At 35.6% G+C, this 72089-nt stretch overlaps 1 protein-coding gene across 1 annotated transcript; it reads left to right on the top strand.

Annotated features, from left to right (window-relative positions):
• The first annotated feature begins 38140 nt into the window (after positions 1-38140).
• LOC115430444 (protein ERGIC-53-like) lies at positions 38141-64205 on the top strand. The gene is made up of 13 exons (XM_030150453.1): positions 38141-38386; positions 43573-43727; positions 46275-46382; positions 46700-46761; positions 47075-47174; positions 48832-48955; positions 49129-49187; positions 49356-49488; positions 49620-49807; positions 51573-51652; positions 62525-62687; positions 62788-62912; positions 63717-64205. The coding sequence occupies exons 1-13, from the start codon at positions 38167-38169 to the stop codon at positions 63751-63753; spliced, it is 1554 nt and encodes a 517-aa protein (XP_030006313.1). The 5' UTR covers positions 38141-38166; the 3' UTR covers positions 63754-64205.
• The last annotated feature ends 7884 nt before the right edge of the window (positions 64206-72089 follow it).

Raw genomic sequence — 72089 nt, 5'->3', positions numbered from 1 at the left:
ATCCACCGTGGGGATATTTCTTAGTTAACAGCGGCAATAAACGACAAGCAAGTGCAGATAAAAAGACAGGTAGAAAAAACAAACAAGTAAAACATTAAACATAAGGAGAAATGATTTTGTGGTACTTATATAAATATAGAATTGAACTTTAAAATGTATATAATTTACATATTTATATGATGAATATTATAGTTTCACCACAGCCGATCCTTTGACATTGGCAACAAATTTTTGGACTTTCTGTCAATCTGATGGAAAACATGAGCCCCAGCTACTGCTCATTGTATTTGGACTTCACAAGCCTTATTATGTTCAATAAACTGTGATGCTCAAAAAAGATGCTTGCAAAAAATATCTGACTTTTCATAACTTAACCCTTTCATGCACAAATTATGAGAACCTTAATCAAAATGTTTTCCTGAGTGTTTTTATTCCTCTTTAGGCATGAAAAAAAAACAAGGCGATTGAAATTTTTTTTCTGAAAAATAAATAAATTAAAGAATTAAATAAAAATAAATAAATAAATAAATAAATAAATAAAAAAAACATAAAAAAAAAATAATAATGAAAAAAAAAAAAAATCTTATGAACCTATTTTTCATGAAGTTGCAAAAATGTCCACTCAGCTGGACACCACATGTTTAATTTTTGACACGCAGAAATATGTATTTACTGATAAATTGTGTGAAAACTATGGGGAGGGCTTGTGATTCTGGGGGTTTATGCTCAGGAGAGATCTACATAATGTTACAAATTCATGTCAGAAAAGATATGTAGTGTCTTAAAACTTTAATAAAGATATGTGTACAACAAAACAAACAAACAAACAAACAAACAAACAAAAAACAATGAAAAGAACAACAAAATCCATGAATATACAAGAGAACAGCTGTAGAATAGCTGTTTGCTGTGGTGACCAGTGTGCATGAAAGGGTTAATTTTTGAAGCAAAGAAACATGTATTTACTGATACACTGTGTGAAAACCATGAAATCATTTCTTAAATGTTGTTAATCTGATGTTTTGTCACATTTTAACATACTCACTTACTCTTATATGCAAAAAAAATAAAAAAAAAAATAAAAAAATTAATGTTAATGACAGTCTAACAACAATAACAGCCGCCTGATTTACACTCAGACATGTTACTACAGGTCAGGTTTATCTAGAACAGCAAAGTTACAGTAATGGGATGAATTGCAGTGTATGAGATGATGCATAAGCTGCCACTGTGTTGGCTGATATGGAACTAAAACAACTACACTGAACAAAAATATAAACGCACCACTTTTGTTTTTGCTCCCATTTTTCATGAGCTGAACTCAAAGATCTAAAACTTTTTCTGTGTACACACAAGGTTTATTTCTCTCAAATATTGTTCACAAATCTGTCTAAATTTGTGTTAGTGAACACTTCTTCTTTGCTGAGATAATCCATCCACCTCACAGGTGTGGCATATCAAGATGCTGATTAGACAGCAGGATTTTTGCACAGGTGTGCCTTAGGCTGGCCACAATAAAAGGCCACTCTAAAATGTGCAGTTTTATCACACAGCACAATACCACAGATGTCACAAGTTTTGAGGGAATATGCAGTTGGCATGCTGACTTCAGGAATCTCCACCAGAGCTTTTGCCTGTGAATTGAATGTTCATTTCTCTACCATAAGCCATCTCCAAAGCTGTTTCAGAGAATTCATGAAGAAGACTGTGTGAGGAAAATGGTGGTCACACCAAATACTGACTGGTTTTCTGACCCCCCTGGACCACCCAATACAGTAAAAGTGCACATTTTAGAGTGGCCTTTTATTGTGGCCAGCCTAAATCACACCTGTGCAATAATCCTGCTGTCTAATCAGCATCTTGATATGCCACACCTGTGAGGTGGATGGATTATCTCAGCAAAGGACAAAGGAGAAGTGTTCACTAACACAGATTTAGACAAATTTATGAACAATATTTGAGAGAAATAGGCCTTTTGTGTCCATAGAAAAAGTTTTAGATCTTTGAGTTCAGCTCATGAAAAATGGGAGCAAAAACAAAAGTGGTGCGTTTATATTTTTGTTCAGTGTAAATCCTTGAAAATACGATAAGAGAACAGCTGTACGATAGCTGTCCACTGTAGTGACCACTATGCATGAAAGGGTTAAATAACGGTTAAAGTAAGTAATCAAACCCCATATTTTAGATTTCATTGTAAGTTTGTAGAAATGAATCTGTTGAAACCTAAACTGTGATGCTCAGTGGCTTTGTTTTGTCAGTACCCTGTGTGTGTCCACTAGATGGCGGTCATTTCCTAGTCATATACATGTGTTACTCCATGTCATTAATGCCATGCACAATTGCTCCAGTGAACTCATTGAACTTTCTATTGTGTAATGCCTTGACGAGTCTCTCATGTAGACAATTAAACACAATCATGAATAAAGCTTTGAGACGATATCTACCCAGCATGGATAATGTGACACTGAATTTTCTCCCTCATTTGTCTTTGGATTTGATTAAATCAGACGTCGTTATGCAACAGTGTTTTTTTTTTTTTTTTTTTTTTTTGCACTCATCCTCTCAATGACAATATTTCTGACAGGAACCAGTGAAAAAGAGGAAAACCGTTTTATATTCGGAAACAAGTTAATCAAAACCTCACAAGCAACATTCAAGTTTGATCTCGTGAACTAAAGTTCAAAATAAATCATCATCATCATCATCAGTCATCAGTCAGACACCGCCCCAATTAAACACTGCATCATTGTTTGTGTATTTGTTTACACATTGTTTATTTGTGTCGTGCTCCGCGTTTGGTTCACAATGAGCCCCCTTTTTTTGCAACAAAACACCACATGTCATGATTTGCATTTGATTAAAGAGAAAGGGCCGAAATTAAAGTCCTGTGCACATCCTTTTAACGAGCACGGTCACCTCGTCCAGAAGAAACACCCCCAAATAACACCGCCAACAACAACAACAACAAAACTTGGCAACAAATATGTACAAAATCCCTTCTGGAAGTAATTAATCACAGGCATACAAGGGCAAATATTTGCTGAAGTACCCCCTTGTTCCTAATTATATCTCCCTGTGTGTCCCCCCTCATTATTTAGAACTACCCAGCAAAAGATGTGGCATGGCTGAATGGGAACCACACACACACACACACACACACACACACACACACACACTTGGAAACCCAAATGTTTAATAGCAAATGAAAGAGTGAGTTACTGTGTTGTAACAGAGGCCTTAATGAGGTAATTTTATTAGTAGCGTCCTCCCAGGTCTGATGGGAAAAAACACACAGAGAGGTAAGGATAGAGAAAATTAGTGTTCCCCAGTTCATTAATTAATGCATTAGTGCACGCTGCAAATTAACTGCCCCCCAAAATCCCCCATTCAGTGAAGATTATGATGAAGAAAATACATTGTTGCCCTCTAACGTAATTACAAGACAATACAAATTCAATTCTAATGAGGTGAAAGGCACCCCCTTAACATGCATCCCCCACCCCCCCACCCCCCCTCTCTCCCTCTCCCTCTCTTGCTAAAAGGACTTGCTCTTGTTGAGGCCTAAGTTTAAGGAAGTATTGAGATTGAAGGAGACAATAATGAGAGATCAGCTTGGCTCGGAGTGCTTTATGTGCTGCAAACAGGTAGAGGGGTTTGAATGGTTTTCTTCTTGATGGGACTCCTGGGGGGCCGGTCTTCCCAGCACAACAACAACACTTGGCCCTGAGTAGGAAAAAAAAAAAAAGTGTGTGTACACTCTCAAAAATAGAGGTACCAGCTTGTACTTAAAAGGGTACAAATGTTTGTCGCTGGGGGTGTACTTTTTTGAGAGACATTTCTGTACCCTTTGGAAATGGTCCATTTTTGTACCTTAAGTACTTTACATAGAAAGAAAACTTGTATAGTTGATAATGCCATGATGTTTAACCCTTTCATGCATACCGGTCACTCCAGTGGACAGCTATCCTACAGCTGTCTTCTTGTATATTCATGAATTTAGTTGTTCTTTTCGTTGTTTTTTTTTTTTTTTTTTTTTTTTTTTACACATATGTTTATCAAAGTTTTAAGACACTGCATATCTTTTCTGACATGAATTGGCAACATTATGTAGATCTCTCCTGAGCATAAACCCCCAGAATCACAAGTGTTACCCATAGTTTTCACACAATTTATCAGTAAATACACGTTTCTGTGCGTCAAAAATTAAACACATGGTGTCCAGTTGAGTGGACATTTTTGCAACTTCATGAAAAATAGGTTCATAAGAATTTTTTTTTCATTATTTTTTTTAAATGTATTTTTTATTTTTTTTAAAATTATTTTTATTTATTTATTTATTTATTTTAATTTATTTTTCGGAAGAAAGTTTTCAGTCACATCGTTTTTTTCATGCCTAAAGAGGAATAAAAACACTCAGGAAAAAATTTTGATCAAGGTTCTCATAATTCATGCATGAAAGGGTTAAACATGTTTTTATTTCATTGTTTTCATATCCCTCTCTGATATTGGGTTTTAAACACATATTTCTTTACTCCAAAAATTAAATGCATGGATATTTTTGTAACTCCACAGAAAAAAAAAACCTTGATTGCATTGTTTTTTTCATGCCTAACGAGGAATAAAAACACTGAAGAAAAATATCTTGACTAAGGTTCTCACAAATAGTGCATGAAAGGGTTAAAGTTTGAACCGGTGGCCTAATTGAGAAAAAAAAAAACAAAAAAAAAACAAAACGGCATAGGCAAGCTACGACATCAAGACATGGAGGTGTGAATGAAAACTTGATAAAACAGAGATTATGGCAATAATCAGAGGTTCTAATAAGGTAAATAAATTATTAGGCTATTATCATTGAGCTAATTGGGCTATTAAATTAAAACACAAATTATTATTAAATATAATATAGAGTAATTACAGTATGATACATAATAAATAATGCGCTAAGCCTAATGTTTGAACTATAATTAGGCCTATTCTTAAGTTCTCCTAGCCTATAGCCTATTCTCATGGTCTACACACCAGTGGCGATTTCTCGTAGACTGCAAGGGAAGCTCGGCTTCCCCTAAAATTACGAAAATTAAATGGTTAAATATGTTCGGTTGTGTTGACATTTCATTGACTACAAATGTATTAGAACACGTTCATCTCACAGACGAGTTCGTTCAGAATCAGCTTTATCACAAACCAACGGACTCGATATTGTTCACGTCTCATACATTCCCGTTGCGCTGTTTTCTCATACGATCTTTTGTCAGTGCATTTGCCCGTAGACGCTCAGCGTCTATGGGCTTCAACGGGACTGAGTGGAACAGTTTTTTTCATTGCCTCAAAACTGGACAGTAATTGGATAAATGCCACGATGTTGTCCCGCCCCCGGACACCGGGCGTCTCTGGGGGTGAATGGAGCTGTGGGCGGAGCTCGGCCGGGCTGGACGCCAGGATTTCACGTGCTGATTGGAGGATCGGTTGAAAGGCTGAATCCCGTTTGATTGACAGTTATTTTGAGATCTACTCCTTCAATTGACAGAGTTCAGTTTAATACCGTCGTACATTCTGCTGTGAAATTAAGAGAGAAACCACTATGAAATTACTTGTTCATTTCTTGCACTGTAAATAAAACACACTCATTGGACTTCCTTGTTTCAGTTTAACATAGTTTCAACGTTTTCTCGTTTACTTGGTACGATACGACCATTTTCTTAAAAAGGAACAGAGGGCCGAATTTATGTTTAAATAACTTTACTTTTTTTTTTTTAAATGTAAGCCGACAATGAGCTTCCCTTGTCTGAAAGACGAGCAGCCTCCACTGCTACACATATTTTTTAATGCTGCAGGGTACCTTATAGTTCAAATTTGTACTTTACATAACTTTGGACCCTTTTTCATAGTCTGAAGGTGCAATTCTGGCCTCCTAAAGACCAATATTGTACTTTTGGATCATCACCGGTTTTCCCTGGATCTTCACAGGTTTTCCTAAGACCATCTCTGGACCTGCTGCTGTGGTCCTGCCTCTCTCCACCTTTATCGTCATCACTCACTTATCCATATTGTTACAATAGTGTTTATCATACTGTTCTATAGATGTTCTAGTTCAGTTACCTGTGCATGTGTCTCCCCCTACCTCCACCCTCTCCTCCAGTCTCTCTCTATTGCTATCGCTCTCTCTTTTCTCCTCCTTTACTTTCTCTCTTTAACCCCATCTGGCCAAGGCAGACGCCCACCCTTCAGGAGTCTGGGTCTGCTCCAGGTTTCTGCTGTTAAAGGGAAGTTTTTCCTCGCCACTGTCACCAGTCATAAGTGTTTGCTCCTGGAGGATTCTGTTGGATTTCTGTAAATTGGCTTAAAATTTGATTTGATTTGATCTGTCTCCCCTTCCTGTGAATGAATGAATGAATGAATGAATGAATGTTTATTTCAGTTAAATACAAAATACAAAACATATACATATTTTAAGAAAAACAACAAAACAAAACACATACATATTAAAAAACAAACAAACATAAAATTAACACATTTTGTAACTGAAAAAGGAAGAAGCTGAAGCCGGAGGCTTATTTCTGCTTCTCCTATTCACATCCTTAATTCAAGTCCACACCTGAAGTTGCAGCAGGTAAATACTTAAACACAAATTATACTACATTCAGTGTTATAAATCATTTTGTAATCATATTACTTTCATAGCCCTTCAGAATTTGACAAATTAAATTCTTTTTGAAACTCAACAGTGAGCTACACAATTTCACTTCATCCTTCAGTTCGTTCCATAGCTTGACACCAATAACTGAAACACTGTGATATTTAATGTTTGCTCTTACTTTACATTTTTCAAACACAAACATCCCTCTTAAATTATAATGTCCTTCTCTTAACTTAAAAATTTTCTGAATACAAAAAGGAAGGTTTTTACTTTTAACGCGAAACATAAATTCCATCGTTTTTAAATATACAATATCAAAAAATTTTAATAAACCAGATTCTACAAAAAGTGGATTACTTGATTGGAGATAACCAGCTTTGTTTATGACTCTAATAGCTTTTATTTGGAGTTTAATTATCGGGTCTAAATTAGTTTTATACACATTGCCCCATATTTCCACACAGTATGACATGTATGGCATTACAAGTGAACAGTACAACATATGCAAACATTTTTTGCTTAACAAGTCCCGAGTTTTATAAAGAATCGCAACAGCCTTGGACATTTTGCGTTTGATATATTCTATTTGTGGTTTCCAACAGAGTTTATGGTCAATAATCACTCCCAAAAATTTTGTTTCATACACCCTTTCAATTTCAATTTCATTAATTTTCAGTTCTATATCATAATTTCCCCTAGCACCACCAAAAACCATCAATTTTGTTTTATCTTCATTAAGTGATAACTTATTTACGTCAAACCATTTTTTTTAACTTGACCAATTCCTTTTCCACAGTTTCTAATATTTGTTTCATATTTTCTCCCGAATAAAGCAAATTAGTATCATCTGCAAATATTGTAAATTTTAACTTACTAGATGCCATAAAAATATCATTTTAATAAAGTATAAATAACTTGGGTGCCAGAACTGAACCTTGTGGGACCCCACATGTTACTTTTCTAAGTTGTGAATTTGTATTTCCAATTGATACATACTGAGACCTATTTTGTAAATAACTTTTTAACCAGTTTTGCGTCACTTTGTAACATGTTGTTTTAAAAAGTGCTATATAAGGGGTCGTTTACACGGCGTAGGATTCAGTCGACTCCGGGAAGATTTCATCGCGGATTAGCCTTCTGTTAACATGGAAACGGTGCCTAGAGTGCCTGAATCCGGAAACTTTTGATACCAGGGTCCAGGGTGGAATGTTATCGATATGCTCCGCATTTCAGCTCCGTGTTAATGCGAATCGGAACATTCCGGGGTAAAATATGACGTCACCGCATGTGCGCGCAGCCAAGAACCGCCAGTTAACCCACTCCAGGCCAGTTGGTGGCGGTAATGCGCCTCCAAGCTGGTTTGCCAGCCTCTATGACACAATAAAGCTGCAGAAAAAGAAGGAACAACCACAACAACAATGGCCGGTTTCAGAACAACATACGTGCTGCTAACTGTGCTCAGCTCGTCTGTCCAGACAAAGAAGTCCTGCGTCTTTGTACGACCACTCGCCATTGTTGTTTGTAAATAGTGTTGTCTGCCTCTTCTTCTTCTCCTCATTTAAAGGCTGTCTAAACCAGAAATCGTTTGTGCGCAGGCGCGTGTTTTACCGCCACTGTTTCACTACAGCTCTACATCGCCAGCTACTGGTCTGGCATGGCCACTACAGCGTATTCAGCCGTCCTCGTGGACTCATGTTAACGCAGATCGTTATCATAGCGGCTTCGTCTTAACGCGGAATGATTTTATAACGCAAAGGAGAAATCTTTGCGGAGTGTTGCCGTGTAAACGTACCCTAAATAAAGCTTTACTCACTTTTGAGAGAACATTCTTAAAAAATGTACTTACAGGTACATAAATGTTCTGATCTCGTACCTCTATTTTTGAGAGTGTATGTGTTGGGGTTGGAGGGTTGGAGAGTGATGGTGGGTGGGGGTGGGGGGGTCTGCTGAGGAGCTCTGGAGAGGAGTGAATGGACCTGTGCTGCAGTGGGTCGAGTTGAATGAAAAGTTCTTGAGCGATTCCAGCCCCCGGCGTCCACACATGTCCACCGAACGCACCCACCGAGAAGCACATGTAGACGGCCTTCACCCTTCCACCTCTCCCTCTCATTGAGTTATCTTTACTTAGGCTTTGTCTCCTCTAATTGGAGCTGATGAGGGACTAATTGGTAGCTTTTTTACCAACACCCAGTACTTAAGCAATAGCAAACTGAGGGAGGTGGCATGAGCGGAGTTAATGAGAGGCTTTGCGTTAATAAAAGCTTTAAAATGGGACTGTTTTTAGCCAATGGGAAAAAAAGGAAAGTTGAGGATATCTTTTGTGTCCTCCACATCTTTCACTCATGTGCAGGTATCTGAAAAGAAGAAGGAGAGGAAGAAGAAGAAGAAGACGAAGAAGTGGAGGGAGCGATGGAGGAGGGCACGCAATGGTTTTGCTGAAACGCCGAGTACTTGTGCGCATAAAGGGATCTGTTCTGTATTGTCCAGGCTCCATCGTTTAGTGTGTCTGTTAATAATGGGAAAGGGCTGCTCCTCAAATGAATGTGGCAAAGTCCTTAGTGGACAATAAGTGCCCTCTCGTCCCCGGACCACACTGGACCGTGTTGAAGCAATGTGAAATAAAGGTTTAGTATTGTTAAGGGGTGAGTATGTGGACCCATGTGTGCAGAATTGAGCCAACAAATAATCCAGAAGCAAAGGCAGGCTGTGTTTAGTTGAAAGCTTCAAGCTGGAGGAATCATTCAAACCTTTCTGGGGATTGTCTCCAAACATTGCGTGTCCTCTAATTAGGCCTGTGTGTCCTTTCACTACATATGAGGTCCACTGTTCAGGTGAAGATCACTCAGTGGGATGGCAGCAATGAAAAGGATGATGGAGTTTTATGTCATATCAAGGTGTAAGTGTGTTTTATATCATGATCAGGCTCCTGTGATGATTAGTGTCCTGTAACTGTACATCCTGATAACTATAGTGATGTAAAATGTTTTGTTTGATTGTTTTTGTCTACATTGGCCTTTCCCCAACTTAGTGTTTATGGGATGAGTTTATAAATGTTAACTAAAGCATATGCAACTTATGGTAAAAGACGGAAAAGTACATAAACAGCAACACACACACATTATTATTATTATTATTATTATTATTATTATTATTATTATTTATTTATATATCATTGTTACAACTACTATTACTGTCATCACTTTATTATAACTTTATCAAACTCTCTCTCTCTCTCTCTCTCTCATACACACACACACAATTATTATTATGATTTTTTATTTTATTAATATTATTTATTACTAATATATCATTGTTACAACTACTATTACTGTCATTACTTTATTATAACTTTATTAAACTCTCTCTCTGTCTCTGTCTCTCATTCTCTCTCTCTCTCTCTCTCTCACACACACACACACACACACACTATTATTATTATGATTATTTATTTTATTAATATTATTTATTAATTATATATATCATTGTTACAACTACTATTAGTGTCATCCCTTTACTATAACTTTATTAAAAACCTCTCTCTCTCTGTCTCACTCACACACACATACACACACGCATTATAATTATTATTTGTATATTATTTATATTATTTATTACTTATATATCATTGTTAGAGCTACTATTACTGTCATCACTTTATTATAACTTTATTAAAACTCTCTCTCTCTCTGTTTCTCTCTCTCTCTCTCTCTCTCTCTCTCTCTCTCTCTCTCTCTCACACACACACATACACACACACACACACACACACACACACACAAACACACACTATTATTATTATGATTATTTATTTTATTAATATAATTTATTAATTATATATATCATTATTTCAACTACTATACTGTCATCACTTTATTATAATTTTATTAAATCTCTCTCTCTCTCTCTGTCACACACACACACACACACACACACACACACACATACACACACACACTCATTATTATTTGTATTATTTATATTATTTATTACTTATACATCATTGTTACAACTACTATTACTGTCATCACTTTATTATAACTTTATCCTCTGATTATCTATCTATCTATCTATCTATCTATCTATCTATCTATCTATCTATCTATCTATCTATCTATCTATCTATCTATCTATCTATCTATCTATCTATCTATCTATCTATCTATCTATCTATCTATCTATCTATCTATCTATCTATCTATCTATCTAATTTCAGTTTGTTCATAGTTGTTCATGTTATTCACATTTTTTAAAGGATAGTTTGTAGATGTAAGCATTTTCATTATGTAATTGTACTTTTTTTTTTTTTTACACTAAAACATAGAAAAAATTTTAGAGTGGGCATTATTTATATATTATTATATTATTATTTGACTGGTCCGGCCCACTTTAGATCATATTGGGCTGAATCTATCTATCATAAGAAAACTTGAGATGGCAGTTACAGTTTCCACTCACTGTTCCAAACATAAGAACTGAATTAGGACTTTTTTTTTTTTTTAAGTTTTCAACTCCTGATGCCTGGAACCAGCTTCAGTCTGAGCTCATTCTACAAACACTGATATCCTTTGACTGATTTTAAAGAAAGTGTTAAAACTCTGAAATCAGCACTGTTAGTCTGTAAATGTTTTGATTGACTGTATATGTTATTACCTCCGCCAAGGAGATTATGTTTTTGCCAGGTTTGGTTTGTTTGTTTGTTGGTTAGTTTGCAAGATAACTCAAAAAGTTACAGATGGATTTTCATGAAATTTTCAGGAAAGGTTGATACATGCATAAGAAACAAATGATTACATTTTGGTGGTGATCGGGGGGGGGGGGCAGATCTGCCTTTGCGGAGGTCTGCGCCAAGGTTATTATTGTTAAGAAAAACTAATGAAATGACGAAAACAAGAATTGTAAAAACATTTTCGTTAACTGAAATAAATAAATAGAAAAAAACGATAACTAACGGAAACTGTAAAACTAACTAAAACGTATAAAAATTATGGATAAAATTCCCTTCGTTTTCGTCTTTGTCAATGTCGGATTGATACGAAAGCGATTTATTTCGCTCTAGCAATTTTAGCTAGCAGCACCATACAACACTTCACGGTTCGTCACTTCTTGTCACTTGTGGTTTAGAGTCGTCTTCTGGTCCCCACTCTACCTGGAAACATGGAGACTAAAGTTGGAAGAAAGCAGCAGAGTCCTGTCTGGGATTTATTTGAATACAACGGAGAAGAAGATAAAAGATACGACAAAACTAAAATTAATACTAAAACTAAACTAAAACTAAGCATTTAGAAAAAAATGAAAACTAATAAAAACTAACAAACCTGCTCTAAAAACGAATTAAAATGAACTGAATTAGAGGAAAAAATGTCAAAACTAAATAAAAATAAACTATAATGAAAAATCCAAAACGATTAGAACCTTGGTCTGTGCTCTCCGAGTGCTTTTCTACTTTTATATGTTTTTTTGTGTTTTCAGAGGCTGTTAAACTGTAATCATGTGACTGTATCGCTGCTGTCTTGGCCTGGTCTATGGGTTCCTGTTGAGCCGCATTATGTAATAAACTCCCATTATATAATAAAAGTTCAAAATGTAATAAGAATGTCACGTCATCTTGTAATAAAGCCGCATTATGCAATAAACTGACACATTTTGTAATAAACTACCTCAATGCATTATGTAGTCAATTTTTTCACATTATGTAGCAAGTTATTACAATTTGAGAAATTTATTACAAAATGCACTTGACACATTTTTATTTTCAGGAAAATGTAATGTGCTAAATTAACCCTTTCATGCATGAATTATGAGAACCTTAGTTGCGTTTTTTTTTTTTTTTTTTTTTTTTTTTTTTTTGAGTGTTTTTATTTCTCCCGAGGCATGAAAAAAAAACAATGAGATTGAGGTTTTTTTTTTTTTTTTTTTTTTTTTTCTTTAATAGATTTACAAAAATGTCCACTCAGCTACACCATGAATTTTATTCTTGAAGCAAAGAAACATGTATTTAAAACCCAATATCATAAAGTGATATGAAAACAGTGAAATGAAATCATGTTTAATGCAGCTAATCTGATGTTTTCTCACATTTTTAACATATTCTAATACTAGTTATTACTCAGTTCATGGAGATAATATGCAAAAAATAACCATTCACAATTGATTTCCACTCAAGAACCAATCAAGAACAGCAAAGTTACAGTAATGGTATGAATTGCATTTTATGAGATGATTCATAAGTGTCCACTGTGTTCGTTGATATGGAACTAAAACAACTAAACCCATGAATATACAAGAGAACAGCTGGAGAAGAACTGTCCACTGTAGTGACCACTGTGCATGAAAGGGTTAATCTTTAAACTGTGTGGTTAAAGTTGTGATTCCATTACCTGTAGCTCCTGTGGCTAATTTCTTCTAAATTGCTCTGAAATTATATTAATTTGGATTGTTATTACATAATGAACCATGTTATTACGTTTTTTAAAATAAAAATGTGTCAAGTGCATTTTGTAATAAATTTCTCAAATTGTAATAACTTACTACATAATGTGAAAAAACTGACTACATAATGTGTTGACGTAGTTTATTACAAAATGCATCAGTTTATTACATAATGCGGCTTTATTACAAGATGACGTGACATTCTTATTACATTTTGAACTTTTATTACATAATGGGAATTCATTACATAATGCGGCTCAACAGTTCCCCATCTCAACAAGACCAAACCTGGTTAAATAAAGGTTAAAAAAAGAAAAGAAAACCCTTTCAACTCGTCTCTCAGCCCTCCTGCTGCCACAGACACACAAACCAAACTCCGTCAGTCCGGTTGGTGATCTGCGTCATGGTGGTCGACTTGAGAGGACGTCACAACGGGACGTTTCCTCACCATGTCGTCGTCTCAGCAGACACTGTGTTCATGTGATAATCATTTGCTTTGTGCTTTTCTGGAATGAATAAACACCATGAGGCAACAAGCTTCATTTAACTAAGCCTTGTTGTCACACCAGGAGGTGACAAACAACTCTCCCTTTCCTCTTAACGCAGGGGTGTCAAACATAAGGCCCACGGGCCAAAACTGGCCCACCACAGGGTCCAATCTGGAGCATGGGATGAATTTGAAAAATGCAAAAATTACACTCAAGATATCAACAGTCAACGGTGTCGAAAGATGTTGTTTTAGTTCATGTTCCAATATGATCTCAAGTAAAATAATAATAATAACCCATAAATAATGACTCTAAATTTTCTTCTTGGTTTAACCCTTTCACTACAGTGGACAGCTATTCTGCAGCTGTTCTCTTGTATATTCATGGGTTTTGTTGTTTTAGTTCCATATCAGCCAACACAGTGAACACTTATTCATCATCCCATACACTGACATTCATACCATTACTGTAACTTTGCTGTTCTTGATAAAACCTGATCTAGAGTAACATGTTTAACCCTTTCATGCACTAATTATGTGAAATGTAGTCAAGATATTTTTCTGCAGTGTTTTTATTCCTCTTTAGACATAAAAAAACTAGAAGCACTCGGAGAGCGCAGACCTCCGCCAAGGCTGATCAGTGCCCCCCCCCGTGGGCCCCCCCACGCCAAGGAGGTTATGTTTTTGCCAGGGTTTGTTTGCCTGTCTGTTTGTTTGTTTGTCTGTCCGTTAGTGTGCAACATACACTACCAGGCAAAAGTTTGGACTCACCTTCTTATTTAAATGACATGAGATGGACCACAGATGGCCAACAAGTGCTCAGCATCATTTGGAACTCCTTCCAGACTTTTGGAAAACATTTCAGGTGATTGCCTCATGAAGCTCATCAAAAGAATGCCAAGAATGCACAAAGCAGTAATAAAAGTAAAATGTGGCTATTTTGAAGAATGTAAAATATAAAACATGCTTTGAGTTTTGTCACACCTTTTTAAACTACATAATTCCATATGTGTTCATTCATAGTTTAAGTAAGTAATTAAGTAAAGTAAATTTTATTTATAGAGCACTTTTCACAGACAGAGTCACAAAGTGCTTTATCAATTCAAATCAGAATCAAATTAAGTTTACAGAGACCCAACAGAATCCTTCAGGAGCAAACACTTGTGATTGGTGACAGTGGCGAGGAAAAACTTCCCTTTAACAGCAGAAACCTCGAGCAGACCCAGACTCCTGAAGGATGGCTGTCTGCCTTGACCAGTTGGGGTTAAAGAGAGAGAGAGAGAGTAAAGGAGGAGAAAAGAGAGAGCGATAGAGATATAGAGAGACTGGGGGGGGGATGACACATGGAGTACGTTATGATGAATACATAGAGTGTAATCAGTCTGTGGTGGTCCTGGGTCAGGTGGGAGACTAAAAAGCCTTTTTGAACAGGAGGGTTTTGAGGTGTTTCTTAAAGCTCTCTACAGAGTCCATGGACCGTAGGTGTAGAGGCAGGTCATTCCATAGACGTGGTGCCACAGCTTTAAAAGACCTGTCACCGCGTGTGCTAGTTTTGATGCCTTCAGTGAGAATCTACAATGGAAATAGTCATAAAAATAAAGAAAAATTACTGGTATTCGAGTGTTAAAATGTGAGACAACATCAGAGTAGCAGCATTAAAAATAAATGTCTGGTTAAGGTTCATACTGTCTTCCACATATAATTATTGTAGGTAATTCATTTATCAGACAAACTAGTAAAGAGAGTAAACAAACAACTATCCCTGTCTGAGAAATGAATGACCTAAAATAAGCATTAAAAATGTTCTTTATTTCATAGCTTTCACACACTATATCAGTAAATACATGTTTCCTTGCTTCAAAAATTAAAAGTGAGGTGTCCAGCTGAGCGGACATTTTTGCAACTCCATGAAAAATAGGTTCATAAGAAAATTTTCTTTAGGCCTGTTTTTTTTTTCATGCCTAAAGAGAAATAAAAACACTCAGGAAAAAAAAAAAAAAAAGTCTTGATTAAGGGTCTCATAATTCATGCACGAAAGGGTTAATGTGAAAAAATACAAATCTTTCTCTTTTAGTTTTAGCATTATTTAACAATAAAATGTGAATAACCTGAGCAAATATGAACAACCCGAAATGTCAAAAGAAAGAAAATTAAGGAAATTAAGTGCAGTTTGAACAATTTTCTGCCTGTTCCTAAATGTTTTGTGCCTTTGTAGATCTGATCCATAATGCACATGGATAAATGATAAGTTCGGGCATAATACTGTTAAAATAGCACTTAAATTTCTTAACAAATTTCTTTTTTTATTTTCAGGTTATTCGCATCTTTTCTGTTTTGATAGTTGGCAAATTTAAATATTTTCTTTCTTCTTTTTTTGCACTAAAATAAAGAGAAATATTTAGGGTCGTCATTATTTATAGGTTATGTTATTATCATTATTATTATTTTTTTAGTAGTCTGGCCCACTTGAGATCAAACTAGGCTGAATGTGGTCCCTGAATGAAAATGGTTTTGACCCCCCCCACCCCGCCCTAATGTGACACGGGTCATACGAGCCTCTTTCGATGGTCCCTCCAGGGAACTTTGTGTATCAGGTCAGTTTCAGATCTCTAAATATAACCTGAGATTGTGGAGATAAAGTGGAAGCTATGCAGAAATACGATGCACTTTGATTTAATGAAGACCAACAGCAGTCCAACAGAGGGCTCACACCCCCAGAGTTTGCATTAGAGTACCTTTTATTTGTGGGTTTGAAGTCCTCGTGCATCCACACACAAATAAGGTCCATCGCTGCTGTATAATTTGCTGACCAAATATTTGTGCTGACTCATGCGATGGTCTATTCACAGTCTCAGTGACCCATTAACATCCTACAGGTTCCCATTGTCCACTTCTAAATAGATCCATTAGCATTGGCTTTGTCATTTAAATCCTACATTTACCCATAAAAAGTGTGGTTTAACTCTCTAATGAGGACTTCTTCAGACAAAGGACAGAGGCCTCTATTTTCTCTGCTCTCGAAATCCGCTGGGAAATGATTTGATTTAAAAAAAACAACAACCAAAAAACACGTTTTAAATGCTATGAAAGACATTGTATAAATGATGATCTGAACTTTTAATGCTTTTACACTTTTATACTTTGTGTCATGTTATGTCATTTCTTCCTCTTGTCGTACAATATTTCCTTATACAGTTGATATAATATTATTTTATTATTATTCATATGTATTTTCTGAACTCTATAGCTGCTCTCACAGACATATACTTTTCTCTGTGCACGCTTCAGCTTAACCCTTTCATGCATACTGGTCACTACAGTGGACAGCTATTCTACAGCTGTTCTATTATGTATTCATGGGTTTTGTTGTTTTAGTTCCATATCAGGACTCTTATGCATCATCCAAAACACTGCAATACATACAATTATTGTAACTTTGCTGTTCTTCATAAACCTGATCTGCACTAACATGTTTCAGTGTAAATCAATTGCTAATTCTTATTAGACTATAATTAACAAACATTTAAAAAAAAATTTTTTTTTTTGCATATCCTCCTGAGACCCAGCAATGCATTTTGTCCTCTGTAGGGAACTAAAGTTTGACAGTTTTACTTTAAAAGTGCTGTGCATTGCAAAGGATATTCCATTAAAAAAAATCAATCAATAAATAAAAATAGTTTTAAAAATGTATCTGAAAAAACTGTTGCATTATGCAGTTTCCAATCAAGACAATTTTTTAATGTAAAAAAGCTAAAACTGTCCATTTCCTGGGTCTCAGGAGGATTTTATCTCCATGAAATGAGTAATAACTAGTATTTGAGTATGACAAAATGTGAGAAAACAGTAGCAATTTAGCAATTAGTGGCATTAAAAATATTTTTATTTCATAGTTTTCACACAGCATATCATTTTCTGATGATGAATTTTAAATAAATGTTTCTTTGCTTCAAAACTTAAACACATGGTGTCCAGCTGAGTGGACATTTTTGTAACTCCATGAAAAATACGTTCATAAAAAAAAAAAAAAAAATCAATTGCATTGTTTTTTTCATGCCTAAAGCGGAACAAAAACACTCAAGAAAAAAATATTGAGTAAGGTTCTCATAATTCTTGCATGAAAGGGTTAATAAAACCAGTTTAACGAGGAGTAGTATTTGCTCATTCGTGTCATATTTGACATTTGACAAGTTTCAGTTGAGTGTCTTTTGTCTTTCGTTTACATTATCTATGTTTAGTTTCTGGGAATTTTCTGCTCTTCCATCCTGTGAATATTGCACACTGTAATTTTAGATTCTTTTCATTTTCATTTGCAAACAATCTCAACTCACTGTTGTTTATGCATATTTTTCTTACTTTGAATGAATGAATGAATTTATTTATTTCGGTTACATCAATCTTACTTAGTACATTTAATCGTAATAAACATAAAAACCAAAAAAGAAGCAAAAGCTTATTTTTTTGCCTATCCTTTTCAACTAATACACTGCATACGTCAACTTAACCTCCTAAGACCCAGCGATGGGTTTTCTGTCTACATTTGTGGGCAAGAGTTTCACAACTTTATACAAAAAAAAAAAAAAAACAAAGAAAAGAAAAGAAAACTGTCCACCACAAAGGACATTCCATAAAAATTTTAAAAGCTGCATCTGAAAAAACTGTTGCATCATTATGTTTCCAATATAGGCACTTATTTAATAAAAAACAAAAAAAGCTGGTACTTTGCTGAACATTCCTGGGTCTTAGGAGGTAAAATGTGTGCAACATCGAGCATTCACACCATAATAAAAAAATAAAAAATATCAACAACAACAAAAATAAATCTACCATCTCAATTCAATATTTCTAAACAATTTTAAACTTAAGGCACTTTTTTTTTTTTACTTAAAGGAGTGAATAACTTAAATGCATCATGAGGTCCATTCCATAATCTCAGTCCATCTTTGAGTTATTTATTTGCCAGCACAACTAAGAAACGCATGGGTAAAAGATTATATGTGTATTTGTATGCATGTATGTGTACTTGAATGTTGTGGGTATATGTATAAACGTATGCACGTATGCATGTGTTAATGGATGAATGAGTGTGTGAATAGATATATAAATATAAAAGAGTAATAATAATAATAATAATAATAAACTTTATTTGTATAGCACCTTTCATACAGAAATTGTAGCCCAAAGTGCTTCACATTGATTGAAAAAAATACAATACTAAAATACATTTAGATTTGATTAGAAATACAATAAAATAAAAATAAATATAAAAACAGCGCACATTAAAATATTTGATTATGCATAGCATAATCATAGTAATGTACAAGGACACATAGTAATGATACATAGTAATGTAAAAGGAAGAGGGACATATAAATTATTAATAATATTTTAGGGAGGGGGTTGGATTAAATAACTTGCACTTCTTCCCACCCCTTTTTGGGCATGTGACAGGCCCAGTTTCAGCCTGTATTTAAATCACGTCTAAAAATGCACTTTTCTTGTTAGCTTTTACTCAATTAGTGAGATGTTTCTTTTTTTTTTTTAAATGTATTTCTTATGCTGTTTTTATCAGATTTGAATTTGTCTTTGTTTTTATGATGGTTGTATTTTTCTGTTCTTAGCCCGCTTTGCACCCTGTGTTATCACTGTTTTTAAATACTTATTTATTATTTAATTCCTTGTTTTATGATTCGTGTACGGCACTTAGGCCAGCTGTAAAGTTGGCTCAGTTTCTGCCTGTATTTAAATCACGTCCAAAAATACGCTTTTTCTCGTTGGCTTTTACTCAATGAGTGAGATGTTTCTTTCTTTCTTTTTTTAAAATATATTTTTCTTATGCTGTTTTTATCAGATTTTTATTTGTCTTTGGTTTTATGATGGTTGTATTTTGTTGTTGTTAGCCCGCTTTGCACCCTGTGTTATCACTGTTTTTAAATACTTATTTACTTATTTAATTCCTTGTTTTATGATTCGTGTGCGGCACTTTGGCCAGCTATAAAGTTCTTAACCCTTTCATGCATGAATTATGAGAACGTTAATCAAGATTTTTTTCTTTATTCCTCTTCAGGCATTTAAAAAACAATGAGATTATTATTTTTTTTATGAAGCTATTTTTCATGGAGTTGCAAAAATGTGCGTTTAATTTTTAAAGCTACGAAACGTGTATTTACTGATATACTATGTGAAAACTATGAAATAAAAACAATAAATGCTGCTAATTTGATGTTTTCTCACATTTCAACATACACTACAAACAAAAAGTTATGGATATTTAAAATTTTTGGAGCTATTTTTTTCAGTTGGGAACGCTTTTTTACTTTTTTTTGTGCGTGAATTGAACTGAAACACATTTTTTTAAATGACCAGACATAGTTTTATTTACAAATGGCAAAAACGACAAAAAAAAAAAGACAAAAAACAAAAAGAAATATCCTTAACTTTTTGTTTGTAGTGAACTCCAATACTGGTCACTTCATGGAGATAATATGCCAAAAAAAACCCTTTTGTTGTTAATTACCATCTAATAACGATAACAAGGAATTGATTTACACTCAAACATGTTAGATTTGGTTTATCAAGAACAGCCAAGTTCTAGTAATGTTATCAATTGCAGTGTTTTGTGTATTGTGTTGGCTGATATGAAACTAAAATAACAAAATCCATGAATATACAAGAGAATAGCTGTAGAAAAACTGTCCACTGTAGTGACCACTGTGCATGAAAGGGTTAAAGTGCTTTATAAATAAAGTTGGTATGGTATGGTATGGCATGGTATGTAAATGGAACTATTGTGCTGTTCTTCTGTCTAAGATTGCTATGATTGTTAATATTTATATTATTATGCATGTTTTGCTTGTTCGCATATATGTTAAGTTTATTTTATTTGTTTATTTATTTATTAGGATCCCCATTAGCTGATGCAGTATATCAACTCCTCTTCCAGGGGTCCTCCCATTCCAAACAAACATACAGTACCCATTTCCAAGCATAAAAACAATGTGATTCACGCTTATACTTCCTTCTTAAGAAAACTCAATAGTCAAACAGCAACATGAACAATAATAACAATACTACAAGATCAAATTAAAACCAACATGAACAAATAAACAAACAAACAAAAACTAAGTAATTATATTAAATAAATAAACCTAATTCTAATTGTGTATGTGTGTATGTGTGTGTGTGTGTGTGTGTACATGCATTTGCTAATATCACATGTTTATGTCTACATGTGTTCTGAATTGTTTACAGACGATGGGTTATTTTACGTTGCTTCAGTTGTCTTTTGAATCTTGCTTTTGTTTGTTCTTTAGTGATCTGTTCTGGAAGAGAGTTTTGTTGCATGTTTAGAATAAATCACTAAATCCAATTTTTAAAAAAAAAATCTAATTGTTCTTTTAGTTGCAAAACACAATATTTTTCCAAAATACACACAAAGAAATGAACAGTAAGGCAGACTGACATATCTGTCTAAAATGCATGGTACTATTTATTATTAATGGCACCAAATAAATGTATAAATGGACAGTTTTTAAAAAGTTGTTTCCACATTCTCTAAATGACACTGCTCTAAACTAGTGCAGATCAGCCCTCACCGTTTGCAGAGCATTTGTAACAATAGTCAAAGCCCCAGATTAGTGTCACCACAACCTCCTGTTTCTTCCTTTGGTTCATCCCTGAACCCTTAATCACAGAAAGTGATGCTGTGTCTGCAGAGGCCATAGGGAAGAGCTGCTGAATAGAAAATGAGTGAAACATAATTGTGTCATCTCCCACATCCTGCTGAGACTTTCACACTGCAGTCAGACCTCCTGCAGCTTACACGACTACATGCCACCTATCCTTTGGCCGAGTTTACACAGGGCTTACAGGCTGCTCCACACCACACCGACAATACAGGGACTGGAAACTTTAGATGGGTATTATTGGTATGAAATGGACAAAGTTTACCCTTTATTTTTCTATATGGGTATTATTGTTGGACAGAGTTTACTTTTTAGTTTTTTATTTTTATATGGGCATTATTGTCATGCAATGGACAGAGTATAAATAAATAAATAAATAAATAAATAAATAAATAAATAAATAAATATGCATACACTACCAGGCAAAAGTTTGGACTCACCTGGTTTTTCTTTATTTTTATGACTATTTCCATTGTAGATTCTCACTGAAGGCATCAAAACTATGAATGAACACATATGGAATTATGTAGTTTAAAAAGGTGTGACAAAACTCAAAGCATGTTTTATATTTTACATTCTTCAAAATAGCCACATTTTGCTTTTATTACTGCTTTGTGCATTCTTGGCATTCTCTTGATGAGCTTCATGAGGTAATCACCTGAAATGTTTTCCAAAAGTCTGGAAGGAGTTCCAAATGATGCTGAGCACTTGTTGACCATCTGTGGTCCATCTCATGTCATTTAAATAAGAAGGTGAGTCCAAACTTTTGCCCCGGTAGTGTATTTTATATGCATATTTTGCATTATGCCTATAAATAATGACAACTTCAAAGTGCAAAAAATAACATTAAATTATGAAAATATTTACATTTGCAAACTATCCCTATCCCTCCCTCCATTCCATTTATGTTGTCCATCACTGTCCATATGCATCACTGTCTATAGGCACCATATTTATACAGGGTGGGGAAGTTTACAAAATTTACAATGAACATTTAGTTCCGACAGACTGTTAATTGAATGGAGACACACTTTGTCTATAAACCTTTAGACGACTGCAGCCTCTTTCTATGAAGTGATATAGCCTGGAGTCGGGTTACAGACGGATACACTACTGAGTACACAGATGAATCAATGGTATAAGCAGATTACATGGCAGCGCTCATGTCTTTAAGCCAGGGGTGTCAAACTCATTTTAGTTCTGGGGCCACATTCACCTGAATTTGATCTGAAGTGGGCCGGACCAGTGAAATAAATAACATAACTATATATTTTGTTGGGTTTCTGTAAATTGGCTTAGAGTCTGGTTTTGACCAACTCTATATGTAAAGTGTCATGAGATAACTTTTGTTATGATTTGGCACTATACAGGGTGGGGAAGCAAAATTTACAATGAACATTTAGTTGTTTTTTCTCAGCAGGCACTACGTCAATTGTTTTGAAACCAAACATATATTGATGTCATAATCATACCTAACACTATTATCCATACCTTTTCAGAAACTTTTGCCCATATGAGTAATCAGGAAAGCAAACGTCAAAGAGTGTGTGATTTGCTGAATGCACTCGTCACACCAAAGGAGATTTCAAAAATATTTGGAGTGTCCATAAAGACTGTTTATAATGGAAAGAAGAGAATGACTATGAGCAAAACTATTAGGAGAAAGTCTGGAAGATACTATTAAAGAAGAATGGGAGAAGTTGTCACCCGAATATTTGAGGAACACTTGCGCAAGTTTCAGGAAGTGTGTGAAGGCAGTTATTGAGAAAGAAGGAGGACACATAGAATAAAAACATTTTCTATTATGTCAATTTTCTTGTGGCAAATACATTCTCATGACTTTCAATAAACTAATTGGTCATACACTGTCTTTCAATCCCTGCCTCAAAATATTGTAAATTTTGCTTCCCCACCCTGTATATCTTAAACCGCACCTGTCCAAATCTGTATATATTCAAATCTGTATTTATTTATATATTTTTTTATATTTATAACCATTGCACTACATTCATAACAAACCGTATTTGCACTCTCCTTTTAAATACTTTTTTTTACTCAAATTCATATGACTGTTTTTGTTTTACATGTATGTGTATGTTTATGTTTATATTTTGCTGCTGACAGCACTGTGAATTTCCCCATTGTGGGATCAATAAAGGAATATCTTATCTTATCTTATCTTATCTTATCTTATCTTATCTTATCTTATCTTATCTTATCTTATCTTATCTTATCTTATCTTATCTTATCTTATCTTATCTTATCTTATCCTGTAACAATAAAATGTGAATAACCTGAACAAATATGAAGAATCTAAAATGTCTGAAGAAAATTAAGCACAATTTTAACAAATTTCTGCCTGTTATTAAAAGTTTAGTGGCTTTGTAGATCCAATCCATAACGTATATGTATAAATGAGAAGTTGAGGCATAATGCTGTTACATTGGACTTATTTATCTTGAGAAATTTCTGTTTTTTTCCCCAGTTATTCATATCTTTTTTGTCTGGATAGTTTATAAAAGTAAATATTTTCATAATTTAATAGGGGTTTTTTGCACTAAAACAAAGACAAAAATTTGGAGTTGTCATTATTTATAGGTTATTTTACTATTATTTTACTGGTCCAGCCCACTTGAGATCAAATGGGGCTGAACGTGGCCCCTGAAAGAAAATGAGTTTGAGACCCCTGCTGTAAATGATGTCATTTTTTTAATATTTAATATGGATGTTCATGAAAACTTAATAAATTCAAAGGTTATTATATTAAAACTTTGTATCAAAAATGAAAGAAAAAGTGACTTTTTCAGCAAATATACTAACAACTGAACACAAACCCAGTGTGTCCATCCACTGTCATTGATCCACCTTCATGGGTTTTACTGGTGAATCAATGTTGTAGAAGATGACAGTGTTTCCATGGTAACTACGGAGCCTCTGAGAATCCAAATGGGTCATATCTGATGACCATGAAAAAATTAATAACTGTATTTTACACCAATTATTTACATGTATTGATACGATTAGTGGATCTGCAGATATTAACCCTTTCATGCATGAATTATGAGAACCTTAGTTGAGTTTTTTTTTTTTTTTTTGAGTGTTTTTATTCCTCCTTAGGCATGAAAAAAACAATAAGATTGAGTTTTTTTTTTTTTTTTTTTTCATAGATTTACAAAAATGTCCACTCAGCTACACCATGAATTTTATTCTTGAAGCAAAGAAACATGTATTTAAAACCCAATATCATAAAGTCATATGAAAACAGTGAAATGAAATCATGTTTAATGCAGCTAATCTGATGTTTTCTCACATTTTTACTAGTTATTACTTAGTTCATGGAGATAATACGCAAAAAATAACCATTAACAATTGATTTCCACTCAAGAACCAACCAAGAACAGCAAAGTTACAGTAATGGTATGAATTGCAGTTTTTGAGATGATGCATAAGTGTCCACTGTGTTCGTTGATATGGAACTAAAACAACCAAATCCATGAATATACAAGAGAACAGCTGGAGAAGAACTGTCCACTGTAGTGACCATTATGCATGAAAGGGTTAAACATTTTAGATCAGTAGATAGTTTCGGTCACCAGTTGATGTTTGGGTCTTTATGGGTTATATTAGTGTAGGTTTCACACCACGTGCAGCATTGCAGCTTTTTTTTTTTTTTATCAACAGACAAAAAGACAATCAGGTAGGTGGCTTTGATACTTGATATGTTGGATGTAATAATCATACAAAACTGAAAGTATGTTCTCATTAACTTAGAGGGAGTCTTCTACTCCTATGGGGGTGGGGTGGGGATGGTGGGGTCCACCATCTTTTACTACAGTACCTCTGAACAGACCATTAAGAGTCTGGTCTAGACCAGCTCTAAATGTAAAGTATCATGTGATAACTTTTGTTATGATTTGGTGCTGTATTAATATCAGTTCACTGAATATATTTAAAACCAAATTAAAAACATTTTTATTCTCATTAGCCTTTGAAAGGAGATAAAAATGGGGTCACAATTCAGAAACCAGGACTGTGCGGTTTTTTATTTTTATTTTATTTTATTGTATTTCTGTTTTTATTTTTTATTTTATTGTATTTCAAATTTCATCTTATTTCTTGCACTTCAAAAATTCAATGTATAATCAAATATGTTAATGTGCGCTGCTTTTATTTTTATTTTATTGTATTTCTCTCACATTTCATCTTATTTCTTGCACTTCAAAAATTCTATGCATAATCAAATATTTTAATGTGTGCTGTTTTTATATTTATTTTTATTTTATTGTATTTCTAATCAAATCTAAATGTATTTTAATATTGTATTTTTTTCAATCAATGTGAAGCACTTTGGGCTACAATTTCTGTATGAAAGGTGCTATACAAATAAAGTTTATTATTATTATTATTATTATTATTATTATTATTATTATTATTATTATTATTATTATAACATTTGATTGATTGACTGATTGATTGATTGATTTTTTTTTTTTTTGATTTGGTGTAATAGCAGGTAAGGGGTGTTAAGGTACGCTATTGTCACCTTCTATGTGTAAGTGTGGGTGAGAATTAAGATCCCCTTAACCCATAATGACCCAGTGCTACTTTTGTGACAATTCCCAAATGATTTTTTTTTTCTATATTTAATCATTTTTTTAAGTGATTTATCACCTTTTATAATAATATTATCCTCTGTACTTTGCAGTTTTCAATGCAAATCATGTATTTTCTGACATTTAATTCACTGATCATGCTGATGTTCATAAGAACTTAGAGTAAATTCAAAGGTATTGTATCAGAAACAGAAAAAAACTGAAGAAAAATTCACATTTCCAGTATAAATATATAAATAACTGAATGCAAAAACAAGTGTGTCCATCCACTGTCATTGATCCAACTCCATGGGTGTTACTGGTGAATCAGTGCTGTAGAAGATGATGGTGTTTCCATGTTCACTACGGAGCCTCTGAGCGTCCAAATGGGTCATATCTAATTACACTGGTCAACAACAAATTTATTGTTTAAGTTTTTTGAGCTGATTTAGGATAATTTTGGTGTGCTGAATCCGAAAATCACATTAATTTTGCTCAATCGGGTCAACTTTCTGAACTATGCTACATATTGGCTTTTTAACATTTTTGCTTACATTTATGGGCATTTTCACATCATATGATACAAAATTCTTTCATATTTCTTACAATAAACGAGTTCTGAAGATTTTGCTTTTGCCAATTTATGATTAATGTTTTTTTTAATATTACAGGTGAATGAAATGGCTTCGACTAGAAGATCTTGCAAAAATAAGCCTGACGTATTCTGCTACATCTGCAGTGAATACACCATTGTACCTAACAGGAATCCTGTTAGAAAATGATTTTTTTTCTCTTAAAACCTATTTTGGGCGAGAACTATATAAAAAAAATAAACTGATAAAGTCACAAAAATGTAATCAATTTTGTGAGAAGATCCAATTTTTCAAAATCAAATTAGCAAAAAAACCTGACCTGATTGAGAAAAATTTGAGAGGTTTTGGAGATTTTGTATTTCCCAAATTTCAAACCACTCGTAAACGCTTTTGTGTATCTGTATGTGGAGTGAAACTTTGGAACAGTCTGGACATCCAACACAAGCAACGCCAAAATATCCCCAGATTTAAACTGCTATACAAAAATATGGTCTGGTCCCAGTATAAAGATGGAGGGTCTTAAAACTGATGCTCCATAAATACTCTGTCTTAAATGTTAATGTGTGCTTGTTGTTCCTCATGTAGTTGGTCTGTGTTGTCCATCACCATCTGGTATTGTTCTTGCCATTGCTGGTATGTGCTGCCCTTTACCATTAGTGCTGTTGTAGTTTTTTGTTTTTTTTTTCTTACCATTGTTGGTATGTAATTATTGCTGTTCTTTACCACTTGTGGTATTGCAGTTTTTTGTTTTTACCATTGTTGGTATGTAATTATTATCATGTAAGCTGATGGTTAACTGTTACCTGTGGTAACACCACCTGAATGTACTTTGTTTCTATTTTTTACACACATTTTGGTTATACTATGTAAATACTGTCAAATGAGTTTATTCTAATTTGGTTTTAGGCCTATTTTTGTTCTATTTTGTTCATTGTTCTGGCTTGAAGTCAAAGGACAGGAGTGAGTATTTAAAAGTTATTATGTTAAGTTATTTAAAGATGAGAATGGGGGTGGGATTAAATAAGTTTTTCTTCTTCCCACTCCTTTTCGAGTATAAATGAATTATTTATTTATTTATTTGAATTTTAAATCTGCATGTATTCTGTGAATGCTCGAAATAAACAAACAAATGAATGAAATGAATGAATGAATATACCGAGGCATCTCATATAGGAATATGTTACCCTTAGAAATAATGTTAATAAGTAATCATGATATTTTTAGAACAAATCCTTAGAAATCTGTAATCAATAATGAAGCAATGCTAAATTACTGTAACTGTGTTTTTTTCTGTCAATGTCAGGACTCTCAAACTCTTTTTCTTCCAGGGGTCACATTCAGCCTGATTTGATCTCCAGTGGACCCGACCAGTCAAATAATAACGGAATAACCTATAAATAATGACAACTCCAAATTTCTGTCTTTGTTTTATTGCAAAACCCCCCACTAAATTATGAAAATACTTACTTTTATTACCTACCCTAACAAAAAAGATGTGAATAAGCTGAAAAAACTAAATTTTCTTAAGTAAAATAAGTGCAATTTCAACAATATTCTGCCTCAACTTCTCATTTCTACATGTGCATTATGGATTGGATCTCCAAACACACTAAACACTGAGTAACTGGCAGAAAATTGTTAAAATTGTGCTTAATTTTCTTTAGACTTTTCAGGTTGTTTATATTTGTTCAGGTTATTTACATTTTATTGTTACAGGGTAGTTTGTAAAAATAAGTATTTCCACAATTTAATGTTATTTTTTGCACTAAAACAAGACAAAAATTTGAAGTTGTCATTATTTACAGGCATAGTGTCATTTGTTGGTTTTTTTTTCTTCACGTCAAACCAAGTAGAAAATCTGGAGTTATTCTTTTTTGTAGGTTATTGTGCTGTTATTATTTGACTGCAGATCATATTGGTCTGTATGTGGAGCCTGAACTAAAATGAGTTCAACAGCCTTGATTGTGGAATTTTTGCACTTTGCAAATTCATCCCACGGGCTGCATTGGAACCTTTGGCGGGCTGCATTTGGCCTCCGGGCCGCATGTTTGAGACCCCTGGTTCATGTGCTTATAAATGTGCAATAAATTTAATATTGGGAATGGACCCCAGGACTTAAAAAAAATAAAGAAATAGTCAACTGATCTAGAATCATCAGACTGCATGACCTTTTTCAGTCGCTCCACAGTCCAGTCTTTATACTCTCTAAACTGATGGTTGTTTAAGAAATGAGAAGCTACCCCAGTGACACACTCACCCATTTCTTTAGTTAAATACAGATTATATTTTGCAGTGTATGAGAGAAATACAGATATTTGTTAAAATAAAAAGTTGCCAGAAAAAAGAAAAAAGAAAGAAAGTGAAGTACAGGTGCAGTAGCAGATCTAGGACAGTTTAAAAGGGCGGCAAGAAGTCTTTGCAGGGTGACATGGAAGGACAGCATGTAGGAAACACCATATATACTGTATATGTCAACAGACTGAGCTAGAGATACGATGATGATGATGAAATTCTTTATTCAGTCATCACATAATACAACCAGTGTCAACACTACAGACATTACCAACAGGTTAGTGACTGAAAAGGCCCAGGCAGAAGCACAATACTTATATTAATGCCTGTCCTGCATAACACATTCAGTTACCCAGCATTCAATATAGGAAAAAGAAAAAAAAACAACAATGCATACAACCAAACAAGCAAAACACATAAAAAAGTTAAACTAAACCAGAAAAATAGAAAACTTCACCAACCAAATGAATGGTAATTTAATGTAGAGTTGAAAATAAATTATTTACTTATTACTTATTAGATCTTAACAATTGTATTCTTCAAAAATTGCGCCACATACCATTTTTTTAAATATAAAAAATGAGCTACACATTCTTAAATCCATGCTGGCCTCATTCCATAGCTGAACTCCAACAACAGATATACATCTTCTTGTAGTCTCTTTTCTAGCTTTTTGTACAACAAATTTACAAACATCTCCAAATCATATTTAGACTTATATGTTGAGAAGAACCTTTGTACACAGACAGGGAGTAACTTTAATTTTGCTTTATACATTATTTGCATTATTTTATAGTAAACCAAATCATTAAATTTCATAATATGGGATTTCATAAACAGTTCATTAGAATGTTCATAGTAGCCAGCCTTATAAATAAAACGTATGGCTCATTTTTGTAGGACTACAGTACTTACAGTTGTTTTATACATCGAGTCCCACACTCCCACACAATATGACACACACTATTTTGCCAAAAGTATTTGCTCACCTGCCTTGACTCACATATGAATTTCAGTGCCATCCCATTCCTTGTCTGTGGGGTTCAGTATGACGTGGGTCCACCCTTTGCAGCTATAACAGCTTCAACTCTTCTGGGAAGGCTGTCCACAAGGTTTAGGAGTGTGTTCATGGGAATTTTGGACCATTCTTCCAGAAGCACATTTGTGAGGTCACACACTGATGTTGGACAGAAGGCCTGGCTCTCAGTCTGCGCTCTAATTCATCCCAAAGGTGTTCTATGGGGTTGAGGTCAGGACCCTGTGCAGGCCAGTCCAGTTCATCCACACCAGACTCTGTCATCCATGTCTTTATGGACCTTGCTTTGTGCACTGGTGCACAGTCATGTTGGAAGAGGAAGGGGCCAGCTCCAAACTGTTCCCACAAAGTTGGGAGCATGGAATTGTCCAAAGTGTCTTGGTCTGCTGAAGCATTCCCAGTTCCTTTCACTGGAACTAAGGGGCCAAGCCCAGCTCCTGAAAAACAACCCCACACCATAATCCCCCCTCCACCAAACTTTACACTTGGCACAATGCAGTCTGACAAGTATCGTTCTCCTGGCGACCGCCAAACCCAGACCCGTCCATCAGATTGCCAGATGGAGAAGCGCAATTCGTCACTCCAGAGAAGGCGCCTCCACTGCTCTAGAGTCCAGTGGCGGCGTGCTTTACACCACTGCATCCACCGCTTTGCATTGCACTTGGTGATGTATGGCTTGGATGCAGCTGCTCGGCCATGGAAACCCATTCCATGAAGCTCTCTGCGCACTGTTCTGGAGCTAATCTGAAGGCCACATGAAGTTTGGAGGTCTGTAGCCACTGACTGCAGAAAGTTGGCGACCTCTTCGCACTATGCGCCTCAGCATCCGCTGACCCCGCTCCGTCAGTTTATGTGGCCTACCACTTCGTGGCTGAGTTGCTGTCGTTCCCAAACACTTCCACTTTCTTATAATACAGCTGACAGTTGACTGTGGAATATTTAGGAGCCAGGAAATTTCACGACTGGATTTGTTGCACAGGTGACATCCTATCACAGTTCCACGCTGGAATTCACTGAGCTCCTGAGAGCGACCCATTCTTTCACAAATGTTTGTAAAAGCAGTCTGCATGCCTAGGTGCTGGATTTTATACACCTGTGGCCACGGAAGTGATTGGAACACCTGATTCTGATTATTTGGATGGGTGAGCCAATACTTTTGGCAATATAGTGTATAAGGAAGTACAAGTGAACGGTAAAGTATATGTAGTGCCTTATGGTTGAGTACACAACATACTCTTAAACTAACTGTTGTTGTCATACATTACCTGCATCAACAAACTACCAAAGTGTTCCTAATGCACCACAGGACCGAGATCACTGTTAAAAACAAACAAACAGCAACAACAAAAGTTATTTGTCATTTTTCACAAGATAGAATAGAATAGAATAGAATAGATCTTTATTGTCACTGTTAAAAGAACAATAAAAATCAGTTTAGCAGATCTGTTTCTTATTTCTTAGTGATAATTTTAGTGTTCTGGTATGCACATCAAATGTTCCAGGTTAAATGGGACAATATTGTATCTGCTCCATTTCATGTTAGTAATAGAGTCCAGCAAGGAGGAATCTTATCTCCTATTTTATGTAATGTGTACTTGGATGAAATGTCAAATCAGTTGAACAGGGCAAACACTGGATGTCTTGTGGGAAACACAACTGTCAACCATCTGATGTTTGCGGATGATTTGGTCCTGCTCAGTCCATATAGTGCTGGGCTGCAGCAGATGTTGAAGGTGTGCTCTCAGTATGGCATACGAGGGCCGTTCAATAAGTTCATGGCCTCACCCAGAACAGAACAACACAGACTGATAATTTATATTTTATTTTTCAACATAATCTCCATTTACAGCAATGCACTTGGTCCATCGATGTTCAAGCATCACTATCCCATCACGAAAGAATGTAACATCCTGTATTATAACAACCAGTATTTCTGGGTGAGGCCATGAACTTATTGAACGGCCCTCGTAGACCAGGGGTGTCAAACTCATTTCAGTTCAGGGGCCACATTCAGCCTAATATGATCTAAAGTGGGCCGGACCAGTAAAATAATATAAATAATAGGATAAGAACTTATAAATAATGTCAACTCCAAAGTTTTCTCTATGTTTTTGGTGAAAAAAGTATTCCATTCCATTATGAAAATGTTTACATCTACGAACCGTACTTGAACATAACATGAACAAATATGAACAACCGGAAAATTCTTCAGAAAAAAAGTGCAATGCTAACAATATCACACCTAAGTTGATCATTTATACATGCACATCACAACTTAAAGATTTAGTAACAGGCAGAATATTGTTAAAATTCCACTCAGTTCTCTTCAGACATTTCAGATTGTTCATATTTGTTCAGGATATTCATATTTTTTGTAAAAAGGATAGTCTGTAAATGTAACTTTTTTTTCCCTAATTTTACTTTTTTTAATACTAAAACAAGAGGAAAATTTGCAGCTTTCATTATTTATAGGTTATTATGATAATATTTTACTGGTCTGATCCACTTTAAATTGAATTGACCTAAAATGATTTCAACATCCTTGATTATTAATATCTTCAGTATAATTTTTGGATTTCACAAATTCATCCTTGGACCCTTTGGCGGGCCGGTTTTGGCCCCCTGGCCACATGTTTGACACCTGTGGCATAGACTATGGCATCAAGTATAACCCTAAGAAAAGCCAAATAAGGATAGTTAGAAGAGCAGGGGACAGGAAATCAACTTTTCCGATCTTTATTTGTCTGACAGTCCTCTTGATGTTTTGTGAGGAAATTAAGTACCTCGGTCATGTCATATCCAATGACTGGACGGACGACAAAGACATCCATCGACAGCGCTGTAAGATTTATTCTCAAGCTAACATGCTGATAAGGAAGTTTTCTATGTACTCTGATTCAGTAAAGTGTTCTCTATTCAGAACCTACATCACACCATTATGCACTGCTCAATTGTGGTCAAACTACAGGGTGTCCATAAGTCTCCATACATAGGAAAAAATAAACGTTTCTTGACACAAACCATTTTACCTCCGCCAAGGAGGTTATGTTTTTGCCAGGGTTTGTTTGTCTGTCTGTCTGTTTGTCTGTCCGTTAGTGTGCAACATAACTCAAAAAGTTATGGACAGATTTTGATGAAATTTTCAGGGTTTGTTGGAAATGGGATAAGGAAGAAATGATTAACTTTTGGGGGTGATCGGGGGTGGGGGGGCCCACGGGAGGGCCCACTGATCAGCCTTGGTGGAGGTCTGTGCTCTCCGAGTGCTTCTAGTTATTTATATAATATGCTCTATACGACTCCCATTTTGTTGGGAACACATTTCAATGCGTGTCCTCCACTGCTGAAGAACTATAAAGAAGAAATATAAAGAAATACATGTTAGAACCATATGTATTATGTCTCCTATGTATGGAGACTTATGGGACACCCTGTATAAGAAAATGAGTTTGCAGAGGCTCCAGGTAGCCTATAATGATGAAATGAGGTTGCTGCTTCATGTCCCTCGGTGGCATAGTGCCAGTCAACTGTTTGTGACCACAGGAGTGCCAACTTGTGAAGCACTATTAAGAAAGTTGATGTTTACTTTTATTGTCACCTGGGTACATCAGAGAACCACATTATAGAAGCTCTAGTTAGCCCTCTGAAAAGCTGCTATCGTTTCACCTCTAAACTGAGATGGCATTGGTGCAATCGTTTGTATATTTTATAATGTGCTTAATTTTTGTATCCCCTTTTTATTCTTTTTGCTCTTTTTATCCTTTTATTCTGTTTATTCTGCATGGTTGTGTGCTGGTGGTTTATGGACTTGTGTCTACAATAAAGTTTATTATTATTATTTATGTTTTTATTTATTATGTTATATATATATATATATATATATATATATATATATATATTTTATGTTATGCATTTGGCAGACGCTTTTTTCCAAAGCGACTTACAGGGGAAAACCAATCAAATCACTCAACTGATCAAATTTTATTTCTATAGCGCCAGATCGCAACAAAAAAGTTATCTCATGACACTTTATATATAGAGTTGGTCAAAACCAGGCTCTAGGCCAATTTACAGAAACCCAACAGAATCCTCCAGGAGCAAACACTTGTGACTGGTGACAGCGGCGAGGAAAAACTTCCCTTTAACAGGCAGAAACCTGGAGCAGAACCAGACTCCTGGAGGATGGCCGTCTGCCTTGACCAGTTGGGGTTAAAGAGAGAGGGTAAAGAAAGAGAGAAAGAGAGAGCAATAGAGATAGAGACTGGGGGAGAGGGGGAGAAGGGGGGAGTAGGGGGAGACACATGGAGGCAGTTGAGGATAAGTGAGTGATGATGATGAAGGCAGAAGAGAGGCAGGGACCACCGCAGCAGGTTCAGAGATAATCCTGGGAAAATCTGTGATAAGCCTGGGAAGAACTTCATTAAAATATTTAAAATGGAATGTCTGACAGTGCTAGGACAGGAAGGTACTCTCGGAAGAGCTGGGTCTCAGGAAGCAAAAAATGTACAGGGTGGGGAAGCAAAATTTACAATATTTTGAGCAGGGATTGAAAGACAGTGTATGACCAATTAGTTTATTGAAAGTCATGACAATTTATTTGCCACAAGAAAACTGACATAATAGAAAATGTTTTATTACTATGTGTCCCTCCTTCTTTCCTCAATAACTGCCTTCACACGCTTCCTGAAACTTGCGCAAGTGTTCCTCAAATATTGGGGTGACAACTTCTCCATTCTTCTTTAATAGTATCTTCCAGACTTTCTGGTAATAGTTTTGCTCATAGTCATTCTCTTCTTTCCATTATAAACAGTCTTTATGGACACTCCAACTATTTTTGAAATCTCCTTTGGTGTGACGAGTGCATTCAGCAAATCACACACTCTTTGACGTTTGCTTTCCTGATTACTCATATGGGCAAAAGTTTCTGAAAAGGTATGGATACTAGTGTTAGGTATGATTATGACATCAATATATGTTTGGTTTCAAAACAACTGACGTAGTGCCTGCTGAAAAAAAACAACTAAATGTTCATTGTAAATTTTGCTTCCCCACCCTGTACATCAGCAGGTGCATGAGCAGCACAGCCCGCATAATGGGGGCCCCACCCACCCGACTCATGGACTGTTTGACCCCCCTCCCATCAGGGAAGAGGCTGCGGAGCATTAGGCCAGAACCACCAGGGCTCACATGCAGCTTCTTCCCAGAAGCTGTCAGATTGGTCAACTCCATGGAACACTGATGCACTACTGTTGATCATGCTGCTACTGAAAACACTGCTGTGTTTATCCGTTTTACCATGCTGCTCATTTTTAATCTTGCACAGTAGTATTTATGCAGATTTATTCATTATTTATTATTAGGTTTTATTGTTGCTATCAGATTTATTGTTATTATTTTTAGATAGGATTCATTTTATAGGATTTTTACTATGTACATTGCTAGTCCTGAGTGCTGATTTCGTTTCATGTATATACTACATGCAATGACAATAAAAATTAACCTTGAACCTTGAAATACTTAAAGTGCAAAGAGACTGCATTAAAATATCACACAAAATTATACTGACAACATATACTGAAAAGTATTAATATACAAGAAATTACAAAGAATACTAAAATATACAAATGCTACAAATGAAAGAAATACATACAGCATAGAACAGGGGTGTCAAACTCATTTAGTTCAGGGGCCACATTCAGCCCAATATGATCTCCAGTGGGCCGAACCAGTAAATAATAACCGTGGAAAAAAAGTAAAATTAAAATATGATAATGTTAACATCTACAAAAATCTGAATAACACAAACAACTGGAAACATCTTAAGAAAAAGAAGTTCAATTTTAACAATATATAATTATTATCAGATTTTTTTTTGCTTAATTCAAGATTTTTTTTTTTGTTTGCTTCATTCAATATATTTTTTTGCTTAATTCAAGAATTTTTTTTTGCTTAACTCAAGATTTTTTTGCGTAATTCAAGGTTTTTTTGCTTAATTGAAGATTTATTTATTTATTTTTTTACATCTACAAAAATCTGAATAACACGAACAACTGAAAACATCTTAGGAAAACAAGTCCAATTTTAACAATATTATGCCTCAGATTATCAGTTTATCATTTACACATGTGCTTTACAACTTACATTACAATGACAAATGCGTGAAGCATTTAATAACAGGCAGAATATTGGTAATATTACATTTACTTATCTTAAGACATTTCAGGTTTTTCACATTTTTTGTAAAATAACAGTTTTTAATATAAACATTTTCATGTAATTTTACTTTTTTTCTTTTTTTTTACACTAAAACAAAGATAAAATTTGCTGTTTTCATTATATATAGGTTTAATATGACAGTATTTTACTGGTCTGACCAGCTTGATGTCTAATTGGTCTGTATGTGGAATCTGAATTAAAATGATTTTGACATCCTCGATTGTTAATATCTTCGGTGTAATTTTTGTATTTCACCAATCCATCCCACAGGCCGGATTGGATCCTTTGGCGGGCTAGATTTGGCCCCCGGGCCACATGTTTGACACCTGTGGCATAGAAGGACATAGGCAGTATGTGATATACGCAAGGTACGATAACTGTGGGAGGGTGTAGATCCGCCCCTATACTTGAAAAAGTCTGACGAAATAACCAATAAATCAATATATTTGAGTTATTTATAAGCTTTCTATTGTGTAAGATAGTACGGTGGCCCAGAGGTGCAAATGCCCCCAAAATTATCCACTATTAGAAAAAAAGAAAACAGACCAAAAAAATTATCCACTATAAGAAAAAAAAGGGAACAGACCAAAAAAATTATCCACTATGAGAAAAAAAAAGAGAACAGCTCAAAAAATGATCAACTATAAAAAAAAAGAAGAAAACAGACCAAAAAAATTATCTACGATTAAAAAAGAGAGAACAGCCCAAAAAAGTATCCACTATAAAAAAAAGAGAACAGTTCAAAAAATTATCCACTGGCCCAAAAACTTATCCACTATAAGAAAAAAGGAGAACAGCCCAAAAAATTACCCACTGGCCCAAAAAATTATCCACTATAAGAAAAAAAGAGAACAGACCAAAAACTTTTTCCACTATTAGAAAAAAAAGAGAACAGACCAAAAAAATTATCCATTTTATAGTGGATAATATTTTGGGGCTGTTCCCTTTTTTTTCCTATAGTGGATAATTTTTTGGGTCGTTCTCTTTATTTTCTTATAGTGGATAATTTTTTGGGCTTTTCTCTTTTTTTTTCTTATAGTGGATAATTTTTTTGGTTTGTTCTCTTTTTTTCTTATACTGGATAATTTTTTGGGCTGTTCTCTTTTTTTTTTTTTCCTTATAGTGGATAATTTTTTTGATCTGTTCTCTTTTTTTTCTTATAGTGGATAATTTTTTGGGCTGTTCCCTTTTTTTCTTACAGTGGATCATTTTTTGGGCTGTTCTCTTTCTTTTCGTATAATGGATAATTTTTTTGGGCTGTTCTCTTTTTTTCTTATAATGGATAATTTTTTGGGCTGTTCTCTTTTTTTTCTTATAGTGGATAATTTTTTGGTCTTTTCTCTCTCTTTTTTTTTCTTACAGTGGGTACTTTTTTTGGGCTGTTCTCTTTTTTTTCTTATAGAAGATCATTTTTTGGGCCGTTCTCTTTATTTTCTTATAGTGGATAATTTTTTTGGCTGTTCTCTTTTTTTTTTTTCTTATGGTGGATAATTTTTTTGGTTTGTTCTCTTTTTTTCTTATACTGGATAATTTTGGGCTGTTCCCGTTTTTTTCTTACAGTGGATCATTTTTTGGGCTGTTCTCTTTCTTTCGTACAATGGATAATTTTTGGGGCTGTTCTCTTTTTTCTTATAGTGGATAATTTTTGGGCTTTTCTCTTTTTTTTCTTATAGTGGATAATTTTTGGTCTGTTCTCTCCTCGCTTTTTTTTTTCTTACAGTGGGTAATTTTTTGGGCTGTTCTCTTTTTATTCTTATAGAGGATAATTTTTTGGGCTGTTCTCTTTCTTTTCTTTTAGTGGATAATTTTTTGGGCTATTCTCCTTCTTTTCTTATAGTGGATAATTTCTTGGGCTGTTCTCTTTTTTTTTCTTATAGTGGATAATTTTTTGGGCTGTTGCACCTCTGGGCCACTGCAAAAGATAGGCTTGTGCGTGTGATATATTTTTTTTCCGAAGCCCCCATTTTTTTTTCAACCACTGTTTTTTTTTTTAATGTATGTATTTTCTTTGTATCTTTAAACTGTGGTTAGTTCACAGAAAGCTCCCCTTGACCACAGCTCTAATAAATATGGGAGATGGGTTAAAAAAAAAAAAAAAAAAAAAAAACGCACCAAAAAACTGTCCAATCAGAAAACGCCCTGTTGGCCTACAGGCATCCCGTCATGCTCGTGGTCTGTGCGCTACGTCAGCAGTGAGATCGAAACATGGCGGTGTCCGTCGCGCGGCGCCCGGCTGCCTGCGCTCGAGTCTTCATTTTAACTTTTGTCACAACCTTCGCCTTTCAACACAGCGTCGCCGACGTGTCCGTAGGTGGCACGGCGACGGAACAAGCTCCTCACCGCCGCTTCGAGTACAAATACAGCTTCAAAGGACCGCACCTGGCTCAGACGGACGGAGGAATCCCCTTCTGGATCCACACTGGAAGTAAGTTTGGCTCCAGCTGTCAACATCACCCAGCCGCTCCTCACGTACACATCCCAACAAAAAGCTGAGTATGAAACCGGAACCGACATTTAAGCCCAAAGACAAGAGGGAGCACTTTGGTCACTGGAGCATTGAGGGGACACAGTGCACAGCCTGTGAGTTTATGGAAGAAAAGCCGGTGTCAAAGTGCTAGAAAAACACAACAACTTCCAGGCTTTAGTCTGCAGTCAGAGCCCAAACACACACCAATGAACTTTCCTCGCGCTAAACAGGCCTTTGGATGCGTGCATCACAGTCAGGACCTGTCTATTTACTGACATGAACGACCAGTCACAGCTCCGTTAGATTACACTACAAACCGTCTGCATCTGCAGTACTGTAGGACACCAACTACTGGCCAGGATCTGTAAGTTCATGGGTAAATCAGTTCATTCAGGGGTGTCAAAGTCATTTTAGTTCAGGGGCCACATTCACCCCAATATGACCAGTAAAATAATAACAGTGAAAAAAGTACAATTATTCTACGATAATGTTTACATCTACAAAGTTTCCTTAGAAATCTGAATAACATAAACAACTTGAAATGTTTTAAGAATAACAAATGCAATTTTAACAGTATTATGCCTCAGTTTATGAAACATTACAATTACAAATACACAAAACTTGGGTAAAAAAAAAGGGTAAATCAGTTAATTCAGGGGTGTCAAAGTCATTTTAGTTCAGAGGCCACATTCACCCCAATATGATCTAAAGTGGACCAGTAAAATAACAGTGAAAAAAGAAAAATTATACTACAACAAGAAAAGCACTCGGAGAGCGCAGACCTCCGTCAAGACAGATCTACCCACCCCCCACCCCCCCAATCACCACCAAATGTTATCATTTCTGCCTTGTGCCAGTATCAACATTTCATGAAAATTTTATGAAAATCCGTCCATAACTTTTTGAGTTATCCTGCAAACACGCAAACAAACAAACCAACACACAAACATGAAACACTAAGCAAAGCGATCACAATACCTCCTGGCGGAGGTAATAATGTTTACATCTACAAAGTTTCCTTAGAAATCTGAATAACATAAACAACTTGAAATGTCTTCAGAATAACAAGTGCAGTTTTAACAGTATTATGCTTCGGTTTATGAAACATTACATTACATTGCAATTACAAATACACAAGACGTCTAGTAACAGGTATAATACTGGTAAAATTGCACTTTATTCTCTTAAGACATTTCAGGTTGTTTGTATTTGTTCAGGTTATTCACATTTTTTGTTAAAGGAGAGTTTGTTAATGTAAACATTTTCATGTAATTTTGCAAAGAAAGTCATTATTTCTAGGTTATGATAGTATTTGACTGGTCTGACCGTCTTGAGATCCAATTGGTCTGTATGTGGAACCTGAATTAAAATGATTTTGACATCATTGATTATGAATATCTTCAGTGTAATTTTTCACTGGAGCATTGAGGCGACACAGTACGTAACCTGTGAGTTTATGGAAGAAAAGCCAGTGTCAGACTGCTAAAAAAACACAACAACTTCCAGGCTTTAGTCTGTAGCCAGAGCTCAAACACATGGCACTGAACTTTCCTCACGCTAAACAGGCCTTTGGATGCTTGCATCACAGTCAGGACCTGTCTATTTACTGACATGAACGACCAGTCACAGCTCCGTTAGATTACACTACAAACCGTCTACATCTGCAGTACTGTAGGACACCAACTACTGGCCACGATCTGTAAGTTCATGGGTAAATCGGTAAATTCAGGGGTGTCAAAGTCATTTTAGTTCAGGGGCCACATTCACCCCAATATGATCTAAAGTGGACCAGTAAAATAACAGTGAAAAAAGTAAACTTAGCGTATACTATGATAATGTTTAGATCTACAAAGTTTCCTTAGAAATCTGAATAACATAAACAACTTGAAATGTCTTAAGAATAACAACTGCAATTTTAACCGTTTTCTGACTCAGTTTATGAAACATTACATGACATTCCAATTACAAATACACAAAACTTGGGTTAAAAAAAAAAGGGTAAATCAGTTAATTCAGGGTTGTCAGAGTCATTTTAGTTCAGGGGCCACATTCACCCTAATGTGATCTAAAGTGGACCAGTAAAATAACAGTGAAAAAAGTAAAATTATACTACAACAAGAAAAGCACTTGGAGAGCACAGACCTCCAAGTCAGATCTGCCCATCCCCCACCCCCCCGATCACCCGAGCCTTGTGCCAGTATCAACATTTCATGAAAATTTCATGAAAATCCGTCCATAACTTTTGAGTTATCTTGCAAACACAAAAAACAGGCAAACACACAAAGCAAAGCGATCACAATACCTCCTGGCAGAGGTAATAATGTTTACATCTACAAAGTTTCCTTAGAAATCTGAGTAACATAAACAACTTGAAATGTCTTAAGAATAACAAGTGCAATTTTAACAGTATTGTGCCTCAGTTTGTCAGACATTACATTACAATTACACAAAACATTCAGTAACAGGTATAATATTGGTAAAATTGCACTTAATTCTCTTAAGACATTTCAGGTTGTTTGTATTTGTTCAGGTTATTCCCATTTTTGTAAAAGGATAGTTTGTTAATGTAAACATTTTCATGTATTTACAAAGAAAATTGCAGTTGTCATAATTTCTAGGTTATGATAGTATTTTACTGGTCTGACCCACTTGAGATCTAATTGGTCTGTACGTGGAACCTGAATTAAAATTATTTGGACATCATTGATTGGTAATATCTTCAGTGTAATTTTTTCACTGCAGCATTGAGGTGACACAGTACGTACCCTATGAGTTTATGGAGGATTGTTAATATCCTCAGTGTAATTTTTTCAATTCACAAATTCACCCCATGGGCTGAATTGGACTTTTTGGCGGGCAGGATTTGGCCCCCTGGCTGCATGATTTACACCTGTGAGGTCTTAAAATGTTAAAACAAGTGTTCAAACATGCTCTTTATTTATGAGATACAAGTTCAAGTCCAATACCAGAGTCAGACCAGCCAGTCAGTGTCAGATGTCAGTGTCGTAAGAGATTCCAACACCAGGGCAGACAGGGTCATATTAGTGGGGTCATGATTCTGACAGCAGTCCAAAAAATGTCATAACAACCCCTGAGAATAAGCATAGCAAGGCAGAATTAAGCAATATGGGCAAAAAAAGGGTCAGATCAAGTGGTGACATGGTTACATGTTTGATGTTCAGTGGGCTCTTACTTTGTACATATATAACATATATCAATCACATATTTCAGTAGGTATTTGTAAGTATTTAAACATAGTAAGGATGATGATTGCATAAAATAAAATTTTTGACCAAAAATACTTTAAAATGTGTTCAGTAATGCTGTTTCATCAAAATGTCACAGATTTTGACAAGGTTTACGCCAAAGTGCTTAACATGCGGTTCCCACAGGAAATTCCCTTAAATTTGCCTCTGATGTGTTAAATAACATATTAAGCTACACTGATGTCCAAATTTAGGAAAATGTAATGGAAACTTTTGGACTTATTGACACAGATTTAAAGTAACACAGTTTCAATGGGCGTAGTGACACTGTTTCTTAATCCTATTGTGATGTAAGGACCAATATGTCTAGAAAACAAGTCAAATATTTTTTACACAAGCATTTATTATACATCACAGTAATAAGTGAACAAATGAGTGCATACAGAATAGGATAAGAGAAACTTTGATTTTTCCCATAGATGTGCGTGTTCCCTTGACCTGACCCAAATGCTTTTTCAGTATTATGGATGATTTTTGATTGTCTGAAGACCAATGTTTATTCAAAATGTATATGTCATATATGACTGAAAAAACACATGCACAGTTAATATATTACACAAAACAAACAGGCTGCATTTTCTTTTTTTTTGTTGAAAAAGAAATGTGTCCGGAGGAATAAAGTTGTTTTTGGAATTTAGGCTTTTTTCACAATTTTCAGAGAGTCCAACCCCTATTTATTGAGTTAAGTCAATATTTGTCCAGGTCCTAGTATGAGGTTTTTCAGGTATATTTGCTGAAAATGTTTAAGAAATAATGTCTATATAGTATATATACACTTATCCACCATTATTAAATTGTCTGGAAATGGTGACAAATAGTGACATAAGAAGAGCTTGGGCACCAACCAAATTACTCAGATTCTACTTATTATGAAAATAGGCTTGCTATCATGTATTGTCATTTCTTATAAAATTTTAATACAAATGGAGTAAATATGGAGTCAATATCGTTTCCATAAACATATTTCATATACATTTTGAAGTTTCATATCAGAAATTATTAATGTAAACACATTAAAAAAGAGACTCAATTTTGCATCGTAAAAAGCCATTTCACATTCACTTGAGGTGGTTTTGCTTTTATTTTTTTCTTTTCATTTATTGCACATAAATAGAAATGGAAACACCTTTTTTGAATAAAGATGAACTTTTAACTCTCATGACAACAGCTGACATCTTATTGACTCTTCTTCTTCTACTCTGTGTATTACAGCCATATGTAATCTAGGCCACAGCGCCATCTTCTGGAAACCTGATGTAGCCTAGTTTATCGAATCTGCATTTTCTTTTTTGCAACCTCTCAAAAGTTCATTTCAAAATGGTTCATCATGTAAAGGCAACACCGTTAATGTCAGAATATACAGTTGTACCAACAGCTTTCAATCATTTCTGTTTGTGGTTTTATTTTATATGACAACATATTGTTGATATTGCAGCGCTAAATTGAGCCTTAAAAAATCCAAAAAGTGTATTATAATTGCCTTTGTATGAAAGAATTTGTATCGGTTCTAGCCCTAGTAACTCATTTCCAAAAGCCAATGTGACGTTTTTAGATAACATTCCAATTTGCAACCAAAAACTTCAAGATGGTACATGAAATAAAGAAGCAAAAGAAAACATCCACATTTTAAAAACCCAGATAGTGCAAATCTCCAAAACCTGTTACTGTGGCTTTGGCCAAAGATAAAACAGTCGGCACACCCTGGTAGTGCTGGGTAATAATAAACATATTACAAGATAACAGGTCTGTATGTTTTTACACTTGGGTCGAAGTGGGAGTGACTAGCAGTGATAAACATGCACTGGCATCTTGGCACTTCATGGAGTATTAATAACACATGATAAATCCATTTACATTCACCTCTCCTCTTCTTTCCAGATGCGATTCCCAGTGCAGACCAGGTTCGCATCACTCCATCACTCCGGAGTCAGAGGGGCTCAGTGTGGACAAAAAACAAAGTCAACTTTGAGCACTGGGAGGCGGAGGTGACCTTCCGAGTGTCTGGCAGAGGCAGGATGGGAGCGGACGGATTGGTAAGGAGTGGTGTGGATGATCACAGACAAGATGACTGACAATCACAGACAACTTATCAATACTGCTGAATCTCTGTTATTATTTATTTTTACCATAATTTTAATCATTAGCTGTGTCTTATATGCACCACCCTGTAGTTTACTCTTCATCGCTACCATTATGTCCAGAAATATACAGTACTGTGCAAAAGTTTTAGGTGTCCTTTAGATTAGTTGTTTTTACAACATTGAAATAAACAAGCATATTTATTTTGTAGTCTCTTTTCTTCAGAAACAGCAAGGAAATATGTGCACAGTAGGGCTGGGCGATATGGCCTAAAAAATAATCTGATTTTTTAATGAAAAACTCGATTTTCAATTCAATTTTCAATCCCCTATTTAAAAGAACACAAGTGCCGACTGCAAATACATTGAAACAACATTAACTTTATTGTTTTCAGTTAAGTGCATTGAGACGGATGTTTAAAAAAAAAGCAAAGGCAGTCATTGGTTTCAACAAAGTAACACCATGCACCCTCACATATTTTACAGCGAGGATTTGCCTGTTCTGTATCTGATGCTGTGAATCCAAACCAGTTCTAAACGACTGAAGTCATAGAACCGTTCTTGGGAATAAGCTGCTCTCTACCGCTGGTTGTCTCTGGTGTTTGTTGTTACTCTGTGATTCACATGGGGGAAGGGGAGGGAGGGTTCGAGCTCATAGAACTAGGGGAACCCAGAAGGATGTGTTGTTGGCGAATTCAAAATACCTGTATTTTTTGCTTGATAAGAAAATCGATTTTCTAAAAATAAAACTCAATGTGATCTACAAATTTGATTTTTTGATTAAATTGCTTTTTCTCTTAGCCCTAGTGCACAGCCTTAAAAGACACACAAAAAACAGAACTAAATGGGTTCTAAATAGGGCTGCACGATATTGGAAAAAAGTGACAATGGGATTTTTTTAACCCTGCGATATGAAAAAATACTCAGGAGGATATAATAGCTGTGTGATGCCGATGTAAATGGTCAAACAAATTAGTTGTGTTCGTTGTGGCAACAGGTGCAAGACACTGACACAGAACATGTGTTTCAGTTTCATCCTTTTTGTAGCTGAAATAACTCCAGATAACTGACATTGCTTTTCTTTTTGGCACCAAGCCTTAATTAAAGGTGATTTTCTCTTGTTCATTGCTCATTTTTCAGTATTGTTACCAGTGATTCACTCCAAACTGATTAAGAACGATTGTGATTGGTGGATCTCTGCGTGCAGTGTGTGTCACATACCCTTGAAATTAGATGAGAACACACTGAGTTCATTTGCTTCCAACATCGCAGGACCTGCAATGTGACTATTGTGCACACATACATCACGAGGTCGATGCTCAAATGATATATTGTGCAGCTCTAGTTCTAAAGGTTAAAGTCAGTATTTAGTGTGACCCCTGACCCCATGACAAGAAGCAGCAAAAACCTTGAGAAACATCTGGCATGTGTTGAATGAAACCTGGAATAAAAAATCAGAAAGTGAACAAAAGGATTAAAGACATGTTAAGTGTCGAAGGAAGGTTACACTAAATACGACCACTGTGGTTTATAGAAGCTGTTTTTTTTTCACTGAAACTTTTGTTTTTACTACTGTACATACAACAGTAAAGTAGTGGTTATTTAGTCAGTGGGGGGATACATTTAATCGTTTGTGGGTAAAAACTGTGCTAGAGTCTGTTTTAGTTCTGAGTGTTAGTGAAAACCATAGCTGTAATTGGCAAAATGAGAACTACACTTGATAAATATTCACGTCTTATTCTATATAATTCTATCATCCTTCCATACCTTAAATTATGGTGCAGAAATATGGGGAAACAACAACTATTCAAATATTCATCCTATCTTTTTACTTCAAAAATAGGCAATAAGAATTATTACTAATGCAGATTTTTATGCACCAACAGGCAAGAACAAATCAAAAAAGTAGATGTATTTCCGTTAGAGGGGTAATCTTTGGAATTGCCTGGAAGATCAATTAAAACAGTCTAAAACAATTAAAACTCTTAAAAAGATGTACAAATTAACTATTATTCAAAAACATAGAGCTCAGAATTGACTAAGGAAAATACTGATTTAAAAGACTAGGATTAATATTGATAGTTGAGATAAGGACATGATTTACTTGAATTAAAATTAAATATGTATTCTCTTCTGTTGTATATTTAGCAATGATTCCACTGAAATGTTTTTGTTATTTGTTTGTTTTAGGGTTGGGCAAAATAAGTCTTTACCTCAGCCTAAACCCTTTTGGTTGCATTGTGTGTGGAACAATGGATATTTTGTTTTTGTTTGTTGTTTAAAGTAATTAACGGCCAAATAGACTACGACTACTACTACTAGTGTTCTGTATGGCCTTCTGAAGGGGAGGGGGGGGGGGGGGGGGGGGGGGGGGGGGGCTTTCTGCTGGACTCTAACACAGGGCTGAGCACTGCTGCTGGTTTTCGGACCCTGCAGAGGCCGGTCTTCAGTGCACTTCACTAAAGAACGCTGAAATAACCGTATGTGCTTTGTGTGTGACAGGCTGTGTGGTTCACCACTGCACAAGGCCTGGACGGTCCAGTGTACGGTGCTGCCGACCACTGGAATGGAGTTGGAGTGTTCTTTGACTCTTTTGACAACGATGGCAAGGTTGGTGTGAAGTTCAGACATCTTCTAAGCCTCATTATGAATCAGACTTGTATATTACACATATTTATAAATTGCACATGTTTACTTATATTGAAAGAGTCCTTTTAGTTTTCATAACAGAATTAATGTCACTCTGCCGAAGTTCTAATATCCATTTTTCTATCATGAAAACAGATCTAAAGTTTTATTTTGTACATGTGTGTCAGTTGTTTTTTCTCAGGTATTGGATTGATGTTATTAAATGAGATTAAAGCAATAAAAAGTTGCCTCCGGGGATTAATGTGTATTTTGTTTTGTTTTTTACATCTTCATTCTAGAAAAATAACCCTGCTATACTCATTGTGGGAAACAATGGAAACCTTATTTATGACCATCAAAAGTAAGTAAATATTTCTTCGCTTTGGCTCTGATGTCATCATCAACTCAAATTTTAACAACTTAAAGAAGATTAGGATATATGATTATATTTGCTTGGAAAGTAAATAATCCTCTGTATTTCCTAATCTCCCAGGGGCCAGTGAAAGCTTTAAATCACTTTTCCAGTGCCATTCTCTTCATATTGTTTACAAAAATATAAAAGTGTTCATAAAAACATACAAGAGGACATTCGTGTTTATTCGCTTCTCTCTTAAACTTTGACCATTCCAATGACATCAATAACTGTGTTTTCTCTGGAAATGTTTTTGATGCAGCGACGGCAGCACACAAGCCCTTGGTACTTGTTTACGAGACTTCCGCAACAAACCATACCCTGTCAGGGCCAAAATAACATACTACAAGAAGACTCTGACGGTAAAGTACACACTGATATGCTGAACATCTCACATAAAAGTGTTTATGTGGATTTGAAGATGTTAGTTTGACAATTAATCTTTTGGCGTGATCAAAGCTAAGGGTTAACTCACTTCTTTCGATATATTTTTATATTTCATTTGTGGTCTTATCTTAGCTCTTACCTTACATTATCTTATCTTATCTTATCTTATCTCACCTTACCTCTTATCTTATCTTACCTTACCTTACCTTACCTTACCTTTTTTTATCTCTTACCTTACCTCTTATCTCATCTCTTACCTTACATCGTATCTTATCTTATCTTATCTTATCTTGTCTTATCTTGTCTTTTCCTCATAGGAGCATTCAGCCTCTGCATTTTACAGATCCTGACACACATAGTACCTAGCATTAGCATTAGCACCAGCACAGTGAGCAGCCATCAAATGCACTTGGGAGCCAACTCCAGATCTTCATCATTATTGTGTTCAGGGGTTCTGACAGGAGATCTAACCTTTGTATATTTGTTTTTAATGGCGGAGTAAACTGGAGGAAATCTGCACAGGATGGAAAGAACAAGTAAATTCAAAACAGAAAGGCACAACTGGGAATCCAACCCTGTAGCTGTCGCACTGGACAGCTATGCAAAATATTTTCATATACACTATATGTAGTAGGTCCACCTCAAGCTGGAATGTTTATATATTTTTGAACATCTGACACTTTGCTCAAAATCATTATGTGTTAGTGATAAGTTTTGTAACAGCATATATTTTGATACATTAAGGACAATAAGACAGGGATGTATTATTAAACATCAGGGTACGATTAAACTTGGCCTTTCTGTGTGGCGTTTCCAATCCAACTTTATTTGTAAAGAACTTTAAAACAACTGCGGTGGACCAAAGTGCTGTACAGAATAATAAATAAAAACCAAAATAAAAGATTAAAATACAAGAATGGATTAAAAAAACATAAAAAGCTGTACAATTAAAAACAACAAAAAATAAGAGCAATATTCCAATACCAGATAAAACAATAGAATAAAAATAATACATTCAAACATCTCACATGGTTTCGAAAGCCAAGAAGAAAAGGTGGGTTTTAAGAAGGGATTTAAAAACAGACAGAGGAGGCCTGTCTGATATGGAAAGGCAGATCTTTCCATAGTTTAGGAGCTGCTGCAACAAAGTTTTTCCTCTGGTGTCCCCCACCAACAAAATTATGTATGCTAGGTTAACTCTCCTCGGATCTGGAGAACTGCATAGGTGCTGCCCTCCCCTCCTGAAGTAGGGCATTAAGATGATTTAAAAAAAAAAAAAAAGTTGATTAATTTACAAGAAAAAATGTCTAACCCATGGTTTTTATGTCACCATGCAAATGCTAACCACCTTCTAGATTTCAAATCAATCCTATGTTTCTAACAGTTGCAGGTAGATGGATAGGAACAGATTTTTCAGATTTCCTGATTTTGAGTTAATACGTTTTCTATCCTCCTTATGTTATAGCTTAAAAGCGCTGAAAGTTTAATTTTACTGAGGAAAAAAATTGTTTAGGTACTGACTAATACTGAGAAGATCTGAAAAGTTCAGTTTCATTGACAGTTTTCAGTCAGTGATTCTTTTCCACTCACATTATGTTTGAAGCTCAACTGTCCCTCTCACTTTCTCTACAGGTGATGATCAACAACGGTTTCACTCCTGACAAAGAGGACTATGAGTTTTGTGCAAAGGTGGACAACATGGTTATTCCCAGGGAAGGTTTCTTTGGTATTTCTGCTGCCACCGGGGGTTTAGCAGGTAATGTTGTTTTGTCAGTGAATGCCAGCTTCCTCTCTGCTTCTCATGTTGACAAAAAATCTCTTGCAGTGTTCAGACTGAACACAATCAGTTCAAAATACAGACTTGATAGAGGATGGTGAAGATCAAAAATGTTTTTTAAAAGTGTGTTTTTTTCGTCTTTTCTCCTTCAGATGACCACGATGTTCTGTCCTTTTTGTTATTCAGCCTCACTGAACCAGGCCAGCAACCGGTAACTCCACTCTCCTAAAGCTCCTAATACTTTCCCAGTCTTGTGTGTGGCATTCAGGTGGTTGTAGCTGTGTGTCTTTGCGTGCACTGGAGTCCATGCATGTGCACAATATAGCTTAAGCACTACTTCTACTGAGTTCTGAGGGTTTTTTTGTCTTTCCCATTGAAGCCCCCACCTGAATCTGAGATTCCCAAAGAAGAGAAGGACAAGTACCAGGAGGAATTTCAGAATTTTCAGCAAGAGCTGGACAAAAAGAAAGAGGAGTTTCAGAAAGAACACCCAGACGTCCAAGGAGAGCCAAGTTAGTTTTCTACATCTGAAAGTCACTGTTTATTGTGGAAAATTAACTAAGAACAAATATTTGATTCACAGCATCTGAAATGGTTTAATCTGTATGCCTGTATTTTTAACTCAAGTGTGTTTTCTGTTCAGTTGAAGACTTGTATGAGAGTGTGAATGATCGGGAGATCCGTCAGGTGTTTGAAGGCCAGAATCGCATCCACCTGGAGATTAAGCAGCTTCACCGGCAGCTCGCTATGATCCTGGATGAGCAGCGTCGCTATGTGTCTGTCATCACAGACGAGGTTTCCAAGAAGGCTACGAATGTTGGCTCAGGACAGGTACACATGTCAACACAACCGATGCTGACTCACAAGGGATCACATTAGATACTCACAGTGACCACTGCAGAAGGGTTGGAATTCATTGAAAACACACTTCACATGGCCATGGAAAATGGAAATGTCTGTTTAAAAGCTCATTTTCCAGGCCTGACAAACTGTCATGCAATTATATAAAGTCAAAGTTTTGGAGAGGTCATAGAATAAAAGTTTTAGAGACACAAACTCCTTACCTTTTGATGAATTATCCATTTTGAGAACAAAGTAACTCATCAGTGAGATTCATGCAAATCTAAGAAGAGACTAGTTTTTGATTGTTTTGTTTTATAAAGGCAAGAATACAATATATAAAAAAGTAAGGTGCAAAATATATATGGGTATTCTGCCAAGGATCCAAAAGACTGTGAAGCTTGGGACCAAATACATTCACAAAAGGTGGATTTTAAATGAAACATTTCAGTGAAGTAGATTACATTGCATTTCTTCTCTAGCTGTAAAATTATTTCATCCTAATGCTGGATTTTCCCTGTCCCGATCTAAAAATAAAGCAGCATTTTAGAGCTGATATTTCTGCCCCCAGACTTGTTCAGAGGGTTTGCATCTTTATCTCTTTTCTCTCTCTCTCTCTCTCTCTCTCTCTCTTTCTTTTTTTTTTTTTAACCTCTGACTAGTTTATGTGCCTTTTGTTGTAATAAACTTCACAAAAGCAGAGAGCTAAACAGTTCGATTTAGAAATGGAAGGAAAAAATAAACAACTGAAGTAGACCAAGGTTTGTGTGGGATATGTGGAAAAAATCTTAGGCTTCCTTAGTTTTGTTGTTGCAAGGTTGAAAAGAGCATTCATATTTATTTCTCTTCAGATGCAACAAAAAAAATGTAGGAAATATGTGCACAGCCTTAAAAGACACAAAAGACTGCACTAAAAGCTAAAAGGGTTAAAGACATGTTAAGTGCAAAGGGAGGTCACACTAAATACTGTTTTATGCTTCTTGAACATAAGTGTAAAATGGGTTAAAACGATACAACCTGAGTAATGACACTATAAAGTAATGAAATGGTGGGAACTTATTACTCACCGTTTTAATTCTTAAAATAAAATCAAAGTCTAATCTGTAAATGTTTGAAGGCTTTTCACCATCTAATGATGTAAATGGTTTTTATTTTTTTGTTAGACCTTTATTTAACCAGATAAAATCGCATTGAGATCGAAAACTCTTTTACAAGGGAGACCTGGCCAAGAGGTCAGCAGCACACGCCAAGAAAGAAAACAGGTTTTACAGAGAGGTAGTAACAATAAATTAAAATAAACAGTAATAATATTGTCATAACAGAAAAGTGAGACAGTTTTTTTGAAGTGCAGTTAATAAAGTGCAAAAATTTAGTTGAGGTCCCAGCAATTGAAAAACACAGGCACTGTCCGATTGACCCTCGCTGTCTTGTTTGTAAGATGGAGCAAAAAGCTTGAAATGACATGAGTTCTGGTATTTTCAGCTCTACTTGAAGGGTGTTCTGGGCAAAGGGGGCGGCAAAGCTAAAAGCTTGCTTCCCCAATTCAGTTCTAACTTTGGGTGCATTCAAATAATACCGATCACAAGACGGTAAAGAATATTAACTGTTTGATTTTTGGAGAAAAGAGGATAGGTAGGAGGATAGGTTTTAATGATGGTTTATCAAAACTAATTGAAGTTTTTTTGATGATGGCGTTATTAAATATTAACCTTTAATCGTTTAATACTCAGTCTGTTCCGTTCCGTTTGTGTTTCAGTTGGATGCTTCCTCCAGTCAGCAGCTGAGCTCTGTCGTAGCCACGCAGCAGGAAGTCCTCAGAAACCTGAATGAGCTGAAGTAAGTAACACTCCTCTGTTTACACTCAATCACTGTCAAAACCTAGCTGTTGTTTTTGCAACAAGCATAAAGAGAGATCTGTGATACTCCAGGAAAAACAAGGAAAATCCTCCCCGTTAAGTCCCTCAAATCATATTTAATCTCAGGATGCTGTGGCTGCAACATCACAGGTGTTTGCCAGCCTGATAATCCAGCAGCAGCGTCGTCCACTCTGCATCACATGCACGTGCACTACTGCTAAAGGCTTCCGATCCACAGGGATCATCATCACACTGCCTCCATCTTAGCTCTAAACCATTTTACTTGTTTCTGTGACTGTTTGTGGCGCTGACGTGATAAAGAGATTAATTACATTTTAGCAGGTTATCTGTTCCTGTTTGGTAAGCTGTAGACTCGCATACCCACACCTACAAGTTGGCAGTTTTGGAGACTGGTCTGGTTCAGTTTACCATCATTTCTGAATTAAAACAAAAAATAATGGTAATGCTACAGCAATGCTGACTTTGCAGTGTAGTACTGAGTAGAACATTTGCATGTGTGTGAGTGAGTCATGACATGAAGCCATACATACTTTTGTGGCAGTTCCCAAATTAATTTTTCTCTCTGTTTAACATTTCTCAAGTGATTAATCATCATTTATCCTAATATTATACTCTGTGTTTTGCATTTTTTCAGTGAAAATCTGGTATTTTCCCATGTTTAATTTACTGATCATGTATTTTAATCATCATGGTGAGATAAATTTTGAGGGTTATTACATCGAAAACATTGAAAACTTAAGAAAAATTAATTGAATGCAAAAACAAGTGTCCATCCACTTTGATCCACCTCCATGGATTTTACTGGTGAATCAATGTTGTAGAAGATGACGGTGTTTTCCCGGTAACTATGGAGCCTCTGAATGTCCAACGGGGTCATATCTGATGACCATGAAAAGATGACAAAGTGTATTTTACACCAATTATTTACATGGATTGATAGGATTAATGATTTGAAAGTTATTAAACGTTTTATATCAGTAGATGGTTTTGGTCATTGGTGGATATTTAGTCTTTTAGGGTTAAAATGCCTAATTTCCTGCAAAGGAAAATGCCACATAAAACATGCACATTTTTCTAAAAATTTGACATTTTCAGTAGTTCTTATGGTACAAAATCTTTAGCCTAACTTTGTCTTTCAAAGTTCACCTGGCAAATAAATAATGATATTCCTCCATAAAATCCACCTTTACACAGACCACATGTCAGCCACTTAAATTTACATTCAGAGTAACAATAAAAAAAACACATGGTTTCTCTGTAACTCAAAAATAAAAAGTATATGTGTGCAGTTATTATTCACTGCCAATCACAGCTCTTTCATTAAATGTATTTTATGTATCTAATAGCCAGGTATTAATGATTTAATAAATTAGAAAATCTCTGGTGTGATTAGTGTTATTTATTTTGCAAATAGACTAGAAACATGAATGGATTTCTCTGTTTGTTCTCCATAGAAAAAGATCACCATATCGCCAAAAAACACTGCTTTTATATTTTGGCCACGTCACTCACTAACATATTTTCCACGTGTAATCTTTGTCTCCTTAAATTAGAAATAGCTTATATATATTCTCACGACATGCTAGTGATTTTTGAGATGATACAGATTAAGAGATTTTATGATGTGTGGCCCTCCATGGCACACCATCCAAGACTTGAATGACCAACTTCAGTAAGTCTGATGAGGTGTACACATTTTATAACGCTTACAGTGTGTGTGTGTGTGTGATGTCATCCAGCGTCATTAACATATTTGGGCTTTTGCATCGCCTGAGATGCTTGAGGGCTTAGTCACTGGGATCACGCAACAGCAGTGTAGGTTTTAATAAAGCAATAAGCCCAGGAGGTCATGGGTGACAGTGGTTTTACAACGGGTAAGGGCCAATGCAGTAACAGACCCCCTAAGCCAGTGGTCCCAACCATTTTTGGCCCATGACCTCATTTTAACATCACACATTTCTGGTGACCCCAGACATTTTTTTTTGCTGAAATTAATTTATTTTTGATCATGTAACAGTTTGCTATAATATGTTGCAAATAAATGTTAATTTCAGACAACATTTAGTCTATATAATGTATATTATTGTGGACAGAGGCAGAAAAGCCAGGTGTAGATTACTGCACAAAGGGAGAATTTGATTTTCCTTGGTCAGGATATGTACAGTCAGTCCAGCTTGGATTTACAAGGCTGACAATTAATACTGAACAAACAAGAACTCAAACTATGAATTATGGAAAGAGCTGCAGCATCTGAAACTGACCACAATGAACATTTGACAGATAAACAGAACCACAGTGCTTCAGTTTCAGACTCAGAGCTTGTCTTTTATGGATTTTGATTGTCTCTGTTAACTCACCATATATTTTTTATTAAGTTTTATTTTTAAATTTTTATCAATCATTAGAAATTTTAAGCAACCCCATTTGAATTCCAGGCGACCCCACATGGGGCCCTGACCCCAAGGTTGAAAAACACTTCCCTAAGCTGTTAGAACATCACTGTAAACCATGGACTAGAGTGGCTCACTGCTTTATTAAAACACTCACAACATAGACCTGCGAGGTCTTGTAAAATAGACACAGCAATATCAAAGCACTAACTTATTTTTTAAAGAACTTCTTTATGCCAACTAGTGTAGTCAGTGTTCCCACACATCCTGGAAAACCTGGAAAATCATTGACCAATTTTCCAGTCAGGGAAAACATATGGAAAATGGGAAAAAAATGTCAAATGTCCGGGAAACGGTTAAGTTATCCTGGAAAATTATGTCTCCTCCCCCTGCCTTGTGACCGTGTTTGCCTAAACTGAGATGAAACAAAGAAAATAGTGTTTCAGTGATTTATTGAAACTATACAGATATTTTTAGGGGAAGCACAGGAGAGAAAGTAAGAGAGAAGAGAAAGTTGAGTTGGGAATTGTCCGTTTGAACATTCTAACTCCAGTTTGTCAGGCTCATGAAGTGCTCCGCTGTAATCTGTGGGTGTGTTTGCAATTATTCTGTCATGCATTTGCCATAATTATTTTTCATAGATAAATTATAGCCGTAGCCTGCACATCACATGTCTGAGTAATAAACATAGAAACAGTCTGAGTAAATGCAAGTTGCAACTGTAGAAAAGAACACTTCCAAAGAATGACGGGGACAGGGGAATGGATTAGTGCATGACCTGATAACTTGTCTCTGTAGCAACTGAAAATGTCCTGGAAAATAATTTCATGGAAAGAGTGGGAGCCCTGGTAGTTCTTCAGCACCATTTAGCACAGTGGTTGTCAAACATTCGCAGTGGAGAGCATATGAAAAGACTGGGCTGATTTTCCCATTTATCTGGATATCACCATTACTTGTGCAAATGGTTGAAGTTGTGGTTGAGTAGGTCAAAGTCTCCTGTGTCTGGTATCAGACTGTTAGACTTTGGAAAAGTGTACTTTAGTTGTTCAAAGCAACCTCCTTATCTTCTTTACTTTAGGTGACAGTAACATTACAGGAATATTTACATCTGTATGCACTTACAAAGTTTCAGTTCTCTACACCATGTCTGAAAACAGTGAATAGATGATATTATTATTATTTTTATTATTGTTGTTATTGGTAGTAATAGTAGTAGTAGTAAGAGTCAGAGTAGTAGGAGTAATAGTAGTGTTATTAGTATGACTTTCTTTACAGTACTTCAATGTATCGTTGGCCTCGTAGAATAATTGCTTAAGTCATATTTTTGGCCAAATTGTGTCATCTGCATAACTTTGCTCGCCTAACATCGTTGATTCATTTTCCATCATTGGCTATGGCATTAAAAAAATATGACTACTACTATGAGGCTAACGATATGTGTTTTATTTTACTACAGCTTCAAATGCAGCGCAGTCAATCAGAATCCACAATGGAATTATGCTTTTTATACATGAACATTCAAAAATACGTGTGGGGTGCCTGTTAATGCACAAATGAGTGAACAATATTTTGTAGAAATGTCCTGTTACAGGTAGTTACGGAGTGCATCCCCCCCCCCCCCCCCCCCCCCCACTGGTCTCCTTCACTGTCACGAAAACATACCGAACTGAAATATTTCTGCACCATTACACCCCTACATGTGGCACATCAGAAGGAGCAGGACTTCACCTCTATAGCAGGCCAACATCTGATTTGTGATTTGATTTTAACAGCGCGATTATATTTAAGAGTCTTTGAGCTTTTGAGCCGAGGAACCTCCGTCTCTTACAAAACCAAATAAAATATCTGTACTCCTGCTATATGTCAAATCAAATTTGCCCTGACACTGGAGCATCTTTAATTTAGTCACACCATCTGCATTATGACTTAATCAGAATCTCAAGATATTACAGCCTTTATTTTATATAACATTAATCTCTTCTATCATAAAAGAACCAAGCTGTTTCTATGGCCTAAATCCAACAGGACATTGTTTCAAATTATATTTTGCATACAAGATTTTCTCTTGATTCCATTGTTGACCCAGACTCTCACTTCCCAAAGTCTTCTTTGCTAATAAAGGCTGCTGTACATTAACTGTATCCTACAGAGGGCAGGGAAAGACAGAGTGTCAGTGAAGATTAATTAATTTTAATCAGGCATGTTGGCAGGCTGCCAACATTAGAAGATCAGGTGGTACTCGGCAGTGACGGGTGTAAATGTGCTAATGTGAGAGACTGATCTGTATTATTTTATAGATTAAGCACTGGGTTTATCCTGACTGGCCTTTTAACTCAGACTTTATGATATGACCTCATCTTTGACTCTGTGAATATCCAAGGAAGGCTTTCTGCTCATAAATAGGTCACTTGTAGCAGATGAAGATTAGATTTAGGCTTTAATAAATGCTCACTTACTTTCTCAAGGGAGATTTTTTCCCCTCTCTCTGAAATAAATTAGATTTTGTTTATATGTCATCCTTGTCCATCGTTTCAGACCGTAGCCATGTGGCAAGGCAAGAAAAGGCCACATCTTAGCACCATTTTGTCCTTATCAGATTAGGAGTCTTTAAATACATCTGTCATACACAGGCAAAACATGGTTTCCCTCCAATTGGTTCTTGTCTCAATCCCCCCTCGAGGCCTTCCTGCTTATGCTGCTGGAATTCCTTCATTTGTTCAGTCCTTTTTTTTTATTTCTTTTCTAATCGTCTTAGACCAGTTTAAGATGATAAGAGAAACTTATTGCTCCTTTTCTGTAAGTAATCAACTTTAGGAAATGACATTTTGTGGAGAAATATGATCCTGTGCATTAGATTAGTGCATTAGAAATCCTTAGTGTCCTTTGAAGCTTGTTTCCATGTTTTTTTAATTTCATTTACTAAATAAATTGAAAGTGTTTACATCAGATAATGGCATTAGTTAAAGAAGCCACATTTCAATGGGATGTTTAATGGAAGACCTAGTAACATCACATTACAATAATTATAAAAATAGGGAGAGTGATCTAATGAAATCGCGTTGTATGTCACGCCGGTTCTTATGGCATTTAGCGTGCTATACGTATGTATTGTCCACCTTTCGTGTGTTATTCAATACCATTTGATCGCGTGTTAATTTACAGCAAGATCTGCAGTTCACATAACCCTAACCTCCAGTGCATGGTATTTGATGGTGTGAACGTAAAGTTGTGGAAAAAATTTATTTGACAGCCCCTTGTTTTCTTCAATTTCTTGTTCATTTTAATGCCTGGTAAAACTAATGATACATTTGTTTGGACAAATATAATGATAACAACAAAAATAGCTCATAGTAGTTTACCTTCAGAGCTGATATCTATCCATTTTCCATGTTTTCTTGATAATAAGCAAAATTGCTTCAGTTCTTACATCAGTAGCTATGGCATTGTACTGACAAAAACAGTGCTTTTAGACATTCTATGTTTTCTTTTCTGTGTGTTTTAGTCACATGATACACACAGGAGTTGGTACTGGATTGCATAACCATTGTTTTTGATGACTTTTGATGGTCTAATAATTTTTTCCGTGACTGTACAAGTGAAAAGCTTATAATGTATGCAGATAACACGCCAATTAAAAGTTGCATGTATATTTACAAGAGTCATGTTGTCACGTTGAAATAGGACCAGTGTCCCTGCATCTCACAGGCATGTTTAATTAAGAATAAATGTTAAATGTTAATGTTAATAAATGTTAAGAGATTAATCTCCCAATAGAAGTGGGTGGTACATCCACTGGAGGAGAACTCAGCTAATTAAATGAAAGTCCATATATGACTTCCTATCAGTGCTCAATAGTAACTGTATTGATATCTGTAACCATTTACATGTTATAAACCATAAAAATATGGACCGTTATAAGTAAAGGCAAATTTTTAATATTTCAGAAATTCAGAAATCAAAATGTCTCAAAACTGTGGACAAACTTTGTAGACATAGTCCTAAGGAAGATACATATAAAATTTGAAGTGAATCTGACCAGTAGTTTTCAGTCTGTGAGCTAAAAACAAATTATAGTAAAGCTGCAGTGATGATCAGGTGCATTTGGGGTAGAATGCTCCTATTCAGTATCATCCAAAGGTATTGTGTTTGTGAACCGTGCAAAGACTGGAAATGAAAAAACATGAGCTAACATATGAACATCAAAATGACAGACTTCCTGTTGGGTGTAGGGTCTGGGTCCTAGAGCTGTTACACATGCCTACCAAAGTGTGTGTGTGTGTGTGTGTGTGTGGGGGGGGGGGGTTTGGTCACACATCATGCAGGGGCTGAGGTTTGGAATTTCTAGGGGGTGCTATTGAATCGCCCCACTGTAGGCCTATATCTATATCTGACAGCAAAATATGTTTTGAGGTTTGGGTCATGTTTTGTAAGTTATTTCCAACAGTTTGGGGTTTCATAATGAGGACTGTGTTGGGTTGAGGTCATGTGACCCTTAAACCTAATAGACTTAGGCTAATTGTACACTGAACAAAAATATAAACGCACCACTTTTGTTTTTGCTCCCATTTTTCATGAGCTGAACTCAAAGATCTAAAACTTTTTCTATGGACACAAAAGGCCTATTTCTGTCAAATATTGTTCATAAATTTGTCTAAATCTGTGTTAGTGAGCACTTCTCCTTTGTCCTTTGCTGAGATAATCCATCCACCTCACAGGTGTGGCATATCAAGATGCTGATTAGACAGGAGGATTATTGCACAGGTGTGATTTAGGCTGGCCACAATAAAAGGCCACTCTAAAATGTGCACTTTTACTGTATTGGGTGGTCCAGGGGGGTCAGAAAACCAGTCAGTATTTGGTGTGACCACCATTTTCCTCACACAGTCTTCTTCATGAATTCTCTGAAACAGCTTTGGAGATGGCTTATGGTAGAGAAATGAACATTCAATTCACAGGCAAAAGCTCTGGTGGAGATTCCTGAAGTCAGCATGCCAACTGCATATTCCCTCAAAACTTGTGACATCTGTGGTATTGTGCTGTGTGATAAAACTGCACATTTTGGAGTGGCCTTTTATTGTGGCCAGCCTAAGGCACACCTGTGCAAAAATCCTGCTGTCTAATCAGCATCTTGATATGCCACACCTGTGAGGTGGATGGATTATCTCAGCAAAGAAGAAGTGTTCACTAACACAAATTTAGACAGATTTGTGAACAATATTTGAGAGAAATAAACCTTGTGTGTACACAGAAAAAGTTTTAGATCTTTGAGTTCAGCGCATGAAAAATGGGAGCAAAAACAAAAGTGGGGCATTTATATTTTTGTTCAGTGTATGTATAATACACATGCATACGAAATTTCATCCATGCAGATCAAACTTGTTGTAAGTGGTGATGCATGAGTGTCTGGCCCCTAGACTCTTGAAAAAGGTGTTGGAATTTAGGGTGTCCATGTCAAGTACAGGGGCCCATGCTGCTGTGGACCAGCTGTGTGTATGATGCTAGCTGGTGTAGGTGTAAACCGTCTGGTCCACCTCCTTTGGTCCTGCTGGAGAATGTAGAATGAATAAATGAATGTAAAATGAATCAATGGTTGAGATGAAATTTCATTGAAAATGAATGTGGGTCATTTTTGACCCACTTATGGAGGCTTGGGCTAGTAATACAAAAACTATAATTTCATAAAATCTATAAAAGGCAAGTTCAAAATTTAAATGGAATGATGTCCAAAACATGTTTTTTGAGGAACACCTGGAATATGAAATAATAGCAACTTTTTATTACAAATAAAAAGTTGAAAACAACCTCAGCGAGTCATTTTAGACCCATTTATGCATCTAAGGATTAAAGGGTGCTAGAGCTGTTTTTTGACACCCGGTCGCAAATGATGTTTTGTGCTTTGTCTGATGTGTGTGCTAGTTTTCTTGAGTTTTCAAGCTTCTTTTGGCTGCCAAAGATATGTGTGTTTTGGGAGTACGAGAATAATCCTTCATTTCCATATATGCACGGTATAGGTTTCCACAGTGACTGAAACAGGCTTAGATACACAAAGCCAACGGATACATTGCAATATGTTCAATACTTTATTACTGAAGTGTCAGACCATCTTTTTATCCTCTGAAAAAGTCCATCATTCATGGCTAAAAGCTTTGGAAAAAAGTCCCAGACAGGTTTGAGTTTACGAAAAAAAAATACTGGATGGATGAGGTTCCTGATGGACCAGTAGTAGCCTCTGTGTGCACTAACGTAACTCCGTATACATGTTTTTTTAATCTATGCCCCTCTTAGCACACATGTCAGCAGGGACCACCTTAATCCATTAATTTCCAGTTTTTATTTGTGTTCATATTTTTTAATCCAGTGTCGTACACGTTGCAGATAGCATTGCTCTTCAGTCGGTTCCTTAACCCACTGTACTTGTAATCTGTATCAGAACATGTTTTTATAAGGGATTAATTTGCAACCATGACCTCTTTTATCAGATGGTAATTTTCTGTTTTTAAAGTTTGAGAACATGTAGTCTCTGGTGAATAGGGATTAAGGGATTAATTTTGGACAATTTGCGTTACTGTAAATCAGTGATATCAAACAGTGAGTTTAATGCACAAACAGTGAAAACGACATGTGAGTGAAAGATACTGACTTGGAGTCTCAAAGCTGTCATACTGCTGATGTTTTTCAGTTAAAATATCACTGATTCAGTATATATGGTAGGGGAAAAAATGATTAGACCGCCTTTTGTTTTCTTCCATTCGTTGTTCATTTTAGTGCCTGGTACAACTAAAGGTACATTTGTTTGGACAAATATAATGATAACAACAAAAATAGCTCATAGTAGTTTAATTTCAGAGCTGATATCTATCCATTTTCCGTGTTTTCTTGATAATAAGCAAAATCACCTCAGTTCTTACATCAATATTTATGGCATTGTACTGATAAAAACAGTGCTTTTAGACATTCCGTGTTTTCTTTTCGGTGTGTTTTAGTCACATGATACACACAGGCGTTAGTACTTGGTTTCATAACCATTGTTTCTGATGACTTTGGATGGTCTAATAATTTTTTCCCTGACTATGTATTCATCTTCAAAAGGTCTTTTCGATACGGGAAAGCAGGTATGATTTCAGAGGTGTTTGTGTGTTTACTGTACAAAACGACGCTAAATGTATAAGAAGATGTCTTTCTGTTATTGGGGTTAAAGTATGGAATAACATGGATATAAATTTAAAGATGTGCAATTCAGTAATGGTTTTTCAAAACACTGGATTGGAAAGAAGGATACAAGATGGAATGATTTTTGCTGTTTTGATTTTTAGAATAAAACTGATTTTGATTTGAATGTAAATGAGGCATTTATTAGCATTTAGCTTCTGCCTAAGACTGTTCAGTCCAAACATAATTCAGTCGATTGACTTTTTTTTTTTTTTTAACTTGTCTTGTCCACCATCATAACAGCAGAATGGTGCTCTGGCTGCCTTTTTGTGCTGAACAAATTTGCTTTGCCAAGGGAAACTTCATAAAGTATATGAAGCTCCCCTTGATATTCCACTGTCTTTATCATGAGTGTGACCTGACAAAGAGGAACAGGGGGGAAAAGAAGGAAGGGGGAAAAAGAGAAAGAGAGAGTGAAGAGGGGAAGACCCTCACAAGAAAATATCAACAATAGTAGCAAAAACAACCATGATGATAATTATAATGATAATACGTTTACATTTATGCATTTGGCAGACACTTCTTTCCAAAGCGACTTACAGGGAAAAAAAATAAAAATATAAATTAATAAATAAATAATAAAAATAAAATAAAAAAAACATGAATAGATTAAAGACATAAAGCAGCTGTACAATTAAAAACAGTGTCGTACAGAAGAATAAAAAGCTAAATTATAGACAAAAAAAAATCATAATTATAATAACTAGAACAAGAATTGAGTAAAACTGAGCAAAAAAAAAAAAAAAACGGAAAGAAAAAACAAGAATAAGAATAAATAAAACATATTAAATGAAGAATTTTAAAAAGAAAAAAAATAACATTAACAAAATATAAACAACTAGAAGCACTCGTAGAGTGCAGACCTCCGCCAAGGCAGATCAGTGCCCCCCCCCCACCCCTGATCACCACCAAAATTTAATCATTTGTTCCTTGTGCCAATATCAACATTTCCTGAAATTTTCATCCAAAACCGTCCATAACTTTTTGACTTATCTTGCACACAAACAAACAGACTACCAATGACGACAAAAACATAACCTCCTTGACGGAGGTAACAACAGCATGAAAAACACCAGCAAGAAATCTACACAACAGCATGTATTCACATTAATCTCCCATGAGAAAGTGAGTGCATCAGTGTAAAGCAAATCGGTTGACTTAAAATCAGCCTCATTGTTTGTATTTTCTGTGTTATGGATCATGGCTGAATAAACATAAACCTGCCTTTACAGAAACTCCTTCTACGACTCACTGAAACAGATCAGCTCAATCCAGCACCAGGGTAACACAGCCGGTATGGGAACGTACGAGACCATTCAGCACTTTAACGACATCAAGGAACATCTGCACTTAGTCAAAAGGGACATGGAACACCTGGTCCAGAAGAGCGCCCAGGTATCAGTCACATGCCATATCTATGTTCACATTCACTAGAGAATGGAGTGAGACCAGGATATTGTGGTGAAGTGACTGTAATCTGTGTGAATTTGTGCAGAATCCTGCTGAGAAGGCGGTGAAGTGCCCTGAACTGCCCCCCATGCCTTCCTGCTTATCCACTGTACACTTCGCAGTATTCATAGTCGTCCAGTCAGTCCTGTTTTTCTGCTACGTCATGTACAAGTAAGATCAGTTTCAATTATTTTAACAAGGTTCTGCAAGTGTGAGGATTAGGGCCACTGGAAAAAAAAATAAGGTCCTTTATATGTATATTTTTATTGTTATTATTCTGAGAAAAAAACGTCAGAACTCTGAGGAAAAAAAGTCAGAATTCTGAGATTAAAGTGAGAAGTCTGAGGTAATTAAAGTCAATTCTGAAAGAAAAAAGTGAGAATTCTGAGATTAAAGTGAAAATTCTGAGAAAAAAAGTCAGAATTCTGAGAGTAAAGTGAGAATTCTGAGGAAAAAAGTCAGAATTCTGAAGAATAAAGTCAAAATTCTGAGGAAAAAAGTCAAAATTCTGGAAAAAAAAGTCAGAATTCTGAGGAAAAAGTGAGAACTCTGAGAAAAAAGTGAGAATTCTGAGGGAAAAAAGTGAGAATTCTGAGGAAAAAAGTGAGAATTCTGAGGAAAAAAGTGAGAATTCTGTGGAAAAAGTGAGAATTCTGAGGGAAAAGTGAATTCTGAGGGGAAAAAAGTGAGAATTCTAAGGAAAAAAGTCAAAATTCTAGAAAAAGTGAGAATTCTGAGAAAAAAGTGAGAATTGTGAGGGAAAAAAGTCAGAATTTTGAGAAAAAAGTTAGTTCTAAGATTAAAGTCAAAATTCTGAGAAAAATGTGAGAATTCTGAATTTTTTCTCAGAATAATAATAAAAAATAAATGTATATTGGATCTTTTTTTTTTTTTTTTCTTCCAGTAGCCCGAATCATCTTTCGTAGTTCTGCAACTGAAATGATTGTAATACTTTGTGTTTTTTTTCTCTTGTAGAAGTCAACAAGAGGCAGCAGCAAAGAAGTTCTTTTGATGAAACGGATCTGTTAAAAATATGTAAATGAGGGAATTATATTGATTGTAAGTTATTGTACTTGAAAACTTTGATTTGTTGAAGAAGTTTGTTTTAATGAACTGCAGATTTAATTTGATCAGTAATGAGTTGTGTATGAATGCCAGTGAGAAACAGATCCTGGATTTTCCAACATTTTCTGACATTTCTTACAGTATTTTTTGGTTCCTGAGATTATTCAGTTTTTATTTTTTTGAATCAAAAGCTAAACTCTGCCACAGTCCCATTTATTGAAACTGAAGACAGAAGAACCTGTGTTTTTGACATGTGCAATTTCTTCTTTTTTTTTTTTTTTTTTTATAAATGCTGAACTGTGGTGACACCCCAAAGAACAACTGGTCTGGTTTCATGGATCTGTTTTTGAATGAGTCGTGTCGTTCTGAATGATTTCCATAAACAGAAAACCCGATGTACTCTGTGGTGTCTTTGGATTTTTTTTTACAGTGTGACAAATGTTCAGCACAAAGTACACTGCAGACCCTCATCCATTTGGAGGAAACCATCACTCTGAATAACTCCTCTGTTATAAACACGTTTAGCCGATTTTCACGTGAGTTTTTTGCTATTTAATATCAGAAGCCAGTGGAGTTAGAAGTGATTCAGATCATTCCTTTTAATAAATACTAATAAAGTACTAATACACAATATGAACACACTTCACTACAAATAAAAGCTGTGCAGTACTTCATTACTTTTCCGTTAAGATAAAATGATTATTATCCATATTCATAGTGCAGTAAACAGGTCTCTGCATGTGTCCTATTATTACTTATAATATTTGGAACTATTTTATTGCTACATTCATATACACTGAACAAAAATATAAACGCACCACTTTTGTTTTTGCTCCCATTTTCATGAGCTGAACTCAAAGATCTAAAACTTTTTCTGTGTACACACAAGGTTATTTCTCTCAAATATTGTTCACAAATCTGTCTAAATTTGTGTTAGTGAACACTTCTTCTTTGCTGAGATAATCCATCCACCTCACAGGTGTGGCATATCAAGATGCTGATTAGACAGCAGGATTTTTGCACAGGTGTGCCTTAGGCTGGCCACAATAAAAAGCCACTCTAAAATGTGCAGTTTTATCACACAGCACAATACCACAGATGTCACAAGTTTTGAGGGAATATGCAATTGGCATGCGGACTTCAGGAATCTCCACCAGAGCTTTTGCCTGTGACTTGAATGTTCATTTCTCTACCATAAGCCATCTCCAAAGGTGTTTCAGAGAATTCATGAAGAAGACTGTGCGAGGAAAATGGTGGTCACACCAAATACTGACTGGTTTTCTGACCCCCCTGGACCACCCAATACAGTAAAAGTGCACATTTTAGAGTGGCCTTTTATTGTGGCCAGCCTAAGTCACACCTGTGCAATTATCCTGCTGTCTAATCAGCATCTTGATATGCCACACCTGTGAAGTGGATGGATTATCTCAGCAAAGGACAAAGGAGAAGTGTTCACTAACACAGATTTAGACAAATTTATGAACAATATTTGAGAGAAATAGGCCTTTTGTGTCCATAGAAAAAGTTTTAGATCTTTGAGTTCAGCTCATGAAAAATGGGAGCAAAAACAAAAGTGGTGCGTTTATATTTTGTTCAGTGTATGTGACATTTACACTGATCTACAGCATGTGAGTGTTTTCCTCCAGTGTAGTGAAGTATATTTAAAGGAGCATGAATTCTGATCTGAATATAGAGGGTATGCACATATGTCACTTCCCCCCCGGGCCACGCCCCTCTAAGTCAGACTGAGTGGCAAAACCAACCTGTTCAACATGACGGAGTATAGCAGTAAACGCAGCCAGACCAGGAAAATGTGAAATATGAAATTAAATTCATGACGATTGGACTGGACATGGATCCGTACGAGCTACCAAAGAACAAGTGGTCCATGAACACTGACGTGGACAGAAATCGCGTATCCTGACATTCAGGGTGGAGGGGATCATCACTATTTTGACCTGAAACAAATATACATGGTTTCATCATCACTGACAACCAGGGTCCAAAACTAGGGCCCAGAACCAGCTGATCCACAGTGCATTTCCAGTAGACCGTGGACTGACCCCAGTGAATATATGCATGATCTACTGGTACTGAGGAGATTTACTGAGTCTAGTTCAGATCAAGTACTTAATACAACACAGATACTACTGCTGTGGATCAGCAGGGGACCACTGGATTCTGGGAAATTATGATATTTTTCCCACCTGTTTTTAAATTAGAACATTATTCTTGTAATATTATGGCTTTATTGTCGGAATATGATGACTTTAATCTCATAAACGAATGACATTTTTATGAATTTTTTTTTATAACTAAGACTTTGTTCTCATAACATTGTGATTCTTTTTGTATTCAACTTTATTATCAAAAAATTACAGGTTTTATATCAATATTTTATGACTTTATACTCATAGTGACAAGTGTTTTTATTTTCTCATGTGGCCCTAATACTCCGTCATAGCTTTATTCTCCACTTCCCCTGTATTTGAAAAACTGGGTTAGCTTCAGTTTCAGTTAGTTTACTAATCATGTAGGAGCACAAGGTCAGAATCACAAAATGAAGACAAAAACCATGAAAGATCTGATCATGAAACCAAGAGCTTTAGTAAGAAGTAACGTTAGCCAAAACAATACATCATTTAAGGTCTGATTTTACCAAAAATACAGCATAAATTAATGTTAGCTGACACCAAACAGGATCCACAGATCTAGGTTTGGTTTCCTGGATTTGTGGATCCATCTACAGTCTACTCTCGTTAAACCGCCCGCCGTTATACCGCCATTTTCGCTCACCGCCGACCAAAACCATTGCACAAAAATCCCCAATGCATTATTCCATTAGCTACCGCCATTTCCGCCTATCACCATCCGCCAGCCCAGTTCCATGCACAAACAACACTTATACCATTGATTTCCCGACTGTTATACCACAAGCGTGATTGCCATCGAGTACACATAAATTTTAACAATGCACTGAAACAAACGCGCCAGACGCTGATCTCGACAAGCTACGAGTAGGTCTACGGAACGGCCCCCATTCATTTATCGCAGAACACTCAGTAGGTCAGGATGTTGGGAAGAGGACGTGGGATTAAGCCAAAGCCTCAAGATGATGGGGTGTCATTTCCCGACACGGTATAATAATGCTTAAAATGTTTCCCCACTTTAAATGATCCCTTACAACATAACAGAATCAAGATTTATTTAGAAACGCAATTAGAATGGGGTTAACGGAGGCAGCATAGACATCATACAGTAAAGACATGCACATTATGGACGCAACCCGTTGTAACGCCATTTTCGCTATACCGCCAATTTGGCCGTGAACGGAAGTTGGCGGTATAACGAGAGTAGACTGTACTTCTCTTTTCTTTGTCTTTCAATGTCTGTAAAACGATAGCTCCGACTGCTTTTTAAACCTGTTCATACAATCAATCGCACAACAGCTCCTCCCCATTTTCATTAAATATAGTTCTTCAGTTTAGACAGTATTGAATCCAATGCTGTCACTCATCTCCCTCTTTCTGCCACTCAGTGGGCAGAACTGCAGTGACTTTCGCTAGCGGTGATGTCACGTGCATACCCTCTATTCAGAATGACATTGAAAAACATCTGTATCAGATTCAGCATCACAAATCATTAGCCTCATAGCATTGATTGATTAATTGAAGTATTTATTTCGAATATGAATGTAAAAAAAAAATAAAAATAAAAATAAAACATTTAAACATGAGACATAAAATGCATATTTGAAAAGGAGTAAAAAGTATAACTTATGAACTCCCACCCCTTCTCCTTTAATAATATATAATAATAATAATAATAATAATATAATAATAATAATAATAATTTTCCTAGTCTAAAAATATATATACTCTAATGCCTGATACTTACTGTTAAATAATTTTGTTTCTGACTTTATATTATTACAAAAATATATATATAATTTACATACACTATATTACACATATATATATGTAACACACACACACACCATACATATATATGTATATTATATATATATATATATATATATATATAATAGATATCTATATATATAATATATATGTGTATATGTATATATGTATATGTATATATATGTATATATGTATATATATGTATATATATATATATATATATATATAATATATATATATAGAGAGAGAGAGAGAGAGAGAGATAATATCTATATCTATATCTATCTATCTATCTATCTATCTATCTATCTATCTATCTATCTATAAATAAATAAATAAATAAATAAATAAATAAACTTGTACATCCTTATGACACCCAGTGACACCCAACACCTCCCTCATCCCTGTAACATAATTTGTCATAAACTATATGGACATAAGTATTGGGACACATTGAATTCAGGTGTTTCTTTTCTAACAGGTCTGGGATACAAAATAATAATAACTAATGTCATAATATAGTTTTATATTGGGGTAATATATTGATTATTGATATTGATGCTTATATCTAAAATCCTCATGAACAGGACATGTTACAGCTGTAGACATATGTCCCAATATTTATGTCCATATCGTTTATAAACATCAGTATTTCTTAAAGTTTAATGAAGATTTTTCTTCCTCAGTGAGCTGTGAAGAAAGTAGATTGGTTAGATGTGGTAGAAAATTGTATTTACAGTCAGAGCAGGAAAAATATTTAAGAAATTTAGCAGTAGAGCATTTAAACTCACAACCATGGATAAAAAAAAATCAATGTTGAGAGAAATTAAGTCAAAACCATATCTGAGGCATTTTGGAAGCAAAGATTACAATTTAAACCAAACAATGCAATGATATTTATCCCATAATATAAACTTTGTTATGACATTTGTCATTATTGTTTATATCCCAGACCCCGGTTAGAAAAGAAACACCTGAATTCAAATGTCCACATACTTTTGTCCATATAGTGGATGACTTAGGCAAATATACTACGAGGCTAACGATATAGAGATGAACCAGATAAGAGTTGAAATTGGGATTTGTGCTTTTCACGCTGTCATTAAAAAAAAACCAAACAAACATCTGAATCATGGAAGTATTAATGTAGCCTTAAAAAAAACTTTTTTTTTTAGATCAGTTCTTTGACCTGTAAAAACTCACTACCAGGATTTGGATCATGGTGTCTATCATCAGTTGTTGGGAAGTTACTTATTATTACCCGGGGGAGGCAAGGGGGTTTTTGGTTTGGTTTGTTTGTTTGTTTCTTAATTCTATAGGTCTTCTTTGGTCTATAGATTCCAGTGACCCAGAATAGATGTCATTGCATTTTGGGAAAAATAGGTCAAGTTTCAAATTTTTTATGATTTTTTTAAACCCCCCCCCCATTTACTTATAATGGGGGAAATTTCACATGTCTGTAGCAGCAAACCTGTTGGTTGAATTCATACCAAATTGGGTTTATAGATTGCCTGTGTTGCAGAATAGATGTGGTTACATTTTGGGAAAAGTAGGGTCAAAATTCAAATTTGTAATGAATTTTTTTTACAACTTTTTTTCCCCCATTTACTTATAATGGGTGAAATTTAAAATGTCTATAAAACAAAAAAATTGTTTCAATTTACCTCAAGCTTGGCACATATATAGCGGCAGTTGATATGACATCAGCACATGCATAGACATGATGACATCAGCTGGATCCATGTCAAAATAAGCTACAGTATGTGCGAGGGGCGGGGTTTGTTGTTCCTGGAACCACTTGTTCTAGATGCAGTATCAGTGTCAAAACTGTCAGTTCTGTCATCAGAGTATGAGTATAAATGTACATCAAATGTTACAGATGACTTTCAATGTTTACTAACAACAGTGATGCGCGCGCACCTCGGAGGCAAAAACACCAGTACCAGCTACCAGCCGGCTCACATACACCTCCAGGCTCTCCCCCGGAACTTGTGAATGAGCGAATATGTTAGCTCTAAAACTGTCCATTAACTGTCTCTGTCCAAAAGCCCATCCCCTCTTCTCTTTCATGGCCGCATAATTTGACTTAACCGCATTGGGATAGGCTGTCCCATAGTAGAAAAGCAGACTGTCACAGATGGGTGGGGAGCAGAGGTTGTGCTAGACATTTTTATTGTCCGTCAAAAGGGTCATAAAAATTCCGTCATAACATATTATTATCCGTCATTTCAAATTTTTGTTTTTTAATGATAATGAGATATATTTAGTAGTATTTAATGTTCAAACACATCTCAGTGATGCAGCAGCTGTAGTTGCTGCTGGCTGATAAACCAACGTAATATCACGACTCGCATAATTCTATACACCACTTTTAATTGGTGTGTTATCTGTAGACATTCTAAGCTTTCCTTGTGTTTGTTCACGCAGTGTCAATCCCATGCACTGAGGGTTAGGGTTCAGGTTATGTGAACCACAGATCTGGGCACAAACTGACGTGCCATAATACATGAAAGGTAGAAAATGCGTACATATAACACACCAAATGCCATCAGAACTGGAGTATAACTTGCTTGTCAGTCAGCATCTAATTTAGGCTAAAGTTAGCTAAACAACAATTACCCGCAGTATTTTAATCTGTCAAAATGACGGACGGCCTTCAGAATTTTCCATCACTAAAAAAAAAATCTGTCAATGGTGGAATATTTCGGTTAACTGGTCCTCTGTATGGTAGATCTCCAGTACTTCCAGATCTGAAGTGTGCACTGCACGGACCAGCATTCTGAAGTTCCTCCTCAGACCAGTTCTCGCGTCTTAATGCCTGGAACCATAACTTTCGCCGATTTTTCTGGAAGGGATGTTTGCCAGCATGGAATCTGTAGAAGTTTTAATCATTCTGTGTTCTTTCTGTTCTGACAACCCATGCACAGCAAGACGACAGCATTTATTTACACTTGCAGTCAGTGTTTTTGCTACGAACTCGGTGTGTTTCTGCCTCCAAGGTGCGCGAGCAGCATACGTCCTACGTCTCATGAACTGATCTATTACCTCCGCCAAGGAGGTTATGTTTTTGTTGGTTTGTCTGTCTGTCTGTGGCAAGATAACTCAAAAAGTTATGGACGGATTTGGATGAAAATTTCAGGAAATGTTGATACTGGCACAAGGAACAAATGATTAAATTTTGGTGGTGATTGGGGGTGGTGGGGGAGTGGGGGGGGCACAGGGGCCCACTGATCTGCCTTGGCGGAGGTCTGCGCTCTCCCTGTGGCCCCCCCACCCCCCGATCACCACCAAAATTTGATCATTTGTTCCTTGTGCCAGTATCAACATTCCTGAAATTTCATCCAAATCGGTGGCACTGATCTGCCTTGGTGGAGGTCTGCGCTCTCCGAGTGCTTCTATATAACTTTTATTTAATCTTGGAATATAACACTGGTCAACAACAAATTTATTAAGTTTTGGAGCTGATTTAGGATAATTTTGGTGTGCTGAATCCAAAATCACATTAATTTTGCTCAATCAGGTCAGCTTTCTGAACTATGCTACATATTGGCTTTTTAACATTTTGCCTTACATTTATGGGCATTTTCACATCATATGATACAAAATTCTTTCATATTTCTTGCAATAAACAAGTTCTGAAAATCTTACTTTTGCCAATTTATGATTAATGTTTTTTTTTTAATATTACAGGGTGATGAAATGGCTTGGACTAGAAGATCTGCAAAAATAAGCCGACGTTCTGCGACATCTGCGGTGAATACACCATTGTAACCGAACAGGAATCAAGTCACAGTTTCATAAAGTGTGCTTGTGAAATGATTTTTTTCTCTTAAAACCTATTTTGTGTGAGAACTATATAAAAAAAATCAATTGATAAAGTCACAAAAATGTAATCAATTTTGTGAGAAGATAAAATTTTTCAAAATCAAATTAGCAAAAAAACCTGACCTGATTGAGAAAAACAGATGCCATTTTTGGATTTAGCGGTGCAAAATGGTCCTAATTCAGTTGAAAAAACCTAGACAACTTGCAAAAAACATTTTTTTGTAACCCAGTGTAATGAGGTGGAGATCTTACTTCCAATACAAGCGAGGAAACACTGAAATGAGGGATGATAAAAGCAATTAAATCTTGGAATAGTAAAAACCCAACAAAAAAGGATTAAAAAAGGAACTACACTCACATGTGTTATAAATGATGATTAAAGCAAAAATCAAACACAATTTAATAAAACACAAATGAAAACATAACTCCCTTTAATCAGCAAATACCAGAGCATTTTTAAGTTAAATATTGTGAATTTAACATTTGAATTACTCTAGATGTATAGTCTGTACAGTCTTGAGCCTTTTCTTTTGCAGAT

Source organism: Sphaeramia orbicularis, chromosome 12 (assembly GCF_902148855.1).
Source record: "Sphaeramia orbicularis chromosome 12, fSphaOr1.1, whole genome shotgun sequence".
NCBI lineage: Eukaryota > Metazoa > Chordata > Actinopteri > Kurtiformes > Apogonidae > Sphaeramia > Sphaeramia orbicularis.
This window is presented reverse-complemented; position numbering and strand designations above follow the sequence as displayed.

What these genes read in the sequence shown, in the direction of transcription:
- LOC115430444 (XM_030150453.1), top strand. Translation starts at nt 38,167, where the DNA reads ATGGCGGTGTCCGTCGCGCGGCGCCCGGCTGCCTGCGCTCGAGTCTTC. An exon ending in CTTCTGGATCCACACTGGAA is followed by an intron (nt 38,387 to 43,572) that starts GTAAGTTTGGCT and finishes TCTTCTTTCCAG; the next exon opens with ATGCGATTCCCAGTGCAGAC. An exon ending in CTGAACCAGGCCAGCAACCG is followed by an intron (nt 49,188 to 49,355) that starts GTAACTCCACTC and finishes TTCCCATTGAAG; the next exon opens with CCCCCACCTGAATCTGAGAT.